A 72089-nucleotide genomic window follows, 5' to 3' on the forward strand; every position below is an offset into this window, starting at 1 on the left:
GAAGTTTTAATTGTTGATTAAAACTTGTCTAATTTATCTCTTTTAATGTGGTCGGCCATTAGAGATTAATTGGGGAAATTTTATTTTATTTTTCTCAATTAAATCATGTCTAGGGAATTAAGGAAATTTTATTAAAATTAAATTTCCTAATTTGCCTAGGCCAAGGAATATAAAAGAAGGGGTGAGGGTGCCTTCATGAGACACAACCTCTGTTATTTCTCTCCCTCTTTTATTCCTTGGAGTGGCCGGCCATCCTCTTCCTCTCTCCCTCTTTGTGGTGGCCGAAACTCTCAAAGGCTTGGAGCTCTTGTGGCGGCCGGATACTACTTGGAGAAGAAGAAGAAGAAGAAGGAGAGAAAGCTAGCATCTCTTGGAGCTTGGTTGGTGTTTTGTTCTTCATCCTTGGTTAAGCTTTTTGTGGCCGAACCTAGCTAGGAGGAGAAGAAGGTGGTTGGTGGTTTCTCATCTCGGAAGATCGTTGCCCACACAACGTCCGAGGTTAGAAGAGGAATACGGTAGAAGATCAAGAGGTCTTTCTAAAAGGTATAACTAGTAATTTTTCTTTCCGCATCATACTAGTTATTTTTGGAAATAATACCAAATACAAGAGGCTTACGATTCTAGAATTTCGAATATGTTTTTCGATGTTGTGTTCTTTTGTTTTTTCTTTTCCTTGTGATTTGATTGTTCTTTTCGGTTAACCTAAAGTTATTTTAGGAAATTAAATATTAGCTTTCTATAAAAGGTTTTGTCTAGTCGGTGGTGGTTGCTCCCATATCCAAGAAGGCCATGTGCCTCGCCACGTCAGTACTGGGAACCGATTATGGAAATTAATATTTAATGGAATTAATAACTTAAGGTGATTTGGGTCGAACGTGTTAAGTTCCGCAGGAGATCCAAGTCAAAACCTAAAAGAACAAATAGATTAAGTTTTGGATCAAACGTGTTAAGTTCCGCAGGCGATCCAAAATTTAATTTAAAAGAACACATGGTAGCTAGGAAAAGGTTCAGACCTTTGTACAAAATTTTTGTACAGTGGAATCTCTAGGCTTTCCGAGTAGCAACCAACATGAAAACCCCAAATGTTGTTGTCGGAATACTTCACGGTAGAGCCTTCCTCTTCCTCACAGCCAAGTGACTGCTAGTGGTCTTCTGTGGCCGAAATAAATGGCTGACAGCGTACACAATCAAAGCTACAATGATCATCCAACCTAATTAGCACAAACTTCCCATTCAGGAATAAGAATCCAGCTCTCTACAACCCAAGATCAAATACCTTACCACAATCTCGTATCAGCAGATCCCTCCAGTCAGAGACCCAACAGAATATGACTGATGCGATGGGTGAAGAAAGAACCCGACAGTGGAAAATCTAGGGCTCGGGTGCTTTGCTTCTGTTGTGACTCAAAGAGAGAAGATCGGGAGGGGCAGTGGGGGTCCAAGATCGGAGAGGAGAGGGCACTCCTCGTCGGGAGAGGGAGAGGATGAAGCTTCAGCGTCGTTGCCGACGATCGGGTGGCTAGCGGCTAGGGCAGAGGAACCGTGGTGCTGCTCGAAATGGATGAGGAGGAAGAATCAGGAGAAGGGCTCGGTGAGGAAAGGGGAGGAGACGAAGATGTTAACCCTTGGCCACGGCTCTGTACGGGAGGGGAGGAGAAACCGCTCGCTTGCGATTAGGGTAGATCGAGCGCGAGGGGAGAAGGCGCGGGGATGGCGTTGGGTGAGGATCGGGCACGCGGGGGAAGGGAAACGGAAGAAAGAAAAAGAAATAAAAAATAAAAAGAAAAGGAAAGGAAATAAAAAGGAAAATCAAACATTTCATCGCTTAAATGGGGTAGTCTAAACAGGCTTTCCTCGGACCTAATTTTATCCCCGTAAACTCGTCCATACGGTCTCCGAAAAATTCCAAATTTTTTTTGAAAATTTCCTTATAGTTATTAGTCATTTTTCGGTATTTTACACGTATAAATGGAACAAAGCAACAGACCAAATAGTGTCGAGCGAGAGATCGAAGAAATGTCGATCGAACTTTGGGGAGAACACCAGGCGGGTGGAGAGACAATGGGCAAGTAGTGTCGAGAGTGCAAGCGAGAAAATGCTGACCGGGCAATTGGGAGAACATCGAGCGGGTGGAAAAGATGATGGGCAAGCAATGTCAAGTGCGCGACCGAGAAAATGACGATTGGGTAATTGGGAGAACACCGAGCGGGTGGAAAGATGAAGGGTGAGTGATGTTGAGGACGCAACCGAAAGAAACATTGAGCAATAGGCCGACTAGAATAAAGCGAGTAACCGAGCGAACGACCAAGCAATACTAATTGAGTAGCTACGAAGATGCCGACAGAGTGACCAAAAAAATGTCAAATGGGTGACCGAGATAATGTCGTCCGAGCAATCGTAAAATGTGATTGGGTGACCGCAAGGATAATGAGTAGGCACGAAGCCTGTGTGCTCGGTGAGCTAGGTCAGGCGCAAATCCTGAGGGATCAAAAGGCACAACGTCGCTGCACCAAATGAGCTTGAAGCCCATGAGATCGAAGGTGAATGCAAGATGGGGCAAACTTAGGGAGCCAAGTGGGCACAAACCCCGTAAGCCTAGCGACGAGTGGGTCGAGTGCTAACTGAGCAACAAGTCAGGCAGCGCGGCGAGTGAAATGCGAACAATGAGTGTCGAGCATAGGAGCAAACATGACTGAATAGTTGTTGTGCTCGACCGAGAGGTTGTTAATCACGAGAACCCGAGTAAGAGGTTGTTGGTCACGAGGGCATGTTCGCTTATAAATCACACTGGGACGAGAGTCTGGAAAGTCGATCGAGAGGTCATTAGTCGTGAGAGCAGGCATGCTTATAACTCGCGCTGAGGCGAGAATCTGGAACGCCGATTGAGAGGTTGTTGGTTGCGAGAACATGCTTGCTTATAACTTGCACTAGGGCGAGAGTCTGGAACGTCGACTGAGAAATCGTTGTCGCAAGAGCATGTTTCTTATAACTCACGCTGGGGTGAGAGTATGGAACACCGACTGAGAGACGGTTAGTCGCGACAGCGTGCTCGCTTATAATTCGCGTTGGGGCGAGAGTCTGGAACACCAATCGAGAGGTCGTTGGTCACGAGAGCATGCTCACTTATAACTAGTACTGGGGTAAGAGTTTGGAATGCCAACCGAGAGGTCGTTAGTCGCGAGAGCATGCTCACTTATAACTCGTGCAGGGGCGAGAGTCTGGAATCCGATCGAGAGGTCGTTGGTCGTGAGAACATGCTCGCTTATAACTCGCACTGGGGCGAGAGTCTGGAACGTCGATAGAGAGGTCGTTGGTCGTGAGAGCATGCTCACTTATAACTCACACTACGACAAGAGTCTGAAATGTCGGCCGAGAGGTTGTTGGTCGTAAGAGCATGCTGGCTTATAACTCGCGCTGGGGTGAGAGTCTGGAATATCGACCGAGAGGTCGTTGGTCGCGAGAGCATACTCGCTTATAACTCATGTAGGGACGAGAGTCTGGAATGCTGACCGAAAGGTCGTTGGTCACGAGAGCAGAGCTCGCTTATAACTCGCACTGGGGGGAGAGTCTAGAGCACCGATCGAGAGGTCATTGGTCATGAGAGCATGTTCGCTTATAACTCACACTGGGGCGAGAGTCTGAAATGCCAACTGATAGATCGTTGGTCGCGAGAGGAGACTCGCTTATAACTCACGCTGGGCCGAGAGTCCGAATGCCAACTGAGAGATCATTGGTTACGATCACGAGAGCTTGCTCGCTTATAACTCGTGCTGGGGCGAGAGTCTGGAACTCGACCGAGAGGTCGTTGGCAATACTTCGATCCGAGACTGGTGGTGATACTCTGATCTAAGACTAGTGGTAATAGTCTGGGCTGAGACGGTTGTCGATACACTGGTCCAAGACCAGTAGAGATAGCTTGACCCCGAATGGGGGAGGTGAAGCCCTGAAATCCATTGAAGCAGAGCCCGTAGCAATATGAGGGAACAAAGAGCCATGGGCGAAAGGTGTAGAGCTTGTAGAAGTAAGAGGATACAAAATCCCATAGGTGGAGGGTGCAGAGCATATAGTAGTACTAGGATGCAAAGCCCTATGGGTGGAGGGTACAGAGCCTGTAGTAGTAAGAGAATGCAGAACCTCATAGTGAAAGGTGTAGAGCCTATAGCACACCTGATCAGGGAGTTGGGCCACTAGTCCATGATTGGAGAGTAACACCCCTAGCATGTAATCAAAGAGCGAGGCCCCTAGATCCTGATTAGGAAGTTGTACCGCGAGTCTCTGATTAGGGAGTTGTGTCCCTAGTGTCTGATCGGGGAGTTGTGCCCCTAATGTCTAATCAGGGAGTTGTGCTCCTAGTGTCCGATCAAAGATCTAGGACCCTAATTTTTATCAAGAGACTAGGATCTTACTCTCTTATCAAGGAGATATAGCAGATCCTGTAACCATAAAAAGGGAGATATAGCAGATCATGTAATGTACCTGATAGAGGAGCTGTGCCAACCGGCTGAGGATTTGTCTCGGTCCCTCGACTCCCAAATACCCATGAAGTCGAGGAAAAAATATAATGAAAAAACTAACCTGTCGGTCAGCTGAATCTCTAAGTCAATCCCTTGACTCCCGAATACCGGTAGAACAAGGGGAAAAGATAATATGTTCGTCAAGATCCTCCAAGCCTGTGATAATGGAAGAGAACCTTTTGACGTGGTCCATCTTCATAGTCTAGAACATATGGAAAAGATTCCCACAGACGGCGCCAAATTGATCCTGTCTAAAAATTGAGTCAGACGGACCACTGGGTGAGGTGGATGGAATGTTGACGTAATCGCGATGTCCCGGATAGTGGCGGATTCAGATAAAAAAAAGACGAGGGTGCTCAAAAAGGGAGCTGGAGCTTGTCTTCCTTCTCGTTGCTCCTCAGATTGCAGTATACTGGTGGAATTTTCCAAGAACAAGGGGGTGCTCAAGCACACCCCCGCTCCTCCCTAGATCCGCCACTAGTCCCGGAGGGGGTATGCTGAGATGGCTTCTATATTGACCAGGTCGTCAAAAGTCCTCTGTTCAACGATACCTGTAGCCAGTGATCGGGTCGCCCTGATCTCTATACCTCGATGCTCAAGGCAGATCCAACGAATATATAAGTAACAAACTAATGCTAGAATGATAAAATGAATGGAGAGTGAGTATGGTAACGTCCCTGGCCCAAGAGGACGCCCTTTGGTGGATTGGTGAGATGGTGGTGTCACCGACCCAGTTGTTGTGACCTGGAATAGTAAATAAATGTGAGCCAAATGTGGAGTTGGGTCTGGCGACGTGGAGTCGAACGCGATGACATGAAACCAGATGTAACCTCGGCAAGCAGGCCGGGATATGACATCGACACACAAGTCGGGATGTGATATCAGCACGAAGGCCGGAGATATGTCAGCAACATACATGTTGGGGGTATAATAATAGCACGAAGGCCTGAACACAACAAGTCAGATCGAAGCGCAATAACAGCGAGGGCTCGGGGGCCCAATAGCATATGACAGTGCTGATGGCCAACGATGGCCTACGATGAGGTGGCAAAAGAGGCGGTGGGTCGTCGTTGTTGAGGTTGTGTGAGGGAGGAGGAGGCAACACTTGGCTGTCGGTGACCCGGAAGGGAGAGGGAGACCGCTTGTATGGCAACGACTCGACCTGTAGTGAGGCTGAGAGGCCTGCTAGCACTGGTGGCGGGAGTGACATGAGGAGGAAGGAAAGGGGCAGCGCTCTCATAGCCTGCGGCAGTGAGGTGGAGTCGATGGTGGCGAGAAGGGCCACGAGACAGTGATGCCTGAGATGTGCCAAAGTTGCGAGGGATGTCGGCCAGAGGGCAATCGATCTGGGTTAGAGGCGAGAGAAGAAAGGAGGCATCGGCTAGCAGGCGATGGAGGTGGCTATGCGACGAGGGAGGCGCGATGGGAACTGTCGAGCGACGTCTTATAAGAGAGTGTGAGAGAGGGAGAAGAGGTTGGAGGTGACAAGGACGTCGAGCTCCCTCGGTGGAGATGGTGACGGAGGGCAAGAAAGGAGGGCAACCAGCCTCGGCGAGGAGAGAGGAGCATCAGAGGGAGGAGTTGGTGAAGTCCTTGACGGCGTCGAGGTGCGTCCGCTAGTGTGGGGCAACCCCCACGGGGCCGCGACCCGATGAGCGACGGAGGCGGCATCTCTGCGCCTCCCCCTCCTGCGCCTTCTCCCTAGTGGCAAAAAAAAAACCCTGTGCTCCATGAATAGTGCCCACTTAATATCTCAAAAATCCTCAAAATGTGAAAAGATTTAAATGCCCTCCCACTTCACCATAATTCCCTTTAGGCCCCCAAGATATATCCACATCAATATTCATGCTCTCAAGTATCAATTTGATTAAATATATTGAGAGGGTGATTTTTTGAACATGAAAATATTTAAAAATTTTAATTCATATTCAAAAAATCATGTTGATGGACCAAACGATCTCGGATTGACAAGAAACTATATTTTATGTGTTCGTCTTATTCTCCTGATTTTATCCATGCTCTCAAATATCAATTCGACCTAATATATTGAAAGCAATAATTTTTTGAATACAAATTAACTTTTTAACATATTAGTATTCAAAAAATTATTGCTCTCAATATATTGAGTCAAATTGCTGTTTGAGAGCATAAATAAAATAAGGAGAACTAGCCAAATATATAAGATTTAATTTCATATCAATCCGAGGTTGTTTGGTCTATCAACTAAATTTTTTAGCATAAATTAAATTTTTTAAATATTTTTTATTCAAAAAATCATTCATTTCAATATATTGAGTCAAATTGACATTTAAGAGCATAAATATAATCATGAGAAATAGACAAATACGTAGGAACTAGTTTCATGTCAATCCGAGATACATAAGAACTAACATATTTGAAAAATTAAATTTATATTTAAAAAATTATTACTCTCAATATATTGGGTCAAATTGATATTTGAGGACATGAATATAATCAAGAAAACTAGGCAAATACATATAATCTAGTTTAATGTCAATTCGAGGTCGTTTGGTACATGAGTCGATTTTGGATAAAACCTGATGGATTAAACGACCTCAAATTGACATGAAACTAATTTTTATGTGTTCGACTAGCTCTCCTAATTATATTCACGCCCTCAAATGTCAATTTGACTCAATATATTGAGAGCAACAATTGTTTGAACACTAATATATTTGAAAAAGTTAATTTGTATTTAAAAAATTGTTGCTCTCAATATATTAGATCGAATTGATGTTCAAGGGCATGGATAAAATCAAGAGAATTGGACGAAAACATAGAATTTAGTTTCATATTGATCCGAGATTTTTTTTTGTTTATCCACTAGATTTTTTAAATACGGATTAAATTTTTTAAATATTTTTATGTTTAAAAAATAATTACTTTCAATATACTAAGTTAAATTGATATTTGAGAGCATTGATATAATTAAAGGAGGTAGACGAACATATAGAAACTAGTTTTATATCAATCTGAAATAATTTGATCCATCAACCGATTTTAGATAAAATCGACTAATGAAACAAATGTCTCTTAGGTAAAATCAACTAATGAAACAAATGTCATATTAACGTTTAAGAGTATAGATATAATCAAATTGATGTTTGAGGATATGCACTAACTAATTTTATCTAAAATTAATTTAAAAAAAGATAATGGACTGATTTATTTAAAATTTTAATGTTTTATAGAACGAAATCGATACCATTAATTTGAAAAAAACAGTCTAAGTGAGAAGGATAAAATCAGAAATGGATACGTAATTGGGTAATGATAAAATTGGCCTGTGATTCAGTAAAAAAAAAAAAAAAAAAATTGAAACAACAAAAGTTTACGGAAAAAATTAAAATTTGAAAAGCATTTTTTACTTATTCATACTGGATATTTTTTTTAAAAAAAAATTAAAATAGCACTTTATAGATATATATTTTTATATTTAAAATCTTTTTTTATTCTAGTTGGTCTAACAACGTAAATATGAATCTTGACTTAATCATTTTAAAGCGGCTTTAATCAAAACAGTATAGAGGTATTTTAAATAAAAAATTATTGACGGAGTATTTTAAATAATTTTTTTTAAAGAAGTATTTTTTAGTATATGAATAATTAACGGTGTTTTCTGAAAAAAAAAATATTTTTTTAATTTGTTTTTTATAATCATCAAAAGACCTTCTTTTTTTTAATAAAAAAGAACTTCACCCTATTAGTCATTTAAAATAAGCCTTCAACACATTAAATTAGGAGTGTAATCGAGCCAAATTCTTGAATATTTGAATTTGGCTTGTTTATAATCGAGCTGAACTCGAGCTTTATTTAAGTAATATATTCATGGCTCAAGAGCTTATTCAAACTTTTATCGAGCCTAAACGAGTTTAATAAATATAAATTATAAATTTAAATATTCATTAAAAATTAAATTATATATTTAAAAAAATTATAATATTCTTATTGAAATTTATAATTTTATTCTAATAAATAAATTTAATATATTTGTCTATATGTTTCATAAGTAGAGTGTAAAATCTATAAATTCAATATCAAAATTATTATATTTTTTATTTAAAAGTTGATTCATGAGTTTAACGAACATGTTCACGAATTAATGAGCCGAATATTGTGAAGCTTGAGCTTAGTTGTTTATTTTAACGATCATCATTAAACGAGCTCAACCGAACTTTTATCGAATCGAGCTTCAAATAGTTCATGAGCGGCTTGATTCATTTACATCCCTACATTAAATACTAAACTGATGGATTAATTGTATGAACAGCTACTCGTAGATATTACCATAGTTGTAGGAGTTACAATTTTCATACCTACTAAAATATGAATATTGTTGAACAAGATAAGTTAGTATTATAATAGCTATGAGCTGTACATAGATTTATCATGTTCATACTATTGGTCTTCCAATTCAAGATTTAATAGGTGTATATGAGATAATAATACCGAACAATATATTTAAGGATAGCTATATCATTTTATAAGGGTAGATGATGGAACATTCTTTTAATAAAAAATCAATGACGAGCGCCACCTTGATGATTAAAAAAAAAACTCATTTTTTTTTCCCATTTTTTATAAATACAAAATATCAATTTTATTTTTCAAATAACTTATTTCTTTCTATAATTTCCTAAAGAGGGCACTCTTCTCATTTTATCTCTATGTCAAAGCCGAGTTTTTCTTCTATTTCATCTCTCCTTTGTATGCATGCAATAAATACTATGGTATTATTTTTTAGAAACGAGCATCACATCTTAATTATACAACATTGGTGCTCGTGTTTAAAAATTAGCACCACTATAGGGATATTGTTTAAAAACTAGCACCATGACAATGATGGTATGTTAAGCTCCGATGTTAATTTTTTAAAAACAGTAAATAATAATATATTTGAACTCCATAGTACTTTAGAAATTCACAAGAGTTGGAAGGTAGTATAGTGAAGATATTTATGATGTATATGCATGATTTTGATATCCCTATGATAAGTTAGGTGTATGTGTCAATTATCTTAAAGTTATAAGCTTTGAAAATTTTTTGATCACTGCTATTAATGACTTTAAGTTGATATTTTTTAGCACATATAGACTCTGGGATACTTGAGAAAATTGTAGCACTTAGAATGAGTCCGATTAAAGTTCTCTAGGTCTATCAATAAATTTTAATCGAAACTTATTGATCCCTCTAAAAAGGCTTTAAATGGTATGTTTTGGGTTCAAAACTGACTATTACATGTTCCACTCGGTAATAAATATAGATTTCTTTCAAGTTTCGATTAAAAAAAATTGTATTTCATTTTGATACCTAGTCAAAAGTTATGACTTTTGGAAGTAGATATTTGATACATATATACGCATAATTTATCGTAGGGATGTAAGAACTAAACATGGACATCATAAATCCCTTTACTGTACCACTCTCTTCGATTACATGTCAACTTTTAAGAAATCCAAATCTCCTAGGTTCGTCAATTAATTTCGATAAAAACTCATTAATAGACTTAAAGAGTTCTGATCAGACTCATTCCAAGTGCTATGAGTTTCTGAAATGCCCCAGAGTCTATTCCAAGTGCTACATGTTTTCAAAATTTATGACTTTAAGACAATTAACTGATTAACACATACTTATAACTTATTGTAGGGATATCGAAACTAGACATAAACATCATAAATTCCTTCATCTTACTATCCTCTTTCATTACATGTAAACTTTTCAAAAATCCAAATCCTCTAAATCCATCAATAAATTTCGATCAAAATTTATTGATAAATTCAAAGAGTTTCGATTGGACTTATTCCAACTCCTATATATTTTTGCAATGCTCTTGAATCTAAATATTTCTTTCTTTACTATTTTAAAAAATTAACATTACAACTTAATACACAAGCACAATTATGGTACTGTTGTAATTAAGTTATGATCCTAGTTTTTAAAAATTAATACCATGAGAAGAGAGAAAATTTTAATTTAATTTAATTGAAGAGGAAAAGGAAAGTTGTTATCTTTACGTAAAAGAGAAGAAAAAGTTGGCTTTGATAGAGAGGTAAAATGAAAAAGAAATGTACCCTAATTTTAAGCAATTCCAATGTTCGATAGGTCTCTTAGGCAATCCCATACATTGGCTAAGCCCTTTGAGAAATTGTCATATTTCTTTTAAGTTGTTTTAATAAAACAATTTGTGATTAAAAAAATTGCCTTTAAAAATTGGATGCCAATATGATTCTACTGTTGTGAGAGCTAATAACTATTAGAATTTAATAAAAATAATAATAATTATGATAGTAAAGTTGATTATATTCATCTCAAATGTACTTCATAATTCATCCTAATCATGTAAAAAAGATAAAGTCTATCGCTAAATTAATTATGGGATGGAAACTAGAATCCCATAAAAAAATTAATAACTATTAAAATTTAGTGGTATTTATTATTTTTATCCACGAATATTCAACATAATTCATAATAATGAACTATAAGTAAATAATTTAGGAGATGAGATTCTCTGTCCCAAACATATTGAGTTCCCGTATCCCAATGTCAATCGGACGAATTAAATCATATCTTAAGAATATAATATACATCATAAAAATATCATAGTCATCTAATCGACACCATCCAATCGACACTGAAACACAGGGACACATATTTCCGGGAGCATCTCATAATTTAGAAGCTAAGACCGGAGACTCAAGACGTCGACCCCAAGTCAATATATTATTATTTATTCAATTCTAGTAACCACGAGTCAATTTGAAAGTCAACCTCTCTCTTTTGACCGAGCTGCAAACAATTTGCCTAATTTATATTAATAATTTGACTATTTCAAATGTGAGAAATACGAAAGGATCGATTGGCTGTTTCGGGGAATGTTAATCATGCTCAAAATCCAGCATTTCTATTGCTTGTTTCGACAAATTGCGGCTCTCCGAGCAGTGGAATGTCCTGTTTGATATCCGATTTCAGACACATGATCTGCGCCTACTCAATAACGACCGAAAGAAGATGATCACAAATAATGTATCGTCGTCGCTTGCATCGTTTTCTTCCTCCGGCTACGCCATTCGGAACTCGGAAGGGCGAGCAGAGCCTTATTCGAATCGGCTGCCTTGCCTTCTTCCGATCCTTGATCTTCCTCCGCCGGAAAAGGAGTAGATTTGGGGGTTTTGGTGACAAAGTTCCCCCCTTTTTGTTTAGCTTGGTTGGAGACCGGAGAGGGTGGCCACAAGTTCCGGATTCTGTTCGGTGGAGGTTAGCGAGAATAGAAGTAGGGTTTTAGCTGGAGGAATGGCGGCGGCCGCGGGGGAGGTCATGGCGCGGTGGCTCTTGTGGTTGATCCTCGCGTCTGCTTCTATTCGTCGCGTTCTTGCGAACGCGGAAGGTAACTTTTGTTTCCGTAGCTTGTTGTAGTTGTTCTATGTTTGTCCATACTGAAGCTTATGGGTATTGAATGAGTTGGAAGGAGTACTCTAGTCTTCACTTGTTTACAGACATTTATCGACGATTCCTTTCTTGTTTCCGAGTGTGAGAACACTTGATTGAGATATTGTATCCGAGAATGATTGGAAATGGTGTTGCTTCCACCTTCCAGTAATAGCGTTGGTGTTCTGAAATTGGTGTTGATGCATTTATATCAGTGTTATGAGTGATCTTTGTTAACCTTCCTTGGAAGTTTACAAGTCTTTTATCTGATTTTCTTTGGTGTTCAATTTGCTACTTTTGTCGAGCTTCTTTGAGCAATTACTGCAGCATTTGATTGAAGCCTTGGAATTAATGAATTTGAACAGGTGATGCATTGAACAGCCTAAAGTCCAACTTAGATGATCCAAATAATGTGTTGCAGAGCTGGGATCCATCCTTGGTGAATCCATGCACATGGTTCCACGTTACTTGCAGCCCTGATAATCATGTCATAAGAGTGTAAGAAAACATCTTCTTTTTTTTTCTATTCTTGTAAGATAAGGAATTAATGAACTAATAATAAAACTTGGTTTTCTATTGTTTCTTCTGATAATGGGAACATTGATATCATTTTTTTTTTTTTTTTTTTACAGTGATCTTGGAAATGCACAGTTGTCTGGAGCTTTGGTCCCCCAGCTTGCCCAACTAACAAATTTGCAATATTTGTAAGTTCTTCATCTAGAAGATTTTATAGAATTTTGAACTTTAGGGTTCTGTATCTGGATGCTTGATTTTGGAAAATGGTATATCATCCTGGTTTAGACAGAACCAGAGTAATTTTCTTTATTGAAAGTCTATATTTTTACATATATATTATGGTTTAAGGTTTTTTTTTTTTTTGTGAAAAGTAAATCCTGGTTCAATTTTAATTGTAAAAGCACTCCTAACTAAACTTGGGCTATCTGGAACTACTAAGATCATTGATTGACATGCTTAATTTCATAAGGTATTTATTATCATCTTAGACCTATGTTACCATTTTCATATTGTCTTATTATCAACCTACAAATTTTCAGATACTCATTTATCAATGATCAGATTATTTCTTTTAAGTCATGTTGGAATTGTTTGATCATTATGGAATGGATTTTTCTCTCCATTTTTTTGGAGCAAGAACCTGTCAAAAGCTGAAATCCATGGCTAATATCAAAAAGAAAATAATAAAGAATCTAGAGAACCTTGCTTAAACAACACTGGCTAGTAAAATGACAAAAACCAAAAGAAAAGATTCTGTCAAGAGATTACTAGAAGACTTGCTAAAGATAATTCTACATTAATTCCTCAAACACTAAAAACATAGCAATGCTTTTATACATGCACATTTAAATCCAAGCTTTGCAACTTCTGAATCAGTTGACACTACCAAAGACTGGAAGATTTGAATTGTGTGAAATTTTTGATATTTTGAACTTAAGGTAACAGAAGAAGTGGTTTTCTGTGTCCTCATTATATCTTTGCAAACACACAATTAAAAGTGACAGAAATAGTATAACTCTATGACTATCAAGTTTTTTTTTTTTTAATATAGCCATGTTCGCCAGGTATATTGGGTTGTCCAATATACCTAATGTGTTGCTTATATCGTGGAACTGCAACACCATATCAGAAATAAAATCTTCAGTTCTTCCTTGATGAGGGTCTCAAAATACAATATCTTGGATTATGTTACTTTGCCCAAAAGTGCAAGTATAGAGGTACACGTATTGTTGAATTCACCCAAGATTATCATGCAGAACAGTACTTCTAATGCTGTTATACACTTGTTGAAAGCAAAAGTCAGGTGCTATATAGGTTTGATGCAAATAGAGAATACATTTCAATTTCAAATTTGTAATTGTATTTGATAGTTGTCCTATTTTAGGTTTTGAAAGATTGGTATTTTTTAAATTTGGTAGGAGCATCTTTTAATTTAGTTAAAAATTTTGGTATTTAGTTGAGTTGAAGCCTTTAAAAAGATCCCAACTCTGTAATTTATCTTTCAATCAATAATATTTTTTATCTGGTAATTATTATTGTGGGAAGCTTAGTGTTTTTTATTCGTCTCCTTCTCCTTGTATTTTGGTGTTGGAATAATTGGTATCAAAGTCCAATTCTAGATCGGTACTTTATCATCTATTGCCACTAATCCCTCCTTCGCTTCATCCACCACACATCTTTCCTTTTCCTCACGACTACACCTCTTCATCTTCACAACCTACCCACCTTTGCATCAGTTCCCATCTCGACTCTAGTTGTTGTTTACAGTCTAGTTCTAAGTCAATTGGCATCAAAGTTGAATTCTTGATTAATGATTAATACTTTATCACCCATAACTAATGTCACGAAAACAACCTCTTGTAAAATGCAAGGTAAGACTGTATACAATAGATCCAATATGGTCCGACCCTTCCCGAACCCCGCACGGGTAGGAGCTTCATGCACCGGACTGCAATCCATAACTACTAATCCCTCCTTCACATTCATCCACCATGTACCCTTCCTTTTCCTTGCTGCTATGCCTCTTCATCTTCACAACCTATCTACCTCTACACTAGTTCCCATCTTGGCCCGAGTTCTATTTCTTATAGCTTGGTGCTATGTCAATTAGTATAGAGCCCAATTCATGATCAATGATCATTACTTTATTATCCATTACTAGTACTCCCTCCTTCGCCTTCTTCCACCATACATCTTCCATTCATGATCAATGATTAATACTTTATCACCCATAACTAATGTCACGAAAACAACCTCTTGTAAAATGCAAGGTAAGACTGTATACAATAGATCCAATATGGTCCGACCCTTCCCGAACCCCGCACGAGTAGGAGCTTCATGCACCGGACTGCAATCCATAACTACTAATCCCTCCTTCACATTCATCCACCATGTACCCTTCCTTTTCCTTGCTGCTATGCCTCTTCATCTTCACAACCTATCTACCTCTACACTAGTTCCCATCTTGGCCCGAGTTCTATTTCTTATAGCTTGGTGCTATGTCAATTAGTATAGAGCCCAATTCATGATCAATGATCATTACTTTATTATCCATTACTAGTACTCCCTCCTTCGCCTTCTTCCACCATACATCTTCCATTCATGATCAATGATTAATACTTTATCACCCATAACTAATGTCACGAAAACAACCTCTTGTAAAATGCAAGGTAAGACTGTATACAATAGATCCAATATGGTCCGACCCTTCCCAAACCCCGCACGGGTAGGAGCTTCATGCACCGGACTGCAATCCATAACTACTAATCCCTCCTTCACATTCATCCACCATGTACCCTTCCTTTTCCTTGCTGCTATGCCTCTTCATCTTCACAACCTATCTACCTCTACACTAGTTCCCATCTTGGCCCGAGTTCTATTTCTTATAGCTTGGTGCTATGTCAATTAGTATAGAGCCCAATTCATGATCAATGATCATTACTTTATTATCCATTACTATTACTCCCTCCTTCGCCTTCTTCCACCATACATCTTTCTTTTCCTCATCTCTACACCTCCTTATCTTTGTCAAAAGCAGGGAGGATAAAATATAAGAGAGGAATAAGAGGGAATTAAAGCAGGGAGAGACAAGAGAGTCAAAAGGTGTCTATGCATAGACTCCAATCTAAGGATTTGAAATCCGGATTCTATTCAAGACCCATTGTAGCTACAATCATAAAATTTAATTGGGATTTTCAATTTGATCAAGACGACTTGTGGCAATTTGGCATCAAATAAACTCGTATCATCTTGGTATAAACACTTCTTCTCTTTGAAAATGATCTTTTATTTATTTAGTTACTAACTAAATTACTTGCATTTAATTTTTTTTTCTCATAAATTTTTGAGTATCACCATTTAGTAGAATAAACACTGAAAATACCATCCTGTCACTAATCCTTATTTAGTTTGATTTTCATTCATAAAAAACATTATAAGCATAACTACTTGCTTGTCAGCTTTTATCATTGTCATGTATCACGATATATTTTCATCATTAATTGTAACATTAATTTATTTTATTATTATTATTTTTCAATATCTGAGAATTGACATAATGAGGGGAATCACCATAACTACTAAGCACAAAGAGATGAGAGACATAAACCCACTACTATGTGGATAAAAAACTTAAATTCATGAGAACTAAAATGAACCTAACTCCATAAATAATATGCATATTCACACACTTTCAAACGAGAAATGATATGCTTAGCGAATATAAAGCACGAAACGCTCAGCGAATGAGTCAGCACTTCTTACGTGGAGAAAAAAACAATAAAAAAATCAATACGGAGAACACTAGGCCTAGAATCGGTCTGGGGACCGATCAGCCTAGGGCCTGATCGGTCCCCAGACCGATCAGAGACCTTGAGGACCGATCAGGCTCCATAGAAGCTTGTGACTGTGAAACTGCTGTCCTGGAAGAAACCTTTCCATTTTTGGTGTTTCTCACGCAATGCCCATTCGACTGAGGCAGCTCCGGAGACCTTAAGGGGCACCAAGGATAAACATGAGAATTGTCTGTATCTTCTCTTTCGATGACTACACCTCTTAGTCTCAGAAGAAATGAGAAGTCATCCCACAAAGAGCTTTTCGCTTCTTTAAAATCTCCAGACCTTGAAGAAACTGATACGGTTGAATGAGTAGAATCGATATCACTTGAATGGTCTTCGGGCAGCTTCATGTGGCGACATTGAAGAGCAACAGCCACACCAGCTGGTTTAATGCTGCTATGCAATGCCGCACAGATTTCACTTGCGAGTCTTTTAGGTTCCTGAAGCCTCCTCGCGAATACATCTGCGGTGCGCGAGAGCTTACTTAGGCCAACGACGCGCCCTCCAGAAGGAATGTAACCGACATGGCACTTGATGCTGAAGGGAAGCAAGCAAGACTCGCAGTATGAGAACAAGTTGATGTCGCGAACAACCACCAGTCCACCGGCTCCTCCTCCATGACCGATTCCCAAATTCAGTCCGGATTCAGGAAACAAAGCATCCTGCACAATGTCCTTCACATTTTGTTTGTAACCTAAGACATTGATAGAATTATTCCAAACATCAATAAAAAGAACCAACCCTTTATAAAGACATTGATGGAATTAGTAGGAACAATTTGTAACACAAGAAACCGAGACAATTGCAAGATAAGAATGCTGATAAAACTTAATGGTAGAAATTTTGAAAACATATTCATGTTTCATAAGCAAGTCAAATGGAAAGGAAACTTCAAATGGCCAATCAATAACTTTACGCTGAGTATGAATGAAAGATTTTAAATTCAGATAGTAAATCCAAAAAAAAAAAGGAGTCTGAAGATTTGCTTAGCTTACAGAGAGAAGAAGAACATTCTGACTATAGACAACAATCAAGGTAATGCATTAGTCAACGAGTTTAAGATTGGAAAGTAAAATAATTTACAACAGCATAGACAATTCCACCCTGATCGGTCCAGGCCTAGTGTTCTCCGTATCAATAACAATAAAAGAGAAAAAAAATCAATACGAGAGAACACTAGGCCTGGACCGATCAGGGTGGAGCCTGATCGGTCCTCAAGGTCTCTGATCGGTCTGGGCTGATCGGTCCCCAGACCGATTCCAGGCCTAGTGTTCTCCGTATTGATTTTTTTATTGTTTTTTTTCTCCACGTAAGAAGTGTTGACTCATTCGCTGAGCGTTTCGTGCTTTATATTCGCTGAGCATATCATTTCTCCTTTCAAACTATCCCGTGTTTAGAGAAAAATTAAATTATTTTCTTGAAAATTAAGTTTGCCATAGGCCTAAGCATGATAGTTTTAGTTTTGATGGATAATCAAATTTCTAAATTGGTTCTCTGATATTGTAAATTATTTTGACCGACATAATTTTGCCTCAATTGAACAAACACTGGAAATTTTGGCAAAGTGTTCAGCACCAAAATGAAAATTAATAAAAAAAAATGTGTTCTATCATATTTTAAAAGATATTTGGCTAATAAATTTGCAAAACCAAAATCATCATCCTTAAGCAACCCAAATTACAACATCCCAAGATTTAGTTTACTTACAATTATTGAACTTTAAGTTAAAATGAAAGACATGGGCGCAAATAGACCTCCTGATAACTTGACCCTTAGAAATTCCTCAAATGACATTTTGGAGGAGTCTCTAACAACAACTTAAATAAACCCCTTGACAATGCAACTTTAGAAAAACCACTTGTTGATTTGACCCTGTTAGAAAAAATTGAACTTTATGTTGATTAGAACATAGGACAACAGATTAGAAAGGCATTTATATTGTCTATAATAGCTAAAAGAAAAAAATTGAACAAAATGAAGATATCAAAAGAAGCAACTGAACAAAATGAATATCATGAATTACTAATGCAGGACATCAACTTAAAAATTTACAAATCAACTAAGACTTTCCTTGGCATACTTTCTATTATTCTTACTAATGACTTTAATACTTATCAACTAACTGAGTTTGTTAATTTGCTTCTGTCTACCAATGAGAACTCTACTTTTCATATAAGAGTCATAATTGTTATATGTATTAAGTAATGCTTAATATAAAGCACTTAGTGATATAGTAAATTTTCACATTGCATTCATTAATTTAAATTTTCTCATAATATGTACCTTTTAAAAGTATTCATATTCTTCATATCTACTTTATTTGGCCAAATTGAATAGAATTAATTACAATACTTGTTTATTTAACTTGCTAACTTATTTAAATAGTAGTTCAATTTTTAATTAAGAAAATATACTAATTTACTAGGAAAATTTGAGCATTTGTATTCACATGTGCAAATTCATTATTATCACTATCACTTTCAGGCCCATGACTATTTATGCTGAAGTGGACTTTTCATCTTTGCCTTATGATAAGTTGAAACATTCCTTATTTGTTGGAAAGGGTGACTAAAAAGGAAGGAAATGGTTAAAAGGAAGAATAAAGTGCTTCAATTTCTCACTGGAAGTGACATTCAAAGAGAAAAGATAAAGAAGAAATATTGTTGCACAAAGTTGGTGAAGAAATTACTCCCTCTATTTGGAAATGATGACCCAAGAAAAAATGACAAAAATTTGCTAGAAGTCAAGTTCTCCTCTATGGAGAAGAATAATGTTAACTGGAAATCAATTTCAATTTTTTAATTTGTAATTGCATTTTGCTAATTGTTCAGGTTTCAAAAGTTTATTATCTTCTAGTTTGGTAGTAATATCCAATTTTAGTTAAGAGTGATCCTTTGAAAAGACTCTAATTTCCCTCTTGTAATTTGTCTTTCAATGAATAATTCTGTTTGGTAAATTATTGTTGCGAGAAGTGTAGTGCTTTATTTTTGTCTCCTTATAGCTTGGTGTTGTGCTGGATTGCTGAATTCCTGATTTTGTGATCTATCATGCATCACTATTAATTCTTCTTTCACCTTCATCACCATGAACCTCTCCTTTTCATCACTTCTACGCCTCTTCATCTTCACAACCTACCCACCTTTGCATCAGTTACCTTCTCAAGTCGAGCTTCATTGCTTGCAACGTGGTGCTGCATCATTATATTTGAGTGACTTTGTTGCTTTACCATAGACTCATATTCTATTTAATTATATCGGTTTGTTGTACTAGTATGCTTAACAGTCATCTTCATGCATTATGCTAAGCTCACCAATCTGCCTTCACATAGTAGAAAATATGTAAACATACATTATGAGAAAATGCTATGCAATAATATATCAACTGCAATTAGTGAAATATCCACCAGATATTGGTTTACATTGCAATTCAAGTGATCTTCATTATCCTCAATTTGTTATCCTGAAATACATTTGATGTGATAAAAAGCATACTCGCTAATAATTGTTTGTCCATGATTTTTGTTGTACTGAGGTAATGACGATTCAGGACATCTCTATTTCCAATAACAGGGAACTTTACAGTAACCGCATTAGTGGGCCAATCCCAAGTGAGCTTGGGAATTTGTCAAATTTGGTGAGTCTGGATCTGTATCTTAACAATATCACGGGTGGAATACCTGATTCACTTGCAAATCTGCAAAAGCTGCGGTTTCTGTATGTCTTCCTTTTCCTTCACTTTTTTATAAATTAAATAAGTTAATATCCTTTTTCTTGCTAAGATCTTTTAATTACTCTTCATGCAGACGGACCAAAACAAAACAATAATGTGCCTGATTTTGTATTCCACTCTACAACACTTTTTCTCATTATGAAAAAATTGTAATATGATGGATTCCCCTTGCAGATGTTTCCTTAGCGAATCAAAGTTGCATTAAGTCGAATGCTTCTTTACACACGTGTTGTGTGTGCGCGCACACACACACATTAGTTAGAGAAATTTCTGGGATATGCATTCATATTTTGCAGCTAAAGTTCTGCTTTACAAAGTTAACTTCTATACTTAAGGTTTTTATGGCAATGGGGTTGCAATGTTGGTTTGCTAGATTTTGGGTATTTGCACTCTTTGATTGTGAGAAACATGAAGAGTTGTGTAATTATTATGCATAAAAAATAAAGACATGAAGATCATACATTATTGGTTGAAATAAGATCATTTACTGGTAGTAAGCATTTACTGATTCATAATGGGGTACATTTCTTAACAGTATAATGTTGTGGTCTATCAGTTCACTGTAAAAACAAATCCTTGCTCACATTTTTATATCTGAAACTGTATTGCATATAGCTTAGTGAATAGTATTTGGTATATTAAATAAAATAATGAAGTTAATAATCATTGAAATTTTTCTTGATTTCCTCCTTACTTTGAACATCTCTAAACTGCATTTTTCTTCTTTTAATTTTGTCTAAGGATAGACGGCTCAATAACAACAGTCTATCGGGCCAAATTCCAGTATCTTTGACCAACATTGGAACTCTTCAAGTTCTGTGAGTTTATGCCATCCATGTCAAGTGTTTTCTTCTATATAATATATTAATTTCCTTTCAAAGATGAACTATCCTGTTAATGAACATACAGGGATCTATCTAGCAACGATCTAACAGGTAATATTCCGATAACTGGATCATTCGCACGATTTACTCCAATCAGGTTGTTTGCAGTGTTATTAATTTCCTGTTTGTTTGCTCCTTTTGTGATTGTGTTGTCATTAAAGTTCAGTTGTTTTCTCGATCTGCAGTTTTCAGAATAACAGATTAAATGCTACTCCAGTAACTCCATCATCTCCACTTTCTCCACCTTCCTCTTCAAGTCAAGGTACTTTTCCTTATTTCTTATTTCAATCAAATTTGAAAAAATAAATGGATGTATATTGTAATATTTTCACTGACTTTGCTTTTTGTATATGGTCACTTCATCTTACAATCGTATGACATGTTTGGTCTTATATTAAACTCGTTAAATAGAGTTTGTCTCTTTTTAACTAGTTCAAGGAAAGTGCCGAGTGGAAGTGGTTGGTGTTGAAAATCATCATCATCATCATCATCATATATATATATATATTTATGTGAATTTGTTACGCTGCGGACTCCCGGACCTGACTCAAGGCGCCTCTAATGCATTGGAGATGCCTTCATCAATTTTTTTTATGATGTTGAGGCGCCTAGATTCCATCCAAGCGAATCCAGGTGCCTCAATTCAATGTTTAATATATTTTTTTTTAGCTCCGAGTTAAGCCAATTAAATTTTGTCTTTAGGTTTAGGGCTTGGGTTATAGTGTTCAATCTAAAAAAATATAAAACTAAAAAAAAATAGTATAATATATGTATTTGGGGTTTAAGATTTAGAAAAGATTAAAAAAAAAAAATTAAGGCACCTCAACGTTGTTAAAAAAAGGCACCTCCAATGCATTAGAGGCACCTGGAAGTCGTCCGCAGCATATCAATTCTCTCTCTCTCTCTCTCTCTCTCTCTCTCTCTATATATATATATATATATATATATATATCTTTGGTAGTAGCACGATTAGCAATAAATTCCTATTTTTATTTCTTTAAAATTTTTGTAGAAATTGTCGGTTCAACGATTCGAAACTGCGGTTCAACGATTCAAAAAATGTCAACCCTTAATTTACCTTTAAAGGTGATTGCAGTGCATGGTTTAGAATCACTAGTTATGGTTCATTTCACAATTCGCGAAGGTTCAAGATTATTATTTTTATTTTAACTTAAAAATTATTTTTAAAATTTATAATTTTTTTTATAAAAATTTAAACTTATTTAAGCTACCTATGTATTCCCTTAGAGTATACGGAATTCAAAGTCCACATAGTTTGCTTACCATTTTACCCTTATTATCTTAGGGAATGACGTTGGTATTCACTTCCATTTTTCATTTCCACAGAAGTATTTCCTTCGATATCAAACTCTTTTACCTTGTTATCTAAAAGTTGCATTCCTTATATTCTTCTTAAAGCTCTCGTCCGATCATTAAGTAATGTTTATACTTTCAAAAACTCTAGAGACAAAGTCGTCGACTTCATCTAAGATATTACCTCCAGAACTAAATATTTGTTCTACAACAACGATTGACACAGGAAAAATTAAAATTTTCTTTACTATGATGGAGAGGATGGGATGACTTCGAGTCTTTTGCGACCACCATCGTAAAATATTGAAATCCGACTCACTATCTTTTTCACTAAAATTAAAATAAGTCGTAAATAATTTTTAAGTTCCTATCTAAAACTTGAGGATCCTTGTGAATATTTCGTCTGTTCTCTTAATAAAAGTTATGCTTTTGTAAATTTTAAATTACTAGTGCTACTAATATTTTGTGTTTTAGACACAATACCTTCTAATCCATATGTTTAACTATAATTTTTATAAATATCATATACATGATTTTTAGTATTTTGTATAATATTAGCGAGATTGAGAGAAGAAGAATCTTCAAATGTAATGACAGCTTCATAATACATTACTAAAATTTTATGTAAAACATTTAATTTAAGTTTAGTATTTAAAACAAATGTAATTAAATAAATATCAAGAATATGATAAAAAATATTTTTCCCATTTTGCCTTCATTGCTAACACGCATGGAGATAAAACTTCATTTGTAATATATTCATTTAAAATTAATCCATGTTGTAAAAATTCATTATAGCTAAATGAGAAGTAAGATAATAAACACCATATAGTTGTTCCATTGTATCATTAAATATTTTTAAAATTTGTCGAATACTATTACATATATTCTATTAGTGCAAAAATATATATACATTAGTATTCTTAATATTTTGTGCAAAAAATGAACACAATAATTTTCTATACTGAACTGAATTTTATAATTATTTATGTATTAAATTTCAACATGTTGGTACATTATGTGGAAATTTTGTAGGTCTCATTCCATTAATTTTACAAAATCTACCCTATTGTTTAATTATGCTGTAACTACAAATAAGAAATAATAATTTTAATTTGGTTTAATTTTATTTGATTTGACTTCTAAAATTTCTAATCCATCTTGGACACAAATTTAAAACATGAAATACACATCAAATATGAAAAAATAAATCACCAATAGCAGGTTGGTATATAAATGTAAGTTTGTCAATACATGTAGTATTAGAACTAGTATTATTAAATGATATTAAAAATATTTATAAGTTAATTCATATTCTAAAATTAAGCACATTAATTGAGATATGTTGTGAGCAATGTGTGTTTCATCAAAAACTCGATATGCTAATAAACATTTTTTAATTGACCCAAAGTGGTAAATGCAATGGCAAGTCATACACATATACAAATGAATTTACCAATGGTCATTTTAAATATCATAACACAAAGATATCTTATTATTTAATTTACTAAATTCTTCAATTAAATCTTTTTTACCTTGTCTCACTAATTTTTTAATTATACTAGTGAATCTATTTCAGGGAACATGTTTAGCAACTGGAGTAAGTTATTCTTGACAAATCCTCAAATGTGCATTTACACCCAAAACTAAAATAAAGATGTTCTACATAAATAAATTTAGCTAATGAGTCTTTTAATTTAATATCAGAATATATAAATAAACTAGAATCGGTACCTCCACTAGTTGAGAAAAATCTAACAATTGTGTTTGAGAGCATTCGTCTAAACTCGTTTGGGTGCTTCATTTCGATGTATCGCTTCAATGGCCCATAAGCGTCACCCGATTAAAATTTATAAGAGGCTTAGCAATACTTATATTATGCACGTATTTTTTCAAACAGAAGAGTGATTTTCTCAAAATATTTAGTCGATTTTAAAGATAAAGTATTTTGAACCTTAGAAGTTTCAATACTTTTTTGCGTCTCGGTCGTTAGAAGTTGATCTGGTTCATCATCAGTAAATTGAATATCGTTGAATCCACATTTGGAATTGTTATTTACTTACACTTTCGAGACTGAGATGAAGTTCCTTTCATTGGAATTGAAGTTGAAAACAATCGAGATTTCAGAATTTAGAGACGAGTAGAGAAGTATGTAAAAATAATGAAATAAGTAGCCTATTTATAGAGTTTAGGAAATAATGGTCAGTTATTCGTAGATATTAATAAAGAAATGATCAAATAATCTCAACTATCCAAAAAAAAATATATTATAACTGATCCTGTTTGAAAGCTGGAGATGGTGCGCTGGGTAGGTGGTTGCGGCGTTGACCAGACGAAGACTTTTAGATCGAAGAAGGGGCTATGGGCTGGTGTGCGGATCCTCTCTGCACACATTCAAACGAGCAAACAGAACGTTAGTGCCAAAACCAGGGAAGCGGTCCCTGGCAAAAGTCCTCGGGCGCTTAAGTCAGTGTATTGTCCGAGCAGGAAGTAGAATAGTCAACTAGTAGTAGGACGTGCGGGTAATAAAGTATATTGAGTGTACCCTGTCATCAGAGAGGACCCCCTTTATATATCATCTTTGTAACCTCCGCAATTATAAGATGGCAGAGAATGTCGGGTGTTAGAAGTTGTCCAGTAAGGGAATGCATATAACCTAGGAGGCGTATAGCCACCGTCCGAGGAATCTTCCGTTACTCGTACACACTATTTTTGTAACTGACGTCATTAATAAAGCGGTTGAAGGAATATGCTGTCATAATGTGCCGAATAAAGGAAAGTGTAGAGTCACCTTCGAAAAAGGTTCCATCGAATGTCTATGTAATAACAGAAGAATATTCACAAACGGTTGTCATTCTCTGGCAGGTTGTTGTGATTCTCTGACATGTTGTTGTAAATCTCTGACAGTGTTGTAATGTATCTTGGCCGGGCACTTAGCCGGCCAACTGCATATTGCATAGGTAGAGTATTGAGTATGGTAGGGCATTCAGCCCTTAAGGCTGCTCGAATATGTGTTGAGTGATGTAGATCTGATTATGTAGTAGAGAACCGAGCTCCCTAAGTCCGGGCAATTCTATGCCCAACCGACCTTGTGCAAGGATGCTTGCTTCTAGAGAATGAGAAACCGAGCCCTGAAAGGCCCGACCGATGCTTTTAGCTGGTCGTGCTTCTACTTGGAGGCATGTCTCTGAAGTGATATCTTGAGCTCTAGGAATCTGGTCGGGTTTCTTTTGAGAGTTACCTTGTATGTTTACGTTGCAGAGATAAGGATGCTAAGCCCTATAACCTTGATCAGCTTTATACTCGGTCATCCATAGATAGGAGGGCGGGTGAATAAACAATGGAAGCTTATATGTCAGACCAGCTGTATATGGAGTAGTACTTTGAGAGTGGTAGATTGACTGTATATGGAGTAGTACTTTGAGAGTGGAAGACCAGGTCCTTGGGGCCTAGCCGAATATATTCCCTGCCAGTCTTATGGCATGCCAGTATTATGTTAAACCTGAGTGTCTAAGGAACGATCGGGCTCAGAGACAATCGGTTATATGCTATGTCCTAGCACAGGAGCAATGCCCTAGGTGCCTTATGCCCGGATGGCCTTAGCGCTGGGTGAGGAGTCAAGCCTTGTCGAGAGTGCTCCTTGACTTGGACCGCCACCTCACCTTGACTTTGATTTCCACGTCACCCCAAGGTCTGCGTATAACACCCCGTATCAGTAACTATTGGAACTATTGGCTAATAGGTGGTTCCAACAGTAAAAAAAAGACATTTGCTTGAACCGGCCCCAGTTCACAATTATAACCAGGTCAACAAGTAACCAACTCATTGACCCGGTTATAGGTTGGGTCTAAGTGTGGAGCCCAACCCAGCTACTAAGCAATCCTGCTACACACAAGTCCTTTCTATCATTTCCCTCAAGTGTGACAAACAAATATTCTTACAGAGAAAAGATGAGGGATGGCCTCCTATATATAGTTTGCTTTTAACCGCACTCAGTTTGCTCAAGCTAATTTGTCTAGTAGGTTATTTCAATTCATGGAAATGTTGATGAAACTTCTGTGTAGGTATTAAACATTTATGGAACAATTATTTTAGTCCTGCGAGACTCTTGGTGGGCGGGCATCTCTTTTTGTGTTCCCATACAAATTATTTTGTTCCTTTTCTCATCAATGGCATCAAACAATATGATATTTTGAATCTTTTTCATTATATTGATAACCATCGTGAAAAATAGTGATTGGAAGTCTTAAGCATGCTAAACGTCTCAATAGGAAGTAGTGCTACTAGCATCGGAGCAATAGCTGGTAGTGTGGCTGCTGGTGCTGCCATGCTTTTTGCTGCCCCTGCTATTGGTTTTGTCTGGTGGCGTCGTCGCAGGCAACAAGAATATTTTTTTGACGTGCCTGGTTAGTATCGTGCGTTAATGTAAGGAACACCTGTTCTTGGTTTCTAATTTTTCCTGGAATTTCCTGCAGCCGAAGAAGACCCAGAGGTTCACTTGGGCCAGCTAAAAAGGTTTTCTTTGAGAGAGTTACAAGTTGCAACAGATAATTTCAGTAACAAAAACATTTTAGGCAAAGGTGGATTTGGAAAAGTCTACAAAGGAAGGCTTGCAGATGGATCACTAGTAGCTGTGAAGAGGCTAAAAGAAGAACGCACCCCGGGCGGGGAGCTCCAGTTTCAAACTGAAATCGAGATGATTAGCATGGCTGTGCATCGCAACCTACTTCGACTGCGTGGATTTTGTATGACGCCTACTGAACGATTGCTTGTTTATCCTTTTATGGCTAATGGAAGTGTTGCATCATGCTTAAGAGGTATTTGTTCTCTTCAATTTTCAATGTCTTTTCCTTAGTTTAATGAATGGAGTCTTCTCCACTTCCCCACTATGTCAAATCAATTTGATGCTAGAGCTTTGCACTTGTTCTCAGACCGTCCGCCGTCACAGCCACCACTCGATTGGTCAATTCGGCCTAGAGTTGCATTGGGTGCTGCAAGGGGGCTGTCCTACTTGCATGATCATTGCGATCCCAAAATCATTCATCGTGATGTAAAAGCTGCAAATATCTTGTTGGATGAGGAGTTTGAGGCAGTTGTTGGGGATTTTGGCTTAGCCAAACTAATGGACTACAAAGATACACATGTGACAACTGCTGTTCGAGGAACGATAGGTCATATTGCTCCAGAGTACCTGTCAACCGGTAAATCATCTGAGAAGACTGATGTATTTGGGTACGGAATTACGCTTTTGGAACTGATTACAGGCCAGAGAGCATTTGACCTCGCGCGGCTTGCAAATGATGACGATGTCATGTTGCTTGATTGGGTAAGAGCTAGCAAAATTCAAATTGCCTTGGATCAAAAACATGTCTACCTTGTCGATATGTTCTTACTTTGATCCCTTATTACAGCATCTCAATCTTTCATGTTGATGTATTATATTGCGGTTAAATGTATGAACATAAAATTAGAAATATCTTCAATTTTTGTGGTGAAGTGATCGATCATGTTGATTCCATTGCTTTCAGGTTAAAGGACTTCTGAGCGAGAAAAAGCTTGACATTTTAGTCGATCCAGATTTGCAAAACACCTACGTCGATGCTGAAGTGGAGTCACTTATCCAGGTAGCCCTGCTATGTACTCGCGGAACACCGATGGAAAGACCCAAGATGTCAGAGGTGGTAAGAATGCTCGAAGGAGATGGGCTGACAGAAAGGTGGGAGGAATGGCAAAAGGTTGAGTTAGTGAGGCGGGAGAAGCCGATCTTCGTTAATAGCAGCTGGATTGTAGATTCAACAGAAAACCTTCCCCCAGATGAATTGACAGGACCTCGATGACGCCATTCGTGAAGCGGATGAAAGCGATTTGTCGATGGTTTCTTCGCCAGTTTCTTGATATTCGAAACTCATTTATAGTACCAATTTAACCGGAACTATATTCATCACTGGTGTATGGTGTTTATCAGAATTGTGTTATACAAGTTTGTTTCATGTGTATATTTCAGAAGACAAATGTAGAATTACCTTGTTGCAGTAAGAAAATCTGTAGAACTTTGCTATGGTTTTGTGGTGTACATCCAACTTTCTATCAGTGAATGAATGAACCAATGTCAATGGTTGCTTACGGCCGTAAATGAATCAAATATTCATGAACAAATTTAGTGTTTAATTTGATAAGAACTTATTTATGTTCGTTCAATTCATATAAAGTCAATTAAATAAATAAATTTGGACATCTTGTTAAATTAAATGAAAAAGTTAAAATACATATGTGTTTTGCTATATTCATAAACAAGGATTATGAATTGTTCATGAACAATTTTTATAAATAAAGTTTGTAAATCATGTTTATCAATAAAACTTTCATTAACATGGTAAATAAATAAAAAAATTATAAATTTTAATAACCAATCAAAGAAGTTTAAAACAGTAAAATTTTCAAACTCATGAAAAAAATCAAGTCAACCTTAAATAACCATTTCAGCGATTTAATTCATTTGAGATTCGATTTAACTTCGCTCAGTTGTCTTATCAAATAAGTTTGAACAGTACAGAGCTAGTCTCTTTTACGACTTTAGTTGCTTGAAATACACATTCTTACCAAACAATTCTTTATAACACACATTTTAAAGAGAATGGAGATTGTAGTTCTCTCTGGATTGGATTTCGAGAGCCTTTTCTCTGTTGATTAATTCAAAAAAAAACACACACAATTAGTCAGATCTTTTAGGGCCCTACTTGTTTGCTAACAGTCTTGCTTGCTTAAAAACAAAATCAAATAATGACATGGAAGAAGAAGGAAAAAAAAGTGTTAGGATCATTTTAAAGAACCTAGTGAGAATCTCCAGACTCGAGACTGGAGCCCAATGTCGAGTAGATTGGCCATGAACTCAAAGGACATGGCAACCACTTTTCTTGCCCTTCATTTCCCCTTTCAACCAGGCCATTCATGAGGTCTGAGAAAGACAGAAAAGGTGTGCATGCCAATCAATCAAGGCTTGAAAGGTAGCAGGTTGAGATGGGCAATCCTGTGATGTTGATGGTTCACGGAGGAACAATTCAAGGTGCAGGAGTCTGGTGGTGTTGTGGGGGACTGAAGGGTTGCTCTTTGGCCAGTGGCACGCATTGCTTTTCCAAGATTACTTTTTTTTCAGGTACCACGAACAAAGTTGGTGAATTATGATCATTAAGAAAGCTATGATAAATAAATAAAATAATAATAATAATAATAAAGTAATCCGGTACATGAAGTTCCGATTATACGGAGTCTCGGAGAAGGATAAATAAATAAATTAATAAGCTTTCAAAATTAAATTCACTAATCAACTAAAGATGTTTTAAAAATATAAAAGTTTCAAACTAAATAAATTTGAATTGAAAGTTTGATAGCATTTAAACAAACTAAATTCAAGTTTATAAAAATGAAATTAAGCTAAACTTGAACGATCGTTTCAACGATTTGATTCATTTTAAATTTTACTCGACCTTGCTCGATTATCTTATTAAACAAGTTTGATGTAGCCCGAATGACTTCACTTGATTGTAGTGTTACTTGGGAGTTACAATGCAAGGTCATTCTCAGTAGCCCTGTGCCTTCAGATACATACAATGGTTATCACTGTGACTTTTTGTTTTTGTTTTCGTTTTCCTACACATCTTGTTTTGTGCTTTCTCTTGCACCAGCAGCGTTTCTATTCCTATTCAGTGTGGAGCCAGAAAGACCAAGAACAAGAGCATGTGCATGCAGTTCTTCCTCCTCCATTTCCTGATCCTCTCCCTCAAAATGAGTGCTCTTGAGGTAGACACAGATAAACTGACCCTCTGGAATCATGCAGAGCATGTGGCAATGCACATGGAGAGGTACTGCAGTCTTCATAGATCTCTTCCTCCTCTCAACTGTTGCAGTTCGTATTTGGAAAATGATGGGTTGGAGGAATTTCAGACTTGATTATGTGGCTTAGTTTAATGCACTCACAGGGCATAACCTTGAAATCATAGCCAAACATTCTGCTGTGAAGCAACAATCAGGATGGATGTGACTTAGTTGTCTTGAATGGTGAAGTCAGAGTTAAGGCCATGAGATGTGATCCGGCTGAGATCGAGGGAGGGAAGGGGCTGATTCTACGAGGGATTGGGCTGCCTAAGAGAGTGGGATAGGTCCTACTGTGTCCCTATAATTTCACACGTCATCTCAGTGTGTTCTGACCGCTGACATTTTCATTTGATGATGAGTATAAATTAAGTCTGTAATTTATTAATGAGTGTAATTATATTTTACTATAATAACTAGGTTCTGTTCGTGTCGGACCTCAATTATCCGACCCCGCCCTTAGATCTACGGACCCGGTGCTGAGTAAACCGATCGATTTGGCTCCGCTTTGATCAAGTCTTGCGCCTGCCGCGTGGCTCCCTGCCGTCTTCGCCATATCAAGGTGCAATATTGCAATGGCATGCCTAATTTTAAAGTATTCCAGTTCAACTCCCCGTGGCAGGACCACAACAGCCTCCTGAAGTTTGGCATCGTCACGCAGACTATTGGAATCATATTTAAAAGTTTAGTCTTATGCAATCATTTTTTTACCCAACAATCCTAATTTGAATCGTCCTCAATGCATCTATCACCATTAGTCATGTAGAACAATAATAATAATAATAATAATAATAATAATAATAATAATAATAACAATCAAATCTTATATCATTAGATAGAATTAATTATATAGATCATTTTATATCTTTAAATTTTATCTCTTATTATATCATCGTCTATACTTAAATAAATTTTATCTTATTTTATTATTGCTAATTAAGTATTTTTTTTTATTTTCCTCTATTTCGTTTGATATGTGTGTTTGTCATAGTACCACATAATTTAACTGAAGCATTTATTGGTCATTTAAGTGCATGCTCATGTTAGTACCTCAAGGTAGTTTTGATGTGATCAATCAAGTCAGGTTATGTCCTATTGGTTTTTAATCCCTGTGTCTAAGTGTGCAGGAACTTAGGAGTACAGGAAGTCGAGAGAAAGACGTAAGTAGTGAGAAGAACAACACGAAAGAGAGTCGACAGGCTCAATGGGTCTGAGGGACGAAGTGCTGCGGAAAAATATGTGGCCGGACAAAAAGGAGGCGCGCGGCGTTTCCGAGGGACGAGAAGTCGGAGCGGAAGATTATTCGAAGGTCGGAAGTTAGGTTCGGGTGAGCCTTATTTAGGATGACCAAGATCACTCAAGCGAGCGAAGCCGGAACGGAAGATCCAGACCAATGCTAGTGGGACCGGAGTGAAAGATCTGGACCAAAAAGTCAATTGGAAGTTGATTTTCTGGTCTAGGAGCCCATAACCAAATATTATCTGGAACACGAGATGGCGCGTCCCGTTGAGACAGGGATAAAAGTTTATCTCTTTCCAGGTGTCTGGACCCCTTCTAAGCGCCCCGACCAACCAGTGCTATAAATACAGCCTTGGTCCCAGAAGCTTAGATAGAACACTTGTAAACGATTTCTTTTGTTTAGCTTTCTAGTTGTGAGATCTAACTACTGTAAGAGGCTTCTCCGCCCAAAGGAGAATTTTAGTAAGCTTTACATTTTTCTTGGATTAACAATCTCTCCGGTTGTAACCAAGTAATTTCTTTATACCTCGGCTTTTTTAGTCTTTTAATTATTTTAGGCAAGTATTGATAATTATAAAGTATAAAGTTCAAGGAAGGTTGTTTTTCTTTGCAGGGCTATTCACCCTCCTCTAGCCGACCGCTAAGGGTCCTAGAAGTGGTATTAGAGCCAAGACGCCTTAGAATGACTAACCGTTGACTGAAGCACCAAGACGATGGCCGGTCTGAGCATCTGCCCGCCGAAGTTTGAGGGAGAATTTACGTTATGGAAAAAATGAATGGAGATATTTTTTTTTTAAAACTGATTTTGAGATTCTTTTGATAATTAAATATGATTTTGTAGCTCCCAAAGACCAACAAGGACAAGGAGAAGAATAAGAAGCCAGCCCGGTCCAAGCATAATCTAAAGGCGACATGGGACGACATGTCATCCGAATATGAAATCGAAGCCTACGTCGGACTAGCCCTAATGGTAGACCATCAAAAAGAAGACGAAAGTAGCTCAGAGATGAGCATCGATAAAGGGGGAGGATCATCAGAGGAAAGGTACAATGAAGGGGAAGCATCAGAATATGAGGTAAGTCACATGTCTTATCTCCTGAAAAGTCATTTCAATTTATTAAGATTCTTTCCAAGAATTTAGTAAAATTAGAAAAAGAAAATATAGATTTGAAAAGACAATTAGTTAATGCATGCCCCTTAGATTTGTTTAATAATTTAAAAAATAGAAAATAATAAATTAAAATTAGAAATAGAATATTTGAAAAATCATGCATGCTTAAATAATCAAAATATTAGGAGATATAATAATTTAAAATAGTATTTTAAATACCATAAAGGCTAAAATTAGGAAAATATCATAAAAATACATTACAAAGAAATTTCTGATTAATCCTGTAGGAAGGAACTTATTTTGGGTTCTAAAATCATATTTAGATTAATTACTTTCTTAGGGCTTTCAGAAAGAAAGTTAAATATTTAAATTCTTTAAGAAGCTTTATCTATAAGTGGTTGATGCTTCAATAATCAGGAAGACCTAGTATCTCGCCACAGCCTGGAAGTCAATTACTGAATTGAATATTTAATTTACTTATCGTGAATCATTCAACTAATGCTTTAAAGTTTTGCTAGAAAAATTTATTTAAAAAGATCTAATCATTAAAATTTGTTTAAGCTAATCTAAATAATCTTTTGATTTGTTTTTTTCGTTAGAAATTTTTATGCACTAGTGATCAAAATGCAAATGTTTTTAATTTTGCTAAAAATTCAACGTTCTGTGAAATTTTTTCTGTTCAACCCTTGCTAAAGTTTTTATTAATAAAGGAGTTTTTTTTAATCAAAGATTTTAAAACTTAACTTTTCATAATTTTTGTTTTTTTTTCTCTTAGACTTTTTAGACCTTCCAAGTAATATGTTTAACATACTCCACTTTTAATGTGATCAAAAGGGGGAGTAGTAAAGATTAAGTCTAGGGGGAGGTAGTACAATTTTAATCTTTTTTATTTTTTGTACTTAATTTTTGTACTTGTAAACTTTTTTTTGCAAAAAAATATAACTATTTATTTATCGTTTATCCTAACTTAACTTGGGTTTGATCACATCAAAAAGGGGGAGATTGTTAGTTCCCTAAGGTAGTTTTGATGTGATCAACCAAGTCAAGTTAGGTCCTGTTGGTTTTTAACCCATGTGTCTAAGTGTATAGGAACTTTGGAGTACAGGAAATCGAGCGAAAGATGCAGCTAGCGAGAAGGACGATGCGAAAGAGACCGACGGGCTCGGTGCGTCTGAGGGACGAGGTGCTCCAGAAAAATACGCGGACGGACGAGAAGGAGGTGTCGACGTTTCCGAGGGACGAGAAGCCGGAGAGGAAGATTGTTTGAAGGCTAGAAGTTGGGTTCGCGTGAGCCCTATTCCAGATGGTTGAGATTACTCAAGCGAGCGGAACCAAAGCGGAAGACCCGGGGGAAAAAGTCAACTTCCAGTTGACCTTTTGGTCCGGGCGGCTGGAACTAAAAATTATTCGGAACACGACGTGGCGCGTTCCGTTGAGACGGGGATAAAAGTTTATCCCCTTCCAAGCGCCTGGACCCCTTTCAGGCGCCCCAACCAGGGCTATAAATACAGTCTTGATCTCAGAAGCTTAGATAGAACACTTGTAAACAATTTCTTTTATTTAGCTTTCTAGTTGTGAGATCTAACTGCTGTAAGAGGCTTTTCCACCCAGAGGAGAATTTTAGTGAGCTTTATATCTTCCTTGGATTAACAACCTTTCCGGTTGTAACCAAGTAATTTCTTTATGCAAGTGTTGATAATTATTATGCTATAAAGTTCGAGGAAGGTTTTTTTTTTTTTTTTTTTGCAAAGCCATTCACCCCCCTCTAGCCGGTCGTCAAGGGTCCTACAACTCGTACCATTCTAAACGTGTCTTTCGGAGTTTTCCCTTAATAGATGCAACTCCGACTTTCTTTCTAATGCTCTCATTTCTTATTATGTTTATCCTCGTATGTTCACACATCCATCTTAACATCCTCATCTCTACAACTCTCTTCTTTTGCTCATATGCTTGAGTCATACCCAACATTCAGCTCCATATAACATAACAAGTCTAACTGCAGTTTTGTAGAACATTTCTTTAAGTTTTAGAGGTACTTTACAATCACATAAAACATCTGACGCTCTCCTCCATTTCAACCATCCTACTTGTATTTTATGTAAGACATCTCTCTCAATCCCTCTATTGTTTTACAAAAATGATCCTAAATATTTAAAACTCTAGGTTTTGGGTAACTCGTCATCTCCTATCTTAATAATTATCTCATTACATCTAATATTGCTAAACTTAAATTTTATATATTATATCTTTATTCTACTAGGCATAAAACCTTTCCTTTTTAGTATTTTCTGCCAAGATTCTAGTTTAACATTTACTCCTTTATGTGTCTCATATATTAAAATAATATCATCTGCAAATAGCATATACCACAGTACTATGTCTTGAATGTGTTTAGTGAGTTTATCCATAAGTAGTACAAAAAGATAGAGACTTAGAGTTGATTCTTGATATAACTCTATCTTTATTAGAAATGCTTTAGTTACTTCGCGTGAAGTCTTTACTCTAGTCGTTACATCCTCGTACATATATTTAATTAGTTAAACATATGTTATGCTAATACTTCTCCTTTTTAGAATTCTCTATATAATTTCTCTTGAGACTCTATCATAAGTTTTTTCTAAATCAATGAATACAATGTGTAGATCTTATTTTTGCTCCCGATATTTTTCAATTAATTATCTAAGAATATGTATAGCTTCTATTGTTGACCTTCTTCATGAACCCAAATTGATTTTCGGTCACCGAGATCTCTTTCCTTAATCTTTTTTTATTACTTTTTTTTAAAAGTTTCATGATATGATTCATTAGTTTACCCCTATGTTTGTATAATTTTGTATGTCTCTCTTGTTTTTATATAAGGGAATTAGAGTACTTATCCTCCATTGGTCATATATATTTTTTAAATTTTTAATATCATATTAAATAATTTTGTAAGACATTCAATACCTTATTTCCCTAGGCACTTTCATACCTCTATTGGAATGTCATCTGGTCCAACAACTTTTATATTGTGCATCTATTTAAAACTTGTTCTATTTTTGAAGTTTAAATTTTATGATAAAAATTTATATTTTTATGCTTATTTGACCTACTTAAATTACCTAAGTTAACTTGGTTACCTAAACCTTTATTAAAAAGTTAATAAAAATACCTCTTCAACCGCTCTTTTATTTCTTCATCGTTTACTAATACCCTATTACATTCATCATGCAACTAAAGGATGTTGGACTTCTTGGTCGTCCGCTGCAAACGCTTCCTGATTTACCTTGGTGGCTGGTGGAAAAATTCCATGGGATTTGATCGGTCACCCCGAGGGCTAGCTGGGTTTATCATTTTTTTCCTATTACATTCATCTTTAATATATTTTATTTAGATAAAATCTCTTGTATTTCTGTCTCTCACTTTAACTATTCTATAAATATCTTTTTTCTCTTCTTTTGTATCCAATTTTTGATATAATCGTTCAAAAGTTTCATTCTTTACTTCATTCATTATTTTCTTAGCTTTTTTCTTAACTATTGTATATTTTTTTAAAAAAAAATTCTTCGTTCTTACAAATATATAATTATTTATAAGTTATTCTTTTTTTCTTTCACTTTCTCATTCTGCTATCAAAATTTTTACTTAGTAATGCATATCTCTTCGACTGTACATCCTTAGTTACTATTTTTAACTTTGATATCATCTTATCCCATATAGTATTAGAGTCACCGTATATTTCACCTAATGTTTGTATTTCTACCTTCTCCTTAAATATATTTTATTTTTCATCCTTTAACTTCCACCACTTAATTTTAGGAGGCGTATATATTTTCTTTCTATTGATACTATATTTGAGACGTATATCCAACACTACTAACTTATGTTGGGAAGTTAAGCTTTCTGGATGACTTTGCAATATCCTTCTTTCTAATCATAAAAAAAGTTAATTTACCATTTATTATTCTTACTTTTGAACGTGAATAAGTATTTTTCTTTTTTCTTAAAAAACGTATTAGCTAATATAAGGTCATATGCTATCGCAAAATGCAATATAGTTTTCTCTTCCTCATTTCTCATTCCAAATCCATAACCCTCATGTACCTTCTCATATTTCTCATTTTTCACTCCAACATGCACATTTAGATTACGTCCTATTAAATCATTTTATTTGGTGGAGTACTTTATATTATTTCATCTAAGTCATCCTAAAATCTTGATTTGGTAGCTTCATCTAATCCTACCTGCAGTACATATACACTAATTATATTCATAATTTCTTTCACCACTATTATCTTAAGGATTATAATTATATCCCCTTTTCTAACTACTCTTATAATTTTATCCTTTAACTAACTATCTACAACAATATTAATTCTATTTCTCGCTTTACTCTTTCCTGTGTACCATAACTTAAAACTTGAGTTCTATATCATCTTTGCCTTCTCGTCTATCCATTTTATCTCTTGTATACACAAAATATTAATTTTTCTCCTAATCATCATATTTATTACCTCTATTTATTTACGAGTGAAGGTTCCTATGTTCCATGTTCCAAATATTAGATTATTAATTTTCCTATCATATTTGTTTTTTATTCAATCTATCGTGTGAGAACTCTTGCCTATTTAATACTACACTCAAGTTCTCCTGAAGATGTAGTAGTCCTTGTCGATATATTACAGTCGAATCCTGTAACACGAACTCTTGCATATTTAACACTACATTTGAGTTCTGGAGATATAATCGTCTTTGGTGAGACGTTACAATCGGACCCTACAACATAGAACAACCTTGCATTAGCATAATAATTTAACAAATTCATTCATTGAATATTTGTCATAGTCTTAACACTAACTAACAACATAATACAACCCTCTTTCTTTATTTAGGCTTGAGACTTGCCATGATTAACTTATCATGGGCTGAGTTATAACATATAAAACGATGTTAAAAAATAATTTTGATAATTAATTAGTTGTTATTTCATAAATAAATCATTGTTAATTATTTTGTTAAAGTGGATGAGAAATTAATATTTAAAACTGAGTGATGAATGATTGGTTTGGATTGATTGGATGGAGACATGCTTGTCCTAAGCATTGTCTATCGTAAATGCATAATTGCTAGCTCTAAGAATGTGTGAATGCTTATTGGTTGAGAAATTAAGATCGTTAAATCCCAAGTAAGAACTACTAATGTAGACTACATATGGACCAAATTTAATTCATCAATTTTGAACTCGAAAGATAAATCAATTATCTTATTATCATGTGAATAAATAATCAGACAACTGATGAGCTAAACCATCCAATCAATTGCATAGTCAACTTAAGTTATACCTTTTAATCCATTAGGGGAAAAAATCCCTTAGAAACTTTTCTACTTAATTCAAATCACTCAAATCTTATACGATAATCACTTGAGTTTTCTCTCTTGATTATAAAGATTAAAGTTAACTAAGATTAAGTTAATATTATCCTAAGAAAAAAAAATCGTAACTCTTGTGTCGGTCTTACTTCAATATCCTAAAGGAGTGACTCCATGATTAACAATATTAAATTTGTGATAATAAAACCTAAATAAAAACATCCACTAACCTAAAAGGATACAAAATCAATTGTCTTGACCCACGTCATCATACCTATAACACTATCTTAGCAAGTCATTGAGTATATGACAAAGTCATTATTGATAGATGAATCCCATGAGTGTGTGATAAACATGTATTAGGCTGATTAATTTTATTTAATCCACTAATTAGTTTGTTAAGATGGTTAATTATAATTAAGGTTTGAGTATTCGGTTAAAATTGAATCCAATTTAACTAATTAAAATTGAATAAATTATTATTGTTTAAATAATCAAATCAACCTGATTTTTAATAAAAATTAAATAAATCGAATATATAAAATATCAATAAATTCAGTCAAATATTTATTTAATTAATTTTTTAATAATAATGATGGCAAAAGGTAATTATGTTCGTCCTAACGCTCCCGTCAATTCATCTCAAGATCAATACGGAGAAGATAAATGACGAATAACTACTAGTCTTTGAAATAATAACTGACGCATGAGGAGGACATTTACCTCAAGATTCGAATCCTAGATGATAGTAATAACTTATACGCTAGTCACTAGATCTTTCGAGAGAATATTTTTTAAAAAATAACGAAATGAGCGAAGATTTTTTTTATTTCAATTTAATTGAATAAGGATTTTTAAAATAAAAAATCAAATCATATTAATTGAACAAATTGTTTTTTTTAAAAAAAATCAAAATATTAAATAATCAATTAAAATTTTAAATTTGGATTAATTTATTCGATTTAATTTGCTCATTTTAATTGTAGTGTCCTTTACAAACATCTAAAAAAAGATTCTTCCATTTTTATTATATGTATATATATATATATATATATATTAAAAAAAAACCTCAGTCCTTTACAGTCTGTTGGCTGTAGCTGTGTGCGCCTTCCTCTCTTCTCTCTTCTCTCTTCTCTCTTCACCTTCCCATCAGGCATCAGTTCTAACTTGGAAGACGCCCACGCCTTGTCTCTCTCTCCTCTCATGGCTAGGGTTTACTCGGTCTCTCCCTGAACCTGAGACCCTGGAAGACGATGGATCCGCTCCTCCGGGCCACGTCGGCCCTCGTCTTCCTCCTCCTCGTCTCCGCCCGCTCGGCCGCCGCGCCGGCTGACGACGCCAAGGCCCTCCTCGAGTTCAAGAAGGGCATCTCTAGCCCCTCCGTCGCCGCCCTCGACTCATGGAAGCCGGGATCCGCCCTCTGCAATTCCACTCCCCCCTGGTTCCGCGTCTCCTGTGACGCCGCCGGGAATGTCGTCGCCGTCGACCTCTCCCGCCTCGGCCTCAGCGGCGACCTCAAGTTCTCGACCCTCACTGGCCTTGGTTACCTCCAGAACTTCAGCCTCGCCGGCAATGACTTCACTGGCCGCCTCGTGCCCGGGATCGGCAGCATGAGCCAGCTCAGGTTCTTGGATCTGTCGGGGAACAGGTTCTACGGCCCCGTGCCTGAGCGGATCACTATGATCGGCGGGCTGTTGCTTCTCAATCTCTCTTGTAACAATTTTACGCAAGGGATCCCGACTGGGATCCGGAATCTGCAGCAGCTTAGGGTGCTTGATTTGCGATCCAATGGCCTGCGGGGTGACATGGCGGAGCTCCTATCGGCTTTACGGTACAATGAATATGTTGATCTGAGTAGCAATGGCTTCACTGGAAACCTCCCTGTTGACACAGTCAACCTCACGGGCTTGGGGAACACGGTCAAGTACTTGAATTTGAGCAATAACGAGCTCGTTGGTGGCTTCTTTCCAAATGACTTGATTCAAACGTTCAAAAATTTGGACGTTTTAGATGTGAGCAACAATCAGCTGACTGGAGAGCTCCCGGCTTTCAATTCTGTTTATAGCTTAAAAATTTTCCGTGCTTCTGGTAATCATCTGACTGGATCTATACCAGGAGCATTGCTTGCAAGTTCACTGCAGTTGCAGGAAATAGATCTTAGTGGAAATGAGCTTACAGGTAAATTAGCACTGCATATGACATTATTAAGATCTTCTAAGGAACTTGGGAGGAACGTGACTCATTGGAAGGAGATTTTTCTTGAGATTATCCTTGATATTTCTTTTCAGGCTAACTGTGATTTTATCCCTTTTTACTTGTAATCATTGCCAATAGAGATATTGCTGGATAAGACTATGAACCAAGTAGACATCTTGTGTAGATTTTTTTTTTCTGTGATTTCAGGGTAAATTCAAATGAGTAGGATGGGCAGTTTAAGCCTGTATAACTTGCTTGTGCTTGAAGGCCCATCACGGAGAAAAATGATGAATTTCTCTCTTGAATCTTATGCAAAGCACCAATTGAGGGGTGCAACTATATACAAACCAACAATTCTTCCTTTTCAGGGTATAGCAATACATGCAATGGACTTGTTCTTTTAAAGATTCAAGTATGGATTAGTGTGATGTCGTTATCAGTTTGTGAGGTCTTTAGTGTCTCCTTTGACTATATCAGATATCATCTGAAAGATTGAGGAATTTTGAAAGTTTTTAATTGATTATGGTGTATAGAGGAAGGCAAATTGCCCACCCCAAATAGTTTGAACAAGCAGGGTTTGTCAGTTTGTGATGTCTTTAGTGTCTCCTTTGATTATATCGAAAATCATCTGAAAGATTTGAGGAATTTTGAAAGTTTTTAATTGATTATGGTGTATAGAGGAAGGCAAATTGCCCACCCCAAATAGTTTGAACAAATAGGGTTTGATGATGTCATTATCAGTTTGTGAGGTCTTTAGTGTTTTGACTATATCAAATATCATCTGAAAGATTGAGGAATTTTGAAAGTTTTTAATTGATCATGGTGTATAGATAGAGGCAAATTGCCCACCCCAAATAGTTTGAACAAACAGGGTTTGATGATGTCATTATCAGTTTGTGAGGTCTTTAGTGTCTCCTTGCTATATCAAATATCATCTAAAAGATTGAGGAATTTTGAAAGTTTTTAATTGATCATGGTGTATAGAGGAAGGCAAATTGCCCGCCCCAAATAGTTTGAACAAACAGTGTTTGATGATGGTTATAGGTAGGAAAATTGAGTTTCATAATTTGGTGGATCATTATTGTAGGAAAAGTAGATAATGTGCTGATTAGATTGATATGTACCACCTAGCCACTTGACGGTTGGCTATAAGCTGACCTTGTGATTTACCTCCCTTCACATAATCCGGGGACAAGCTATGAGGGGCATCTTGGGTGAACACAATCACTTTTTGCTACAATGATTAGATTGATATGTATCCCGTAAGATTTTGACCTTTAACCATGAGGACATGAATGTAGATGTCTCTCTTCTAAATTCTTTCCTTTTTTCTGAAAAAACAATATCAAAATCCAACAATCTTGTCAAAACAATACTTTGTGTCTCCCTACAAATAGTTACAAGAAAATCACCTCACTGCTGTGTCTGAAATGGAAAAAAATTCTCCTTCATGGTACCAATGCCTGTCTTTTCGAAATTTTTAGTTACAGTCTCAGCTAAAGTTTTGTCTCTCTTGTTATACACTGTATTGTTTCATTCAAAAATTGACAAATTTCATGTCTACACAGGTGATGCTTTGGATGTCAACTCTACATCCCTGAAGCTTCTGAACCTCTCCTCTAATATGCTAACAGGTTCATTGCCTTCAAGTATAGGGCTGTGTATATCATTGGATTTGAGTAATAATAATATCTCTGGCGATCTATCGGTTCTTCCCAATTGGGGAAACACATTAGAAGTTATTGATTTAAGTGTAAATTCTTTGTCGGGCGCCTATCCTGAGGCATTACAATTTCAGAATTTGAGATCCATGAGGATTCAGAATAACCATTTAGCAGGCTCTCTTCCATCTGCATTTGAAAACTATCCTTCCTTGTCTGAACTTGATCTCAGTCTGAATGAATTCTCTGGACCAATTCTGCCTGGGTTTTTCAAATCTGTTTTAACTAGTTTGAATCTCTCAGGAAACCAATTTTCTGGGAATATTCCAATTCAGAGCTCACATTCAACTGAATCGTTTGTTTTACCGTCTTATAATCATCTAGAGAGCCTTGACTTATCTGATAACACATTGACTGGTCCATTGCCGTCAGAAATTATTAACTTGCAAAGATTGAAGCTGCTTATTCTTCAAAATAATTCCTTGTCTGGAGAGTTGCCTAGTGAACTAGGTAAGCTCAGCTCTCTGGAAATCCTTGATCTGTCAATGAATCATTTTGATGGTGATATACCTGATATGCCTCAGCCAACTCTTAAAGCTTTTAATGTTTCTTATAACGATCTGTCTGGCACCATCCCACAAAGTCTGCAGCACTTTCCAAGAAACTCATTTTATCCTGGAAATACATTGCTAGTTTCTCCTCGTGGCATGCCTTCCGGAAATGATGATGAATTCGGTCAAAATCATCACCATTTGAAGTATAGTCTCCGAATAGCTGCTATTGTTGGATCAGTTGGTGGTGTCATGTTACTTTTGTTTGCAGTGATGACATTATATGTGATTCGATCCCAAAAACTTTGTGGAAAGAATCGTTCTGGAGACCAAACCACTGGAAGAGAATTAAAGCTTGGGAGATTTGGCCGTTCAAATATATCTAGATCGTCAAAGGATAATCCCATCACTTCTTCAGTTAGTTTCTCCAATGACCATTTATTGACAGCTTCTAGAACACTATCAGCACAGAAAGAGTTGTTGCCAGAGGCTGTTGAATATGGTTATTCTGATAGTAGAACTTCAGAAAGTGCTATGAATAATGTGCACAATTATCCTGCTAATACAGGAGAGAGGTCTTCTCCAGGATCACCATTGTGCTCATCGCCTCATTTTATTGATTCTCTTGCATCTGAGCAACCAGCCATGTTAGATGTGTATTCACCAGATCGTTTAGCAGGAGAGCTCTTTTTCTTAGACAACTCTTTGATATTCACAGCTGAAGAATTATCTCGTGCCCCTGCAGAAGTTCTTGGTAGAAGTAGCCATGGCACATCCTACAAGGCAACCCTTGATAGCGGTCACGTTTTGACTGTGAAGTGGCTAAGAGTAGGCCTTGTTAAAGTCAAAAAAGAATTTGCCAAAGAGGCAAAGAGAATTGGGACCATTAGACATCCAAATATCATCCCTTGGAGAGGCTATTATTGGGGCCCTAGAGAGCAAGAAAGATTGATCATTTCTGACTATGTTAATGGAGATAGTTTGTCACTTTATCTTTATGGTATGACTTTCTTCAACTTTTTTCTATGTCATCTAGTTTTTGGAAATTGGCATTGGCTACTCAACTGCTGCATGAACAATTTGCAACTGAAACCTATAGTAGACTTACATTTTTTTGTTGTCATATATGTGCTTCAACTTGCATGGATGGATCAATGCTTTCAGAAGATGCATTTCCATTGTTTTCTCAGTATAGCTTGACATGTGACGTCAATGAAATAAAATAGAGGATTGTTAATCCACTCTTAGCATGACCATTGGCATATACCTAGTGTAACTTTGTGGTGATTCTTATCTGTAAAAGACAATCGTTTCCTAAATATCTCCCGTCCCGTTACTTTTTAACTCCATACCACAGTTTTGTTATGTTCATCATGAAGGTACAATAAGTTCATCATAAGAGTGCCTTAAATAACACTCCATACCACCTGTTCAATAAGTTCATCACATTCATACCCTAAATGACAATCAATATGAATACTTTTGACATGTGATTGAGTTCGTTAGAGCATTCACATCAATTTCCCTATTACTATATCTAAAATTTAGGATAAATGATCCATTTTATTAAATTTAGATAATCACTTTTCACTATACACTACATCAAATACCCTAAAATTTTCATCATCCTTAATTTTTTTATTATTTTCTTCTCTTCTATTTTTTATTGTTATATTTATGGAATGAGTGGAAGGAGAGAGATTAAAAAGATTGAGTGGGAGGAGAGAGATTAAAAAAAAAATTATTTTATTTTGAGGATAGAGGTTTCATTTCCTAAATTTAGAGAATCACTATTCATCAAATCTAAATTTAGGAAATGGATAGGGTAACTGATGTAGAGGGTTTTTAGTTACCCTATCTAAAATTTAGGGTAAAATCTTTAGATAGGGTAGTTAATGTTGATGCTCTTACTACATACTAATGACTAATATTTTCCTGGTAAATTCTTTAATTCTTTCAACTGTTGGTCAATTCAATCCTAGTCTGTTGTCATCTATCTCTCGTATGAGAAAAGAAAGATTAATCTTGGCTAGACTAGAACTAGAAGACGGATCAACATTAGGAAGTAACTTTTTTCAGTTACTTCCTAATGTTGATCAGGCCGAACATAGTTTTTGCTTTCCAGTTCCTTATTAGCAACACTCACCACAAGTTTCTGAATACAAAATAATTGAAAGAACAAAATCAGGCCGCAAATGATCTAATGAGGAAATTACACGGACTTGTGAGATGGCCTATTGTTATAGACAAGCTTGAGCAAAATGTCTGAATGGTTAAACATGGGCATGCAAGACGGGGCGAAATAAGAAGACTTGCAGTTGCTGAGAATGATCAAACATGGAGATTAAAACCACAATTATTGCTATAATTCTTCTTTTCCCTTAAGCTATTTTGTTTGGCCTTTCACTTTTTACCAATTTTGTTTGTACTTCCGTTACCAGAGAACATTTACTTGCCCATATTTCCTTAACTACATTTACCATCGCTTAAGACTTAGAAACTAGATTGGTAATTCTGAAGTTAAATTATCTTCCAGCAAATGATCTTATCTAATGTTTAATCTTTCACAGATTTGGCCATCTAATGTTGTTTCTTAAATTGTTTCCATATGCAGAGTCCACACCTAGAAGGTACTCACGCCTCTCAGTTAGCCAAAGGTTAAAAATTGCTATTGATGTGGCTCGTTGTTTGTATTACCTCCATAATGAGAAGGGCCTAGCTCATGGAAGTGTAAAGCCAACAAATATCCTCCTCACTGGCCCAGATCTCACTGCTAGGCTGACAGATTATAGCCTTCATCGTCTCATGACACACAGTGGGACAGCAGAACAGATTTTAAACTTGGGAGCACTTGGGTACCGAGCCCCTGAGCTACAAACTGCAAGCAAGCCATCCCCATCATTTAAGGCTGACGTGTATGCATTCGGTGTAATTCTCATGGAGATGTTAACTCGAAGAAGTGCTGGTGATATCATCTCAGGCCAAACGGGTGCAGTTGATCTCACCGATTGGGTGCAGATGTGCAACAGGGAGGGACGGGGAGCAGACTGCTTTGACAGGGATATCTCAGGATTGGAGGAAGCTCCAAGGGTGATGGATGAACTACTTGCAGTATCACTTCAGTGCATTCTACCTGTAAATGAGAGGCCTAACATCCGGACAGTCTTTCAAGATCTCTGTGCCATAACAATGTGAGATTTTCTCCTTCAACTTCCTCCTCTCCTGTACATGTATCTGGAATTTAAATTTTTTTCCCCCCATTTTTTTTTGGGTTCGAAGCCTTGCAAGCAAGGCACCTTCAAAAATTTAGTGTAAAGAGCTTATCATTGGTTGATTTGATATCAGTGCAGCGTGTTGAATTGAGTTCCAAAGGATGTATCTTTGCTTTACTAATTCTGTGTTTCCCATGTTGCCCTCTCCAAGGTCCCTGTATTTCTTTCTTATTGATTTTGACAGAATTCACAAGTCTCTTCAAACATTTCATTGTGTTTTATTTCACATACTTGTAACTTTGTGGAATTTTTATAGCATTTTTTCAAATCTATGATTCAAACATTTTGCTCCAAAATATTGATTTCATCATTTTTTTTATTAAAGCTTTTAAATCTCTCTTTGCACTATAATATAATTTTAAAGCTTATAAATCATGAACTGAAATTTTAAATAATTTTATAATAAGATTCTAAATTATAGAGTGGCTTCAATCAATTTATGTGGCAAAAAGGTGATAGATTATTATTATTATTATTTTAAATTTAATCTCTATTTTCATATGATAATCTATATTGTACGGTAGAGTAGTCTTTCCTAAAATCACCATAAAATATCTGTAAAAAAGGCAAATAGTTAGACCTAACCAATGAAGATTTCTTGATTGAAATCATTTTATTTGACTATTAAACTGTCTCATTAAACAATTCATTAGTTGATATTTATAGTTGGTAAAATATCAAGCTCCACCTCAATGTTTATTGATCAAATCAAAATAATGTCACCACCATTCAGTAATTCCATCTCCTAGATTAAAATGTATTATCGAATGCGACAAATCTTGAAATCACTTATGCGAGGTAGAAGGGTAAAGAAAAATATAGATCCGGTGGACCCAATCTCGAGTGTCATACATATCAACTCAAAACAAAATTGCGATTGTTTAATAAATTTCATCTCACATAGTACGATGGAAAAGATCCTTGGCAATCAAGTCTCAATTTTAATAAATTAATCAATAAATTTTTTTTAATAGATGATTAATTAATAATTAGTTATTCATGAGTACTTTTCGATTTATTTTGACCATCAATAAAATTTTTTATAGAATCAAATCAACTATATTAAATTAATAAATTGAATATATGATACCAACTAAATAAAAAAAATAAAAAGGATCATATATAATTGATTCAACAATAACTTGGAATCTTTTTATTTTTCTTCTTTGATTGAATCGATGTAAAATCTAGTCCCATCTTCTATACTCTCTATACTCCATGAGTCAAGCAAATTTGCTCCCTAAATCCTCATCCACTATTCTCAATTATTTATCTTGCGTTGGTTCATAGAGGGGCCTTCCCATCGTTTTCCAAGTCAAAATCAACGCCTTACAACTTTGACTACAAAAGTCAAACGCACTCCCACACTAAATCTAAATCATTAATTATTGATAGTAGTAGTAAGACTCCGTCAAATTTGCGCTGCTGAGTTTGCAAAAATCCCCTTTTCCTTTGTTATATTTATATATTGTAGTTTTTATTTTTTTTAAAATATGTATATTTCAACAAATAACTTGTACCGCTTTACGAATAGAATAAAATCGCAGGACTTAAAAGAAAAATGTTAAGTTTTCTAATTTTAAAGGAGCTAATTATTGATCTTTCACATGATTTTGTTTCTTCTATTTTAATAAAATTTAAAGAGTTTTTTTTTTCAAAAAACTCCAATCTATTTCCAGAGCTAAAATTAATTTCTTCTTTCACATCTATAAATTTGACGGATAGCTCGAGCTGGAGAAGCAGCTCTTTGCTTTTGGTCAATGGCGGAGGCGAAGGGCTTCCTTGCGGCGCACGACCACCTCAATGCTCCGGACGAGGTAGACCAGGAGGCCGGCCCGGGGACGCAGACCCGCTGCCGTGTCTGCTTCAGAAGCGATGGTGATTTCCTCGCCTCAAATCGTTCCTCATTCCTTTTTTTTCTCCCTTTCAATGGCCCCTTTCTGTTTCTCGATCCGCCCTTGGTTCTTATACTTGAGTTCTAGTGCCGATCGGAATGGGAGGATTGACCGACTCAGAAGGGGGTTTATCTTTTGAAGTTCGCAATCGCAATTTTATGATTTTCGAGACAAAAAAAAGGGTTATGTTTCTGAATTGTTTCATATTGTTCTTTTGTAAATGTTCAGGGAGGGATCTCATTTCACCCTGCAAATGCGAGGGATCTTCTAAGTTCGTACACCGAGAATGCCTGGACTACCATAGGACTGTAAAGGCAAGTTAGAAAAGTACTAATCTTGCTTTAGTATAGATAGTTATAAATAAATGGTTGAAATTAAAGATAATTAATTTTATTTCCTTTTTCTTTTTCCCAATAGCTCTAGTTAAACTATTGATTGAGTTTTGATATAGAGAACAATAATATTCCCTTTCTTTGATAAGTCAATCATTTCACTTGAATATATTGGAATTTCATACTGAGCTTTTGAAGGTTGATAATGAAAAAAAGGGGTTAAAAAAGTGCAAAAAGGTCTAAAATTTTTATTGAAAACTGCTACAACATGTATTGTTAGATGACTGCTACATGATGCAAATCCACTCAAATGTGAAAGAAAAATACATCATGTATTATCTTACAACTCCCTTGGGTCTAGGGGAAACAATGCAATGATTTACCAAATATCCAAGTCAGTTTAGGTTAATGTAGCAATTTTGATCAAATGTGTCAGTTTTGGCCAAAACTACTACAATATTATTGGACTGACTCGATAAAAGAGTGGTAATTAGGGAAGAAAATTTATGGTGGAGTGTCTTTTTGATATTTTTTTTTAACATAGGACAGTCTTTTTAGAATAATAAAAAAAACACCCTTTTAATTATAATTATTACCCATGATAAACTTTCCTCTAGCAGAAATTTTTTAGTCTTGAGAATGCAAGAACACTTGAGGGGAGTGACCATCACATAAATGTAGAAAATTTGAGTCATCACTCAATATATCTTTATCGAGTCTGAATGAGAAAGTTTTTGACTTTTTTTTTCCCCACTGGTTGACTGGTTGGCCTGTGCTGGAGTGGTTGGTTTGTGTTGGACTGGTTGGTTTTCACAAATAAGAGAACATTGTCGGAGATTAAGTAATAACTAACTTTGTTTCCAAACAAGAGCATTTACTTGATGACTTGGACTGCAAACTATATTTGAGGCAATCAACATAGCCATGCATATACACAGAGTCAACATTCATAGAGCATAGATGTTGACTATTTTTGGTATGAATCAACTTCTATCTTTTGTGTTTAAGAAGTAGTCTAGGTGATTGGTCTTGAAGTGTCAATTCAAGAAGGAAGATTAATTAATGAACCAAATCTTATCTTACAAGAACTTTCTTAGCAGTTTTTTTGTGTTTGCTTATGATACATTTTTCTGCTTTATTTCTCCTTATGCAAGTTTGTTTTCAGTTTTATCTGAGTTCACCTTTCTCTTGTTCTTTAGGAAAGTTTTGCATTTGCCAATTGTACAGATTGCAAAGCTCCCTATTACCTAAGGGTACATGTTCATCCAGAAAGAAAAGGACGAATTCTGAAATTCCTCAAGTTTCGGAATATACTATGTGCATTTGCTGTGATTCAAATTGTAGGTTTGCTTTCCAATTTGTCCTATTAAATATTAATTCATGAACATGTAGAAAATATTGTATTTCGTTAGTTTTTCTCATGCAAGCAAACTGTGTTACTGCAGGCAATCTGTTCATTGGCAAGCGTCTTGTATTTGGTTTGTGGAAACGGGATTTATTTTGGCAGCTTAAATTATTTTTATGGTGGAGTTTTTGATAGCTATGTCTATTATCCTTTGCTGTTAGAAAGGGTTTCTGCTACAAAATTGAATGTCTACTATTCTCTTGGTATGTTCCTCTCTCCACTCTAATGCAGTTGCTGAAGCTGATTACATAGCTTAAAACAAACATGAGTGAATGTATTTATGTTGATTACATAGAAAAGTCTACAAGTAATTTTGTTCTTTAGAGAGATGATCTTTCTTTAGATGATATTCATATATCTTCCTTATGATATTTGAGTCTTAAAAATGAGGGTTTTGAGAATTCTCATCTATGTTTGTGCTATGTTCTTACTATTTGAACTTGTATTCATAGGGCTGCTGCTATGTTGTCTTCTTCTCGGATTGTCCAGATTCTTAATGTCTTGCTATAATCTAGGAAAGCTCTTGGGCAAGGCTCAGTCATATCAAGATTTATATATTCTTTGCAAAAGATCCTGGTAATAATCTTACCATTTTTGTTCTTATTTTCTAAATTCAGACATTCTTAATAGATGGAGTTCCGTCTTGGATCTCTCCTGCATCCCTTTGTCTCCATGGTCTGCAGTCTTTGAAAGCTTCTTCTTTGAACAGTAAATAGTCACAACCATGATTGCTTTAGAAAATAAATTGGCCAGTCGCACTGTGCTTAAACAAACTAAGAGTGTACTCTAAACATGCTTAGGAAATAAAAAGGAACTCGTAGGTTATATACCTAATCGTTTCAGCCATACACATTTCTTTGTTCTTCTACGATTTACTATGATCACCATTACATTTAGCATATTCTGCAGGTGGAGCATAAGTACCAAAGCATTCTACTATGGATTCATGGCAGAAGCTGATCAAACTTGGCTAGAGTTGATGTTTATTATGGAGTTAGTTGTCATAGGCCTCGTCTCCTTTATTGGCCTATTATACGCTATTGCCATTGCCTCAATTTTTGGCCGACAAATTTGGAAGTATCATTATTACACGTTTGGCAAACGATTGCTTACGAGAGTGAGTCTTCCTTTGCTAACTAATTAGTTGGCTTGCCGCCTTGGTTCGTTTGCAATGATATGTCTAGTTCTTATTACCTTAAAGCTCTGTTTTCTTTTTCATGTTCCTTTTTAGATGCCTAATCACTTTTCCAAAATAAAAACAGGAGTACATAGTCGATGACATGGATGGTTTGGCCAAAGATTGGCGCCCACCTCCCCTACCACCTGATCATGTTGACGAGCTAGAGGAACTCGGATTTCTTTAGTACAATATTGATGTTTAGACCTTCAAAAGCAAGGCAACAGAGCAACAAATAGTGTTCTATAGCTGAATATCTCTAATCCGAAATAGTGCTTTGTGGCCAACTATCTAGATCCTAAAAAGGCTATAAACTATGTTCTACAAAGATTTTGTGTATAGTTTGCAACCTTTTGTGGTATGTATAAGGTATATTCTATCAATAATAAGTACCAGCAATTCTCAAGTTATTTTGGCATGAGCAATCAAACACAAAAATATCTTGCATGTCGAGAAGCCGAATAAATTTCGAAGCAAATCGCGATCGGCTCCAAAGTTTCCGGCAGCGAAAAGCTGGCGTGATTTGGGGCCAAGGTCAGATTCTCTTATCTATAAAAAAAAATGGATTAGGGATGTATCATTTATAATTGTAGTTGAATTATGATCATGATTCAATTATAATTGATTATAATCTCTCTTTGAGTTCATCGTCTCCTGAATTATAGTTTGAATTAGGATGGAGGGTCGAAATCGGTGTACATGTGACTAGAGAAAGATTCCGGGGGTTCGAATCCGAATCAAACCTGCCAGGCCGGGTCTGCTTGCGTGTCGAAGTAGTAGACTTGGACCGCTAATCAATTCCGGTAAACCGGTCCAATAAGTACTTGGGAAACCGGTTATTTTGTTGGCTCGAATTAGGGCAACGCCGAAAAGGGTCGTATATAAGGCATTGCAATTCTCTCTTGAGCACCGATTTTGCTGGTTTTGTTCCTGGCGCTCCTCTTGCTCGAGCTTGTGCGGCGACGATGGCGGCGGCGGCGGAATCGGTGCAGTGCTTCGGCAGGAAGAAGACAGCCGTCGCGGTGGCGCACTGCAAACGCGGCCGCGGCCTGATCAAGGTGAACGGCGTCCCCATCGAGCTGGTGAAGCCGGAGATCCTCCGCCTCAAGGCCTTCGAACCCATCCTACTCCTCGGGCGGCAGAGGTTCGCGGGGGTCGACATCCGCATCCGCGTCAAGGGCGGCGGCAAGACTTCCCAGATCTACGCCATCCGCCAGAGCATCGCAAAGGCCCTCGTCGCCTACAACCAGAAGTACGTGGACGAGCAGTCCAAACAGGAGATCAAGGACATACTCGTACGCTACGACCGGACCCTTCTCGTCGCCGACCCCCGCCGGTGCGAGCCCAAGAAGTTTGGTGGTCGTGGCGCTCGGGCTCGTTTCCAGAAGTCGTACCGGTAGATCCACAGGGTCTGTAATTCTGAACCTTTCCTCTCTTTTTTGTTATGCTTTCAGTTGCTGTTGCTTCGTCGGATGTTGCTTTTGGATCATACAAATTGCCCTGATTCTGAACTGTGATTTCTATCTATTCCGATTCATCGCTATTATGAAACTTTATCAGTCGTTTTGTGCTTCAGATGAATCAAAAGGTTTATTTTTCTCTGCCTCATATTATTCATCCATGGCATATCATCTGTCACTGTCGAACATTCTTGCATTTAATTTCGAATCTGCGTGAACAATTGTCTTGTATCGGCGGAATTACAGTGATCGCCCTGTTCGACGTATGCCATAAAATTGTAACAGTAGAAATCTGATCATAGAATTATACAAAAAAACTAGCTTGAATTCTGAGCTTCCACAACTCTGAGTTTTTCTGAGCTGAGTTATAATCGGTTAAGACCCAATACATTTAGGACTTGTTTGGTTCAAGTTATCAGAATAACTAAGCCTTACTTATGTGATTATCAAATAATCATATAATTAAGGTTATGGAGAATAAAACATAATCTTTAATTCAACTTAGATAATGCAATAAAAATTTATTTTGTTTAAAAATTTTAATGAATAACCTAATTTAATATTTTATTATACTATCCTTAGTTACAAAATCAATCATATATTATTATTATTATTATTTTATTTTTCTTTTTCATGTTTTTGTTTATTTTTAAGTTTTTTTCCTTTATTATTTTTTTTTTTGATGTTTTTTTATTTTTTAAGTTTTTTTTATTTTTTAATGTTTATGTTTTTAATTTTTTTTTATGTTTTTTATTAAACTTTTTTACATTTTTTCTATTTTTATGTTTATTTTAAATTTATTATTATTATTTTTAATTTTTCCCTTTTTTCTTTTTTATGTTTTTTTACATTTTTTAATTATTTTATTAGATTTTTCTATTTTTTTATTTTTTACGGTTTTTTTTAAGTTTTTTATTTTATTTTTTATATTTTTTATATTTTTGTATTTTTTTATCATATTTTTCTAATATTTGAGGATATTTTAGATAAAAAAATTTTGTTAATTCCGGAATCAAGAAAAATATCAGTTTTTCAAGATTTTTCTATTCCAGATTACATGTTCTTTTTGCTGAAATATCGTACATGGAACATTACTCAAAAATCATTGATTACCTAAATCAAACAGGATTTACTGAAATATCGTACATGGAACATTACTCAAAAATCATTGATTACCTAAATCAAACAGGATTTACGTTGATAATTTTAGATAAATAACCAAGATTATTAAGGTTAATCCTCAACCAAACCAACTTTATGATTCAGATGATCATACTTTATATAATATTAAAGTTGTAGCTAGCTGGCGAACAATTTCTTGAACAATAATGCTTGAAGGAGACCATTCTTTTATAAGTAGGCAGCGGCATCGCTTTCTGTTCGTTGCGATACGCTGCTTTGAACAACATTCTCAATTCTGCAATGAACTCCTCGGTGTAGAGCCTGGTTTGATGAAGCTTGCTCCCGAGGTGGTTACATGGTAGATTTGTAGAATTGAGAAGAGTTAGAATTCCGGCAAAAGACCGTGGAATTACAGAATTGGTTTGCAAAAGACCGTGGAATTACAGAATTGGTTTGACGAAGCTTGCGAGGTGAATAGTGGTGTTTTTGGCATAGTTCTGTCGTGGACTCCTCGGTGATGACAGATGAGGCCTGATGAAGCTTGAACATGGGGCTGATTGATTTAGTATATATATATAATAATATCCGGAGGGCTAATCCTGCACATGGATCGTTGGCGTTGTTAAAATTGAATTTTTTTATTCCTCTATGTCAATTGTATAGAATTCTCTTTTCTTTCCTATATGCAAGTTGATGCGGGTCTTTAAATTCAAGCATAGCACCTGCACGTTGATGTTGATTTGTTCTAGCATAGCACCTGCACGTTGATGTTCGTTTTTGCAAACAAGCACCAATAGTGATGTTGATTTGCGCACCAGAGTGTTGGTGCTGGTGGTGTTGATTTGTGCACTAGCATGATGATACTAGTTTTCAAAAATCAGCATTAACGTAGAAGTATTACGTTGGTGCTAGTTTGCGGAAATCAGCACCAATCAAGGTGTTGATTTACGCACCTACATATTGGATGGGTGCTGATTTTCGCAAACTTGGTGCTGGTGCGCACATCAGCATCACGATTGGTGCTGGTTTGTGTAAATCAACACCAACTGTGGTGTTGGATTTTAAAAATCAGCACCAACGTTTGTGATGCATTTAAATCAACATCAACATGTTGGTGCTGTTCTTTAATGTGCATGCAAGGAAGATAAGAGAATTATATGCAGATGAGAGGGAAATAAAAATTTTAGTTTTGGTTATGTCAGATGATTCGTGTGGGATATATATATGAAATTTGTTACGCTGTAGACTTTTCATGGTGGACTCATTTGGACCTTATTTGAGGCGCCTTTAATGCATTGGGGGTGTCTTCGTTAATTTTTTTTTATGATGTTGAGACGTCTGGCGCCTCAATTCAATGCTTAATATTTTTTTAGCTTTGCGATTTACCTTTAAGGATTGAGTTGTTTTATTCAAGCTAAAAAATTAAAATTTTAAAAAAATTAGGTGTTCTTTTGATATATATTTAGGATGTTTAATAATATTTTTTAAAAACTTTAGGATTGAGCCAATTAAATTTTACTTCTAAGATTTAAGGGATAGGTTATAGTGCTCAAACTATATATATATATATATATATATATATATATATATATATATATATATATATATATATATATATATATATTGATCCGGCGGTAAGGATGGGGGACCCTCGTTGGCGGAAGATCAACGACACGTGGAGGTCAAAGGTCAAGAGATTCAACCCTGAGACCCGACCGATCGGACTAAGAAGGTCGACCGGTCGGGAATCCCTCGAGCCGAATGGAAGACAACCCGACTAGGGGTCGGGTTTTCGATGCTCAAGGTAAAAAGGTTTCAGGGCCGAGCGGGCTGTCCGTTCGACCGGGGCACAAGGCAACAAAGACAGACGGGAGCAATCTCATCCGAGCATACGACCGAGGCAGAAGTGATATGCCCGCCGAGCGGTCGAACCGTTCGGCCTTGGATCAGACAGGAGGCGCAAGAGGACAAAGGAGACAGGGGATAACATCATCCTCGAGACGTCTGCCGTCGACAGGCAGCAGGGTTGGCGGTCGAGCCGTACACAGGATCATACGGTGGAACCTTCCACCGTCACATCCGGGATATGCTCGGACGATTGCGGAATGACGCCAGAGGTACTTTTCTGACATGGACTCGTTAAGGTATGTTTGGGGAAGCATGCATGCATCGAGAAGCGTACACACATCGAGAAGCGTGTCCGCACCTCCCCGGGGTCCTATATAAGGACTCCCAGATGTCGACGAAGGTATGCACAATCTTCACTGTAGCCACAGTTACGCTGTCTCTCTCATTTCTCGTTGTCTGACTTGAGCATCGAAGGGTCGTCGTCGGAAAACTCCTCCCGGCTCGGCTCCTTTGCAGGTTCATCGGAGATCTACACCACCAGTCGGAGACAGCGAAGCGTGCCACGTCCCCAGCGTCCGTCGACTCAGCGCTCGGACAGGATCAATATATATATATATATATATATATATTATGGGGTATAATATATATAGGGTTTATAATTTAGAAAGTTAACAAAAAAAAAATTCAAGCTCTCTCAACGTTGTTAAAGAAATTTGCCCAAGGCGCCTCTGTGGATTGGGGTGCGGACGAATTGGCAGAAAATGGTCTGTATTGGAGCTTTTTCAAACTAATTTTTTAATAATAATAATAATAATTATTATTATTATTATATATTATTATATTTTATTGTTGTCAATCAAAAGTTCTTTTTAATTATTTCATTAGGGATTCAGTGTATCTGATATGCCCTGAAATCGCATGATAGAAGAGCCGCTGATGAGCTATATGGAATGCAAGAAGGGATTGAACTATCTTTGATATTAATCAGGTTGTGGAATTTCTGAGAAATATGGTGAATTGTCCTCGTTGCCAGAATAGCTAATTCGATTGGAGAGTGCGAGTAACAGAGCGAAGGAGGAATTAGAATGGAGGTAAGGAGTGCTCCGTTCATCCACTTCGACGTCTAAGTCAGTTTTCGACGAAGGATAAATGAAGAACATTAAAATACTGAAATGAAAGAAGAGGCATATGAACCTATATGTGGGTATATGTGTGCATACCTTAGCTCGCAGGGGCGAGACTTTTTATAACCCAGAGCAGGATGTAAGTTGAAGCACAAGAGCGGCGGTGCTGCTCTAATATGAATTGGATCTAGATCGGCAGTATTCGGAGTCTGAAGGCGGTGACGGAGGAGCACAGCGAGGTGTGCATGGCAACGAGAGCTCGTAGGTCGGAAGGTTCCGGGAAATGGAGTGCAATAGGGGCGCCAACGACGAGAACTGGTAGGTCGGAAAGTGGAGTGCAACGGGAGCATTGGCGACGAGAGCTCATAGGTTGGAAGGTTTCGGGAAATAGAGTGTAGTAGGGGCGTCGGCGATGGGAGCTCGTAGGTTGAAAGACTCCGTGAAATGAGTGCAGTAGGGGCGCCGACGACAAGAGCTCGTATGTAAGAAGGCCTCAAGTGGCGGAGCACAATGGGGTGTGTGTGGCAGCAAGGGTGGCTTGGCGGTTGGATTGGCTTAGGATGAGGTGGATTTGCCATTCCAGCCCCGGCTCTAAATTATATCGCCGTCTCATTCCTGGTTTTGTTTAATCAAGGAACTCCATCTCTAATTTCGTGGGGATTAAATTCTTATCTCTGTCCTCATCTTTATCTTCATCCCCATTTCATATGTCTATTGGCTTGGCAATTTTTTTTAATAGTAATACAAGAATCAATGATATTATTATTATTATTATTATTATGGGATGAATTCAGGCATCCTTATTGTTGGAAATAGAGATAGTGGGGAACGTGGCCCATGTTCCCCACTACACATAATGGAAAAGTCCATTATGCCCCTAGTGTATTTCCCTATATAAAGGGGGTCCGTCCAAGGCTCAGGGGTGTGAAATTACGTACGTTGGAGACGAGAGTAAGAGGAGAACATCCAAGGCGGCGGGATTTGGTTTGTGGAATTGCGGAGGGTTTTCCGATCTTGTGATCGCTCTTCCGACAGTGAGTTTTCGCCACTGCCGACTGCGTATCTACGGGAGATCGCTGTAAGTTTTTATCGCATTTATTTTTAATTCGTCTTTCATGCATTTAGAACATATTTTCTACATTGGTATCAGAGAGCGTAGTTATTTCTAAATATTTAGAGACGAATTATAAAATCGTTGTTCGGATGTTTTCTCGATTTGCCATTTCTCGTCACTGTCTTTTGCACGACTAATGTGTCGTAGGATACGACGTCGCTCACCGGCGACAGGGTCGCTGGTAAGAGTCACCATTGGCGTTAACATCGCTGCTCAATAGCGTACTGTACCAAGTTTAAAAAATCGCGACAGTATAGCGATTTCCATCAGAGCAGGGCTCAGGCCGCAATGAAATACCGGTGAAGGCATTCTGTGGCCTATGATGGCATCTTGGTTGGTCGACGGAGTACTCATGGCTGCTGCCTCTCATAATTTCTGCGCAAGTAGAGACTTGCTACCTGCGTTCGTCGTGGGTGAGGCACTGAAGTGGTGGGCGGCGAATAGATTGTGGTGAAGAAAATGTCGGTAGCGTGCTCGAGGCGGCCTCGGCCTCTTGCATTTTCTGTACCGTGTTTGTCGCTGGTGCGCGGCTGAGACGGCGTGCCCAACGTGCACGATGTGCGGCCTGCGAACGTGGTCAGCGGGCGACGGAGAAAACGTGATGCTAAGAAAAAGGAAGAACGTGCTTCGTGAAACATTTCATGAGGAAAAGTTTGATTTAAATAAATCAAATATATATATATATATATAAAGGTGTTGCATGCAATTAAAAAAAAAAACCTAAACCTTTTGATTTCGAATTGCTCTTCCTGTAAAATTTTTTTTTAAGCTTCTGTGTTTAAAAAAAAAATTATGCATATTAAAATTAATTAAAATTATGATTGTTAGTCTAATTTTAATTAATTAGGTGGGTTTAAATTGGTTGGTCCAATTAGATCCGGTTTAGATTAAACCATTGGGTTTAATTAAACCAATTTGATTCAACCCCAAATTAATTTGGGTTGATTAATTAGAGCTTGGATCAAATATGATCAAATGACCAGATTTGTTCTAATGGGTCAGATTTGATCAAAATAATTAGATTTGTTCTAATTGGTCGGACTTAAACCAATGGACATTGGTTTGATCAAACGGACCTGAGTTTGATCAATAAGTCTGAAATTGGTAGAAATGGACTTAGAGAAAAAGTAACAGAACATAGGTACAAAAATCCATGTCCAATTAGATTAGTTCTAATTAAGGACAATTGACTGAGCTTAGGATCTGGATCCCTAATCAACCGATCCAATGGGTTTGACCAATTAGATTAGTTCTAATTGTCAACTTGAACTCCTGAAAATCGAGAAGATTTGTTTTTCTTGATTATTTATGTTGGTACTATGCCTGTATAAATTGAAATAAGCCGGTTTTGTACTGGTTAGTCGGTTTTGTACTGACTTATTTATTTTCAATTTTTCAGATGGCACGGACGATTACCACATTGACTCGTCGCGAAGTGCGACGAAATCAACTCAGGGAGGAGATTCAGGAGATAGAGTATAACTCTGCTTATGGAGTCAACGGACACATTGGACGGCTTGATGATCTGTTTTGGAAACTTGAGCGAGAAGAGTTTCCAGTCCTGGACAGTTATAGGATTTGGGCTTTGATGCAATCATTGCCAGAAAATCCTAGGATGATAGCAGATTATATTTGGGAGCGTCATCAAGGACGCGTCACATATTCTATATTATGTGAGGAGCTGCTTCATCATATGACTGAAGAGGATCCGGAAGAGTTCGAAGAGGACCCGGAAATGATCGAGGAGGAACCAGAAGAGGATCCAATTGTGGATCCAAAAGAGAACCTTGAAGCTGTCCTGCCTGGGATTACCCCAAATGAGTCCAGGCTGAGAGGGATTATTTTGGCCACTGCACTAGTGTCTGTCCTAGTGGGAGTGGTAGTTGCCTATCTAGTTTATTAGAGTTCTGTTATTTTTATTGTCGTTTTGTATGAACAATAGTTAGTCCATTTCATTCATGTCAGTTGGTTATATGTTAACAATTTGCGGCATAATCTTATATTAATGATATGTTCATTTATTTATGCTGTTTGCTTGACATGATGCATGATTAGTTCATGATGTATTAAATGATTAGTTCATTTAATTAAAAAATTTCATGATATTATAAATGATTAGTTCATTTGTTGGGATGTATGTAATAGAATTGATTAATATTAATTTGATTGGTCATACGGATGATGAGTGAAAACATAGTTGTCACTTGATTTTGTAAACCAATTCAAAGTAATATTAAGTCAATCATAAATTGCATACATATGATATACACTGAATATTAAATAATTTGTTTATTTATGATAGATTATGGCAACCAAAAACATAATAGCTGAACTCAACAAAGGTGAAAAACTTAATGGGGATAACTACAAGATCTGGCACCTCAAGATACAATATGTACTTGAGGAACAAGAAGTTCTAGAGGCTGTAAATCAGGTTATGGAAGTACCTGTAGATGGTCCCACTGCACAACACAGACGAGATCTTGATGCCTATAAGGCATGGAAGAAAAAGGACTCCACTGCAAAGGGTATATTGATTAGTTCAATGGTAGACGACCTAGCTTTTGAATATGAGTCATATCTTACGGCTCATGAAGTCTGGGTTGCCCTTAAAGAAAAATACAGTGGAGTAAGTCTGAGCAAGCTTCGACAGCTGACAATTAAATTTGACAGCTACAAAAAGCGTCCGAATATGTCAATGGTTCAACACCTCAGGGAGATGTCGAACATGATTCGGGAGCTTAAAACTGCTGGTCATGAGTTGACTGATGAACAACAGGTTCAAGCAGTTATTCGTTCACTTCCAGATTCTTGGGAGACCATGAAGCAGACCTTAACTCACAGTGAGAGTATCAAGACTTTCACTGATGTCTCACGCCATGTAGAATTGGAGGCGGAGAGAGTTGAATCCGCAAGGATTTCTGGACAAGCCTATGTGGCTGTAAGTTCTGCTGGATCATATGGATCCAAGAAAAAGAAATGGTTCAAGAAAGGGAAGGGAAAGAAGAGGGAAGCTGCTGTTGTGGGACAAGGCCCAATCAAGAAGATAGTCAAGAAGACTGGAAAGAAACCTAAAAACAAGTTGACTTGTTTTAATTGTGGCAAAAAGGGCCACTTTGCTCGGGAGTGCACTGAGCCGAAAAAGGTAAATCCAAGTGTGTCTTCTTTTCAAGAGCATTTTGTTGCTAGTTCAGTGTTATTAGCTGATTCTTATCCTTTGTGAATTATAGATTTGGGAGCAACCAACCATGTAGCTCAGGAACGAGTTACATTTATTGAGTACCGTCGGGTACCAGCTGGCAACAAGTGGATCTATGTGGGAAATAATGCAAGAGTTGAAGTCAAAGGAGTCGGCACTTGCAAACTCAACCTACGTGGTGGTAGAGTTTTATTTCTACATGATGTCCTGTATGCTCCTGAAATTCGACGGAATCTTGTTTCCGTTACGTGTCTTCTTGATTTAGGGTTTTGTATTAATTTTTACAGTCGGTCTGTTGAACTTAAGATTGACTCAGTGTCAATCGGATATGGTTTTTTAACAAATGGTTTTATGGTTCTTGATGTAGAACCATATGTCAATTATGCAATTGATGGTTGTTTTTCAAACATTGCTTTAACTAGTGATGCAGATATAACTGATGAAGTTTGGCATGCTAGATTAGGGCAAGAACGTATGAATCGATTAGCTAGAGAGGGTCAATTGGGCACTCGAGCTAAGATTCAATTGTCTATATGTGAGCATTGTCTTGCTGGAAAAGCAACTAGGAAACCATTTGGTAAGGCTATTAGATCTGAATCGACATTGCAGTTAATTCATTCGGACATTTGTGGTCCAATGAATGTGAAGGCTAGACATGAAGCTTCCTATTTCATTATATTTATTGATGATTTCTCTAGGTTCGGTCATGTGTATTTGATTTCTCACAAATCTGAAGTATTAGATTGCTTCATTCGTTATATGAACGAAGTTGAGAATCAAACAGAACGTAAAGTTAAGGCTTTACGCACTGACCGTGGAGGGGAGTATTTGTCTGATATGTTCAAGACAATATGTAATGATAAAGGGATTATTAGACAGTTAACAATCCCTGGAACTCCACAGCAAAATGGGGTAGCTAAAAGAAGAAATAGGACTCTTCTTGAAATGGTTAGGTCTATGATGGCGCAAGCTAATTTGCCAATCTCCTATTGGGGAGATGCACTATTAACTGCAGCCTTTTCATCTACCCCATATGAACGTTGGACAGGCAGAAAACCAGATTTGAGTAATCTGAGACCTTGGGGGTCAGCTGCTTATGTTCATGATAGTTCTCACAAGTATGGAAAACTAAGGCCTAGAGGTAAGAAATGTATCTTTATAAGATATCATGAGACCTCCAAAGGTTATGTTTTCATAGGTGAGCAACTAGATGGAACCATCTCCGAAATAGACTCGAGAGATGCGACTTTTCTCGAAACAGAGTTCCCAATCAGAGGTGATGTTGATAAAAATATTCCTCTATTTGAGGAGGATGAGATATTATCAACAAGAGAGGTGTCAAAAGGGATACCTGAGTCTAATCAACTGAGTGGGAGTGATATGCCGAATCATGAGTTGACTTCTCAACAGCCCAACTTACGGAGAAGTGTTCGTAAGATCAAACCTAAGAAGAGGTTTGATATTGAGAATGAGGCATTGGTTACACTTCCAATTGATGACGACGAGCCTCAATCCATTGAGGAAGCATTGGGATGTAGAGTTAGAGAAAAATGGAAAGCTGCAATGGTTGAAGAGATGGAGTCCATGATTCAAAATCATGTTTGGGACTTAGTCGATCTTCCTCCGGGCCGAAGGGCTATTGGGAATAAATGGATTCTCAAAATAAAGAGGAAAGCAGATGGATCGATTAACAGATACAAAGCTTTTTTAGTTGCAAAAGGATATACCCAAATGGTGGGTATTGACTTTGAAGAGACATTTTCTCCCGTAGTGAAATTTGTATCAATAAGAGTTATTTTGGCCTTTGTGGCACATTATGACTTAGAATTACATCAAATGAATGTAAAAACCGCTTTCCTTAACGGTGATCTTGACGAAGAAATCTACATGGTTCATCCAGAAGGTTTCATTGTTGAAGGCCAAGAGCAAAAAGTATGTAGACTTAGAAAGTCTATATATGGGCTAAAACAAGCGTCAAGACAATGGAACATAAGATTTAACGAAGTCGTTTTATCTTATGGTTTCGAGATGATCAATGAGGATCATTGTGTTTTCCTGAACAGAAAAGGAAAGTATGTCATTTTATCATTATATGTTGATGATATCCTAGCTGGAAATGACATAGGATATGTGAATGAAGTCAAGAAGTGGTCATCACAATTTGATACAACAGATATGGGAGAAGTGAATACATCTTAGGGGTGAAGATCATAAGAGATCGTCCTAAAGACTTTTGGGTATCACAAGAGTCTTATATAAATAAGATGTTACATCATTTCAAAGATGTCTAATTGCAACATAGAACATACACCTATTGTGAAAGGTGTGTTGAGCAAGAGTATGTGTCCTAAAACTCCGGAGGAAATAGCTGATACAATAAATTGTATACTCATCCTAATATCGGCTATGTTGCTGGCATAGTTGGTCATTTTCGATCAAACCCAGGACCGAGACACTGGAAAGCGGTGAAAAGAATATTCAGATATCTCGGACAAAGATTATTGTCTCTGTTTTCAAGGATCGATATGAGTCTGAAAGGTTATATAGACGCATATTAGGTCGGAGACCTGGATGATTGAAAATCCACATAGAGTTATGCATTCTTGCTGAATGGTGGCGCCATCTCCTGGAATAGCAAGAAACAAGCTTGTGTAGCTTTGTCGATCATGGAAGCTGAATATGTGACATGCGTAGTGGCGCAAGAAGGATCTGGTTGAGAAGGTTTCAAGCATCCGAAAATACTGAGGATAGTTGAAGATAGTGGGAGTCATATCAAGCTGCAATAGCTTTTTCCATGGATCCCAAATATCATAGCAAAGGCAAGCATATAGAAATTAAATATAATTTTGTAAGGGATATTGTGGCTAAAAGAAAAGTCATTCTTGAGTATGTCCCTACACGTGTTATGCTTAGATCCTTTTACTAAGCCAATGACTAAAGAGTCATTTAAAGAACATGTAAAGTCTTTGGGACTTCGTAGAATGTAACAATATTGAAATAACAATCAAACTCTGTGTTATGATTGTGTAATTTGTCATAATTTATTCAGTGTATATGTTGTATTTGTTACATTCATGTAAGATCTCGGTGAGCATGTTGGCAGGTGGAGATTGGTCCACTCACATGGACAATCATCTCTGTTTGTTAAGTACAAATAGGGGTAAGACCGTTACTTATGAAACAGCTTACGTAGCTGAAATTATGAAATTAGAGACAGATTCATAAGTTGAGGTCGCCTTGATAATTGTGTCAAGATGAGATCATTTATGTGTAAATAATGATCGAAGTAAATGAACCCACCATTTACTAAACCTGTTGAAAGCCAGATTAGAATTCATATGTTGAATTCAGGATTAGACGTTAGGTATGTCTAGATCGAAATCTGTACGATGTTAAATTTGAAGACAACATGCACTCTTTTTAGTAAAGAGAATAACATCGTAGCATGTGATTCATACCACATGTGCTATTGCGACAATAAAGGTAGTAGGAGAATGAATCCCTGTTTCTCTACTATGTGAGACCTTTGAGATTATATGTTAATCTCAATTTTTACCTTAGTGACTATTTAGCTGTCTACTTGAAGTTTTAATCAGTGTCTGCTACTTTAACGTGTATCCTATGGCTATGAATGATTCGGTCTATGGAGCATAACTAGGAAAGCGACTGATTAAAATGAATTGATTCTAGCTAAAAAGGAAGATTAAATATATTTACATCTTTTGTTGTTATTCACTGGTCGACCCATTTCTGTTATGTACGGAAATGAATGTGAATATTGGATATGGAACATGCTCATGACATAATGGTCATTATAAGGGATTAGAGATGTTCATATCGATGTAAATGAAAATTATTTAATCTGGGTAAATAGCAAGACATGGATATCTTCAAGATAATGGTTGTGTGTCACTTGAAAATTGGATGGATTCTGGATAAAGGCTATGTGCCACCAGGAAAGAGGCTATGTGCCATGAAGAGTGTGTCTCTAATTTATTTGAGCAGCTAAGTAAAGTGTAACAACTTTATTAGCATTGATTACTCAAAGAGCGGCTAAGTCAAGGTGAATTAATCTTCTTAGCAACTATCGCTCAGTGTGCTTGCTATCGCACGAACCATTTTCTCTAAGTATGGATTGGATGTTCTCATATGGTCTATGTGACCAAACTCTCTAATAGTCTATGTGACTTATTAAGTCTTTGTGACTTGCCTGAATGAACTAGTCTCAGTGACTTACCTTGGACGAGTGGGAGATGTTGGAAATGGGGATAGTGGGGAACGTGGCCCATGTTCCCCACTACACATAATGGAAAAGTCCATTATGCCCCTAGTGTATTTCCCTATATAAAGGGGGTCCGTCTAAGGCTCAGGGGTGTGCAATTGCGTGCGTTGGAGACGAGAGTAAGAGGAGAATATCCAAGGCGACGGGATTTGGTTTGTGGAATTGCGGAGGGCTTTCCGATCTTGTGATCGCTCTTCCGACAGCGAGTTTTCGCCACTGCCGACTGCGGATCTGCGGGAGATCGCTGTAAATTTTTATCACATTTATTTTTAATTCATCTTTCATGCATTTAGAACATATTTTCTACCCTTATACTCAGGGGCGTAGCCAGGATTTTCGATTAGGAGGGGCAATTTTCAAAAATTCATGAAACGAGGAAGGAATAACTTACAACTCTTGGAAGATCATTGATTTGGAGAAGAATAGAGAAGATAAAATAGAGAGGAAGAAGTAAAAAAAAGAAGAACTTTACTTTCTTTGTTAGCAACCTTGATTAGTTTTGATGAGCTCGGCAATAATACAAAGAGAGTAAGGTGAGACAAGACATGACTATTTTGTCGTGCCAATAAAATCCTAAAAAATACCAGAAGAGAAAGAAGATAGGGGGTTTGATGGATGCTTGATCTTGTTGCTAGAAGAGGGCAGCAACTAATGTTACATTTCTTGCTTGCTAGAGAAGAGAAAGGAGAAGAAAAAAGCTCTTGTGCTTTAGAAGAGGAGAGGAAAAAATTGTAAATTTTCTAATGTTGGAGAAGAGAAGGAGAAGAAGCAAACGAGGAAGAAGAGGAAAAAATAAATGAGAGGAATGGGCGAAGGGGTGACATACGGTATAGTTAGGATGTAACATGTATAGGGAGAAGAGGGAGAGAAAAAAAATGAAAGGTTTCGTCCAAAATACTCTAATTCTTTTTAAATCGTTTGAACTTGTTTAAACATTAAACTTGATTCGGTCATAACTCAACTTTAAATCAATTCCAATTTGAACCAACATAATACTTATCTCCATATCTACTCGTTGAATTTAGTTCAAACTCGATTCAATTTTAATTTAGCTTCCTTACTTTGTGCCTTACGATTTAGTTCATCCATTTATTATTATATATTTTATTTTTAAAATTTAATACTTAACATTTCAAATCATGATATTTCCTTGTAGAAGTGGTACTAATGGATAACTTAGATCATAAACTTTCCAAATATGTGATCAATTTTAATTTTTGACATTGAATAATGATGAATTAACTACTCAAAGTCTCAAAGTGATTATATATATATATAATTTTTTAATAAAATGTGAGAGGGGGCGGTCGCACCCCCTCTCCTTAAGGTGGCTACGCCCCTGCTTATACTCGTCCCTATTTAACTTGAAAATTTTCTGAACTTAAACTCAAATTCAAAAAAAATCACCTTGAACTCGCCCCCATTTTAAATTTGTTCCATATTATATTGAATCCATGAAAAAAAGTATTATCCCTAATTAAACCTATAAATTCCTTAGATTCGGCCACAGTCATTTCATTAGTTTCTATTAAATTTATTAAGTAGATAAATTTTTTGCTTTGTTTTTTCTTACATTTATTTATTTATTTTTCTATTTGCTGAGCAAGGAAACATTTTCTATGGTCCGTAATAAGTAATTGTTGCTCTTTTGGTGGTCTTTTACATAATTTATATGTCAGATCTTTTTATATTTACCTTTACATTTAGATTATAGATTGACTCTAAATAGGTGGATAGTCTCCGGCCACCTACTTCGATGGATGGGAAAGTGATTTCATGGAAAATTACAACTAATTTTAGTTAATTTCTGACCGTCAGCTAATGTATAAATTATGGAAAAAATCATGGGGGAACCAGGGATTACGGACGCTCAATTGTTTGGTTGCAAGTCTGGCGGTATTTATCTAATGTTATCTAGAAATTTATAAAATTAAAAAGGAAGTTAATGTAAGAGATATGTGAATGTGACACTAGACTTGTACGTATAATTTTAGCCTTGATGATTATAAGAAAGGATTGCTACCATATCTCGCAATTTATTCCTAGTGAAGTTTATTCTTTTGTGCAGCAATCCATAGCAATAGCCCACAACAGTTGCTGTTAACAACTGAATAGAATACAATTTATCAAAATGAACATTATTGCCATTTAACCTTCGAGAGAAGAGCAAATAGGACGAGCAAGAAAAAACCAAAGGAAGAAGAAAGTGTGGATTTAATATCTGTTATGGTGGGTTTATTTGTGATTTAAGAAACTTATGATATCGAGACTTATGGTGGATTTTAGATTATTAGATGTGGATTCAATGTGTAGAATTCTGTATTTCAATCCGTTGTCATCTTGATAATAGATTAAATTTTTATATAAAGGGGAGGTCTCCAAGGGTTAGGATATCATTTTGACTTAACTTTTTATTCTTCATTGACAAAAAGTTTTTCAGTGCCGTCATCTTCTAAGTTCCTTAGAAAATCTTTTTTCTTTTTGTTGTATCTTTTTCTATGGGGATCATGTCGACGATGTTAAGATAAAGATATGACTATTCAATCAGATTTTTTTATCATACTTTTGTATTTATTTTCTTTATCATATTTAGGTTGAAACTAAGTCTTTTATTTTGAATTTCTATATATGAATTCAGTATGTATCTAGAATTCATATGAACTAGGATTTTCAAGAACTAACAATATATGCAATTATTATTAAGGGTTTAGTTCCAGCTAGAATGAGACATCTTGTTAGTGTTGAGATGAAGGAATTTTGAAAATAATCTTCAGTAAAATAAACTGCATTAATCTTGCGATTTCTATATAGTTTACAAGTTTTAGCTTTGCTTACTCTATAAGAAGCTAACTGATTCGGTATGATATGTTGAATTTTTCATATGAAATCAAATATCATATTGAAAATTTTAATATAAATAAAATATATACATACCGTATCTAAAATTTGATATATTAAAATTTTAATATAGTATTGGTACAATACTATTTATATTGATATTATAAAAGAAAAAATGTATATGTTTGCATAATTGTCTTGATAAAAAAAATAGAAATAACAAAATGATAAAGAGATATTGTTCGGTATTTTGGTATATATTGGAATATCATAAAATTTAATCTCGTATAGTGAAAAATTTAGTAAGATATAATATCGTATCAAATTTTTTAATATAATGTTAATATTAATATGCCTGATATATATTGTATAGTAGGTATGATATATTAAATTTTTGTAGGATAGTACTAAATTATCTAAATCTTATCTGCTAGAATAGATTTTCCAGTAATTTTTAGGATTATTATTAAGGGTATGCAAGTAATATCATATTTTATAAATTAATTATACCATTTCCACTCATTTTAATATTTAATTTTTAAAAATGATCTCTCTATATTAATGATTAATTGCATTTCTAAATGACATGCATTTTTAAGAGACGATGTCAGATCCTCTGGTCCAGAAAATTCTGGACCAGAAGAGGCCATGTCCATTCATTGGTTAGATGAATTGGACCCCATCTGTTAAATAGGTGGTGTCCAATTCATCCAACCAATGAATGAACAAGGGACCAGGGGTGGTCCAGAGATCCTGGATCAGAGGATCCCTGCCCCTAAGAGACATGCAAATTATCTCTCTATATTAATAATTAATTATATTTCCAAGATGGCATTAAAGGAATCCTTTATGAGAGGCAGGATCTCTTGGACCGCTTTTTGTGGTCCAGGGGATGTGTCACTCGCATTTACGGTAGGATCGCAGTCGCGATCCGGCCGTAAATGGTTGCGATCCCTTCTTGGGTTCACCGTCTCCACCAGGTTATAGTTTTTGTTTGGAACGGACGGCCGGAGGCCGTCCGGAGGACACCCTCGCTCGGCGCCCAGTAACCTGGCCACTTATCTACCATCGGAGGTCTTCGGGCGGCCTCTGACCGCCCGCTCCGAACAAAAACTATAACCTGGTGGGCACGGTGAACCCAGGAAGAGATCGCAATCATTTACAGCCGGATCACAGCCGTAATCAAGTCGCAATGCGAGTGACACATCCCCTGAACCACAAAAAAGTGGTCCAGGAGATCTGTGCTGTCCTTTATGAATACATATTTTCACTAAAAATTTTCAAGAATCTTAAAAAATTTTAAGAATCTGAAATGTTTGTTTTATCGCACATACTCTATTCTTAATGGACTGAAGATGAAGAGTCTCAATTGCTCTTCTATATGGTATGCAATGGTAAGCCAAAATATAAGGGAGACCATGCTATCGTTAAGAAATTCATCTTGCCAATAAATATTATTTTTGATCCTTATTTTTGAAATATATTATTTTATATAAATTTAATATGGATTATGAGATATTTCTCTGTGTGATAAGGCCATAGGGGGCCACCATAATTTATGGAGCTAATCCAAATTTCCATAATATATAACATCTCATAATATGGATTACTGAATAAAATCAATCCTTATTTTTATTTGAGCAAATCCAAAATATGTACTTGCAATATTTTTCTCATAAATAATAATTTATTGGATAAGATCGTTGGATAAGATCGGTTTGATTATTCACTTTGAGCCGAATTTTAACTATATGGATTTTTAGTCAGATTGATATATATCTTAAAACTCAATTTCGAAATAAATAATATGGGTTGAATTATAGCATAAAACATATTTTTATTCATAGCGCAGAAGAACAAAGCAACATCATAATGTAAACCCAAAATAAAATCACTGCACAGAAGAGCTATCGTAAACCACAATCACAGAGACAGGTTTACGAGCAACTTCTTCTTTCAGGCATTCTAAAAATAGCTCAGACGTCTTCGGCAGAGGAAATTCCTCCAACATGTCCCTGACATATTCCTCTGTGGCTTCTTTGCAACTCCTAATCAGAAACTCCTTCATCTCGTTCTTCAAATCTTTCATTTCCTCCACCAGCTTCTTTTGTTCCCCCTTGAGATTAAGATACAACGCCTCCATGCTCTTAGGCGATGGAGAAGCGAACCACTCGTTGCTTCGAATTTTCTTGATTGGTGTTCTTTGTGCCATTATCGTATAGGCAAATGGTAGATGATGATTTAGTTTAGTTCGTTTAAATAGGATTAATATTTGGCCATTAATTTACAATTAAGATACATTTTGTACTATCTAGTCAATTTATATTTCCCATGAATATATTGGAATAGAGCACTAGTTATTGATATTAATTTGTATACCAAATTAAGATGATATTTTGTATTCTCTAGTCAATGTATACTTCCCAAGAATATACTGGAATTGAAGACTAGTAATTGATATTAATTATGTATACCATATATTTGAAGGATTAACTTTTTAATTTAATTTTTAAAAAATAAAACGCACATCATACCAAACATACAAAATTATATATATATATATATATATATATATAATGTATCTTGTGAGATGGTGTCACGGATCGATTATTACTAGGGTCATTGCAATTTCTATGATATTTGATGAATAATTATTGAGTAGATCTCTTGTCTCGTGAGATGGTGTCATGGATCGATTATTACTAGGGCATTGTAATTTCTATGATAAATGGTTATCGAGTCAAGTAGGTCTCTCGTCTCGTGAGATAGTGTCATGGATCGATTATTACTAGGACATTGTAATTTCTATGATAAATGGTTATCGAATCAAGTAGGTTTCTTGTCTCGTGTGATAATGTCATGGATCGATTATTAATAGGGACATTATAATTTCTATGATGTATGATGTATGATGTATGATTACCGATCGGGTAGGTCTTTCGTCTAGTGAGATGGTATCACAGATCGATTATTACTAGAGACATTATAATTTCTTTGATGTATGATTAATGGTTACCGAGTAGGTCTCTCACCTGGATCTCCTGGTCCATATTTTTGTGGACTAGGGGATGTACCACTTCTAATTGTGGCCGAATCAGGGTTGCAATCCAACCGCAATTGGTTGTGATCCTTCCTTGGGTTTACCGTCCCTCCGAGGTTATATTTTGGTATGAAGCGGGCGGTCGGAGGTCGCCCAAAAGTCGCCCCCCTCGCTCGGCGCCCAGCAATCTATCTTCTTGCCCACCACTGGCGGCTTTTGGGCGACCTCCGACCGCCCGCTCCAAACCAAAATATAACCTAGATGGGACGGTGAACCCAGGAAGGGATCGTAACCAATTGTGGCCAAATCGAGACCACTATCCGATCACAATTGGGAGTGGTCCATCCCCTAGTCTACAAAAATGTGGACTGGGAGATCCTTTCTTTCTCGTGAGATGGTGTCACAGATCGATTATTACTAGGGAGATTGTAATTTCTTTGATGTATGATGAATGGTTATCGAGTAGGTCTCTCATCTCGTAAGATGGTGTCACAGATCGATTATTACTAGGGACATTGTAATTTCGATGATGTAGGATGAATGGTCACCAAGTAGGTCTCTCGTCTTGTGAGGTGGTATCACAAATATATTATTACTAGGGACATTGTAATTTCTATGTTGTATGGTGAATGATTACCGTGTAGGTCTCTCGTCTTATGGCAGTCTTATGGCAGTGTCGGGTCAAAGCATAGTTCATTAAAGTCTATGCCTAGGGCCCCAATAAAATTGGGGCCCGTAATTTAAAAAATATCAATTTTTTATTTTAAATTATTCTAAATTTGTTTATTATTGATTTTTAAATTGTATATCTTATTTTTTTAAAACCTAATTGATTATTTCTCTTCCGTATTAATCTCTACAAAATATACACCTTAACAATTGTATGTAATCTTGTACCTTTTTCTTTTGTCATCGATCTTCTCACGTCTTTTTTTCTCCCTCATTAGGTCATCCTGTATTTTTCTTCTCCCTCGTCGATAATCTTTCAAACGATGTCATTTTCCTCCTCATTGATGATCGACCTTTTGTATTATTTCTTCCTCTTTTTAGAAAAGAACTAAAAATGTGAATTTTTTATTCATTCGATTTGATGGAAAACAGTATATTAGTTTTTTTAAAAACATCAAACTGATTCCAGATATTAAAAACATATTAAAAATATAAAAATTTAGTGAACTATATAGATTTGTTATTAATATTAAAAATCAAAATTCAAAAAAAAATGAATTGAAAATTTAAATGAAAATCCAATTAAATTTTCGTGAGAAGATAATAAATACTTCAGAAATAAAATAATAATAAATCTAAATTAAAATCAATACTTAAGATATTAAAAAATAAGAAATGGATAATTTATAGAATACTACTAATAATATTTGTTAAATAATATAATTAGAAAAAAAAAATATTTTCAAAATTAAAATCAATAAAACAACAATATTTTATTAAAAATTAAATAATCCAACAATTTTATCAATTAAAAAATATTATGAATCTTAAATATAAAATTTTAATCAATATTTTTTTCATCTAAAAAATAAAAATATTGATGTGGTGTCACGGACGGAGATTGACCCTCGAGTGCAAAGGTAGAAGGTAGGGGTGAGCAATCAACCCGTCAAATCGATCAATCCACTCATACCAACCTAAATCGAATCGGAAAAAATAAACCAGCCAGATATAGCGCCGGATGTAGGATCCTGATATTGTATCATCTAATATAGTAGAGCTAGATTTTTTTTAACCTAGAACCAACCCTATCCGCG

At 36.3% G+C, this 72089-nt stretch overlaps 4 protein-coding genes across 5 annotated transcripts; all 4 read left to right on the forward strand.

The window, feature by feature from the left end:
• The first annotated feature begins 11541 nt into the window (after positions 1–11541).
• On the forward strand, positions 11542–28297 carry LOC122021889 (LRR receptor kinase BAK1-like). Its single transcript, XM_042580061.1, has 11 exons — positions 11542–11919; positions 12326–12458; positions 12593–12664; positions 19882–20025; positions 20788–20859; positions 20951–21022; positions 21111–21187; positions 26511–26645; positions 26715–27056; positions 27171–27565; positions 27768–28297. Exons 1-11 carry the CDS (start codon positions 11826–11828, stop codon positions 28074–28076), a joined length of 1845 nt encoding a protein of 614 aa, XP_042435995.1. The 5' UTR covers positions 11542–11825; the 3' UTR covers positions 28077–28297.
• Positions 28298–38884: 10587 nt separating this feature from the next.
• Positions 38885–45604, forward strand: LOC122020054 (probable inactive receptor kinase At5g10020). The gene is made up of 3 exons (XM_042577775.1): positions 38885–39985; positions 41572–43215; positions 44830–45604. The coding sequence occupies exons 1-3, from the start codon at positions 39061–39063 to the stop codon at positions 45408–45410; spliced, it is 3150 nt and encodes a 1049-aa protein (XP_042433709.1). The 5' UTR covers positions 38885–39060; the 3' UTR covers positions 45411–45604.
• A 1611-nt stretch (positions 45605–47215) lies between these two features.
• Positions 47216–50706, forward strand: LOC122020273. 2 transcript variants are annotated; one of them, XM_042578137.1, is made up of 7 exons: positions 47216–47365; positions 47611–47696; positions 48914–49054; positions 49160–49322; positions 49572–49695; positions 50017–50236; positions 50382–50706. In XM_042578137.1, the coding sequence occupies exons 1-7, from the start codon at positions 47248–47250 to the stop codon at positions 50481–50483; spliced, it is 954 nt and encodes a 317-aa protein (XP_042434071.1). In that variant the 5' UTR covers positions 47216–47247; the 3' UTR covers positions 50484–50706. The 2 variants fall into 2 exon arrangements, with proteins under 2 accessions (XP_042434071.1, XP_042434072.1); XM_042578138.1 differs by having other exon boundaries at positions 50029–50236.
• Positions 50707–51175: 469 nt separating this feature from the next.
• Positions 51176–51852, forward strand: LOC122020274 (40S ribosomal protein S16-like). The gene has a single exon (XM_042578139.1). It carries the CDS (start codon positions 51262–51264, stop codon positions 51694–51696), a length of 435 nt encoding a protein of 144 aa, XP_042434073.1. The 5' UTR covers positions 51176–51261; the 3' UTR covers positions 51697–51852.
• The last annotated feature ends 20237 nt before the right edge of the window (positions 51853–72089 follow it).

Source organism: Zingiber officinale, chromosome 9A (assembly GCF_018446385.1).
Source record: "Zingiber officinale cultivar Zhangliang chromosome 9A, Zo_v1.1, whole genome shotgun sequence".
Classification (NCBI taxonomy): domain Eukaryota; kingdom Viridiplantae; phylum Streptophyta; class Magnoliopsida; order Zingiberales; family Zingiberaceae; genus Zingiber; species Zingiber officinale.

Coding starts and splice junctions, on each gene's coding strand:
- LOC122021889 (XM_042580061.1), top strand. CDS start 11,826: ATGGCGGCGGCCGCGGGGGAGGTCATGGCGCGGTGGCTCTTGTGGTTG. Junction 20,026..20,787: donor CTGCAAAAGCTGCGGTTTCT/GTATGTCTTCCT, acceptor GTCTAAGGATAG/ACGGCTCAATAACAACAGTC. Junction 21,188..26,510: donor ACCTTCCTCTTCAAGTCAAG/GTACTTTTCCTT, acceptor ACGTCTCAATAG/GAAGTAGTGCTACTAGCATC.
- LOC122020054 (XM_042577775.1), top strand. CDS start 39,061: ATGGATCCGCTCCTCCGGGCCACGTCGGCCCTCGTCTTCCTCCTCCTC. Junction 39,986..41,571: donor TAGTGGAAATGAGCTTACAG/GTAAATTAGCAC, acceptor ATGTCTACACAG/GTGATGCTTTGGATGTCAAC. Junction 43,216..44,829: donor TTTGTCACTTTATCTTTATG/GTATGACTTTCT, acceptor TTCCATATGCAG/AGTCCACACCTAGAAGGTAC.
- LOC122020273 (XM_042578137.1), top strand. CDS start 47,248: ATGGCGGAGGCGAAGGGCTTCCTTGCGGCGCACGACCACCTCAATGCT. Junction 47,366..47,610: donor TGTCTGCTTCAGAAGCGATG/GTGATTTCCTCG, acceptor GTAAATGTTCAG/GGAGGGATCTCATTTCACCC. Junction 49,055..49,159: donor CATTTGCTGTGATTCAAATT/GTAGGTTTGCTT, acceptor GTGTTACTGCAG/GCAATCTGTTCATTGGCAAG.
- LOC122020274 (XM_042578139.1), top strand. CDS start 51,262: ATGGCGGCGGCGGCGGAATCGGTGCAGTGCTTCGGCAGGAAGAAGACA.